Source organism: Mesoplodon mirus, assembly GCF_964341445.2.
Source record: "Mesoplodon mirus genome assembly, chromosome: 2".
Classification (NCBI taxonomy): domain Eukaryota; kingdom Metazoa; phylum Chordata; class Mammalia; order Artiodactyla; family Ziphiidae; genus Mesoplodon; species Mesoplodon mirus.
In genome coordinates, this window is record NC_138977.1 from 184,790,433 (window position 1) to 184,861,661 (window position 71,229).

At 48.5% G+C, this 71,229-nt stretch overlaps 1 protein-coding gene across 3 annotated transcripts; it reads left to right on the forward strand.

Moving 5' to 3' along the window:
- The first annotated feature begins 8,156 nt into the window (after positions 1-8,156).
- Positions 8,157-36,724, forward strand: CXCL12 (C-X-C motif chemokine ligand 12). 3 transcript variants are annotated; one of them, XM_082610033.1, is made up of 4 exons: positions 8,157-8,277; positions 12,300-12,417; positions 14,600-14,686; positions 36,382-36,724. In XM_082610033.1, the coding sequence occupies exons 1-4, from the start codon at positions 8,217-8,219 to the stop codon at positions 36,464-36,466; spliced, it is 351 nt and encodes a 116-aa protein (XP_082466159.1). In that variant the 5' UTR covers positions 8,157-8,216; the 3' UTR covers positions 36,467-36,724. The 3 variants fall into 3 exon arrangements, with proteins under 3 accessions (XP_082466159.1, XP_082466160.1, XP_082466158.1); XM_082610034.1 differs by lacking the exon at positions 36,382-36,724 and adding an exon at positions 19,996-20,438; XM_082610032.1 differs by lacking the exon at positions 36,382-36,724 and adding an exon at positions 17,351-19,983.
- Positions 36,725-71,229: the final 34,505 nt, after the last annotated feature.

A 71,229-nucleotide genomic window follows, 5' to 3' on the forward strand; every position in this document is an offset into this window, starting at 1 on the left:
CAGGAGCCCAGAGATCCATGCCTGGAATCCTCCAGGAAGGCGCCAATGGGTATGAGACAGGAGGCCCATGGCCCACGCTGGGGCTCCCAGCCGGCCTGGGCCTCCGAGGCTCTGAAGACCCCACAGCAGGCCTCAGGCACAGACCGAAGGACTGGGGGCCTCATTCTGGTCTTTGCGGTCAGCTATCTGTAGGGTTATTAAACTGCCTCCTCTCAGCTCTAGGGTAGAACCTAACTGTGAAGTTTCAGATCCCTACTACACACCAGCCAGTGCTCCGCAAAGTGGGCCTCGGGTCAGGGGGGAGTCTGCCCATCCTCGTCCAAAGCAACCAAAAGACAGGCACCTCCACACCCAGACTGGAGCGAGCCGGGAACACATGGGCCATAGCATGAGTTCTGGGCAGAGTCTGGTCTGCACTGCCAGCTCAGCAGGTGAGCTGAGTGTCAGCATCTGAAGGCCTGGGTGTCAGCATCTGAAGAGTGGGTCAAGGATGCTCACCCTATAGTGCTGCTGGGAAGCTCAGCTGAGCTGGCAGAGTGACCCATCTCTGGAATCGTCAGGGTCTGACATTTGGCCAGACTGGGGTTATCATCACGCACAGGACCTCAGGCTAAATGCAGCCTCAAAAGGCAGCTTCGTGCTTGGTCCCTAGGGAAGGATGCCTGTCCTCATAAGTTTAAGCTTTGCTTTTCCTTCAGACTTCAAGATCTGTGTGAGGTCTAATGGGCTCTTTCTACTGAGGCATGAGATTCTTATACAGCTAAGACTGCTACCTCTGCGAGGTGGAATATCAGAAAAGCATGGGCCTCCTGAGGGCACTGGGACAAAATACAGCCTACAACTTCACAGACCAGTGATGCTGTTGGACCAGGTACAAACTGAAGTCAACCGTCTCTGTTGATAATGGCCTGGTGTGCAGCGACTCTCACCCCGCCCAGCCAGGACAGGACAATGTGCTTTTCTTGGCCCGCTTTGGGCAGGGGTTCCTGACCCCTCCTGAGTTATGAGTGCTCAGGGTTGGAGCTTCCTGCTCAAAACCTCAGCTCCAGTCAACTGGTAGACAGAATTATACCCACGCTGACCTGCGGAAGAAGCCGCAGAAGTAAATATTGCCTCGGGTCAGAGCCCCTCCTGGAATCTCAGAACTTTGTTGAAAGCTGCCAAGGCAGGGGTAATACATCACCACCACCCGTCTCTGTTTACAACCGGGTAATGCCTTTTATGACTGCCTCTCTCTATCCTGAATATTTGTTTTATTGCCCCTGTAGGGAGATTTTTCCATTTGGCAAAAATCATCAGATGGCTTTACTCATGTTAACAACTGCTCATTAAATGCAAAGGAGTAAACAGTGAAATAAAGGTTTGTTTCTTTGCTATTTTTTTCTTTTTCTTTCTTTCCTTTTTTTTTTTTTTTTTTTTTTAATTTATGGAAGAAAATCATGGGATGGGCAATAAGAGGTAAAGAGTACTCAGATGTTGTCCCTCCTTAGCGCCTTGCCTGGGTGGGAAGCCAGGAAACCCTCCCTGCCTTTCAGGGAGCCCATTCCTTCAGCAAGGAGAGAGAGAAGGTTTTGATCTGTTTCAAGGGCTTGTTGGGTGATCTCTGGGTTTGGGGCCCTTTATGCTTGATTCTTCTTCCCCTGTGGCCCAGAAATCAGGAGGTACATCTTTCTGTTCCTGGTGGAAAAGGCATCTCAGGGCTAGAGCAGTACCTGGAGAGAATTAGTGTGGAGTGGTTGAAAGGGAGAGCCAGGTAGATGGGTGGTTGGATGGATGGATGTATGGGTGGGTGAGTAAACAGATGGAGGGGTGGATGGATGGATGGATAAGTGGACAGATGGATGGATGTATTGTTGGGTGGGTAATGAACAGATGGGGGGATGGTTGGATGAATGGATGGGTGGGTGTATAGAGGAATGGATAGATGTGTGGATGGGTGGTGAAAGGGTGAATGGATGGATGGACGGGTGGATGGAAAGTTGGATTGCAGACTTATGAAAGAAGTATAGCACCTCTTGGCGGCAAGCCTAGGGCTGTGAGGCAAAACTTGGGTACTTTACAGAGACAAAGGGAGCATCAGTGATCCATCAGTCTGATTACAAACGTAAAAACTTCATTCTGGGAGCCTAAGAAGAGAAAGGTTGCTGGAAGCTGGAAGCCAGTGAGATTTCATGGGTGAGACTCAAACTCCCAGTCAGCATCCTGGATTTTCATTGCTTAAAAACAACAACACCACCGCTCATTTACCAAGTTTTATTGATAACTTATTCCCAAACAAAAATATCTTTTAACGATCAACTTGTTTAACCTCCTCAGTCTGCTTCTGAGCAGTGGGGTGGGAGGACGCATACCTTAGAGGTGCTGGCAATCCTCACCACCCGAGTCCACCTCCCACTTATATCCCCTGGGCCAGGCTGCCAGGGGGACCCGCCCTTGCACTTGGCTTTGAAAGCCTCTCTGGGCAGCCTCCATGTGTGGTCTTGTCCAGCACATCTGTGAAGAAAGACTTCAGACTCCGGCCACAGGGATGTAAGGTGGAGGAAGATGTACAAGTCCCTCCTCTGAACAGGGAGGGCCAGTGGGGCTGGGATCCTGACTTCTCTGACTAGGGCCCCAGCTGTGCAGGCAGTAGGCCCAGCCCCTCCTCCATGACCCACAGCAATGCTTGACCTCTTTCTACATCTGAGGATCCCTCCAGATAGGATACAGCTCATGTGATGCTCATTCCTGGCATGACGGCTTCTCCTCCTCCCCCGTATACAGCCCAGGCCTCCTAAACAGACAGAAAGGGTGTCAGTAGCTGGACTTCACATACATCTGCTCAGACCAGAGGAAGAGGAGGGCTGGTGATGCTGGAGAGAAGAAGCCTGGATCTCCTTGCCTCAGGCATGACCAGGACTATTTCTGGAAGGTCAGGATTGGGGCTAGTGTGTCATTAATCTGTTCATAGCAAAAAGGTGAATAAAAAAGATCACTCCCATACTGCTTTAATGCACCACTTGCCAGCATCATAAGACTCTGTTGCAGTCAAATTCAAGAAATTCTCTCACTGAGAAAGTGGGTGATTTCAGAACTTTCCTTCCCAATGCACTTCCCACCCTCTGCTCACAGGTCCTGAAGTTGCAGGCAGGGAGCTCACAGAGAGGGGCTCCATTGTGTCACGAAGAGTGTAAGACCCTGGGGTCGGGTTACCAGAATCAACAAGTAAAAATCCTGCACCCCTAGTGAAACTTGAATTTCAGATGAACAACGAATAATTCCTTCTAGTGTAACTGTGTCCCATGCAATACTTGGAACATATTTATGTTAAGAAAAAGACACATTTATCTGAAATTCAAATTTAACTGGGTGTCCTCTAGTTTACGTGGCAAATCTACTCTTCTATCCTTCACCAGGATCAGCTCTACTGCAGAGGCAGGCTGAGCTGGTTTACATCCCCGCTCTGCCAAAGAGTAGCCGTGTGACCTTAGTTCCCAAATGTGGGCAATGGGGTTAACACTGAACCCGCCTCGCAGGTAGATGTGGGGATAAAGGAGGCAAAAGGTATACAACACAGAGTAACTCCTGTGTAAATGTTATTTATCCCCCAGGGCACACACTCCCTATCACCCAGGGGTTTATGGTGGGGGCTGGTGTATACTCCAGCTCCAGAAACTTTGATGGAGCTCCAGATGCTGAGGCCAGTCTGCCCAGAGGCAAGGGTACTAAGAGAGAGGGGTAGGGTTAGGATTGACAGAGCAAATTTGGACCTGTCTCCACTGATTTTGGTGATGGGGTGCAGGCAGAGTAGCGTTGGTGTGTGGGAGCTGGTGTGCAGGCTGAGGGCACGAGGATATCCCAGAAAATACCACCCCTGCTTTAGAAGTGTTCGTCAAGGGAGAGTCTTTGGGTACAGCCACCTTACACAGAAGATCTGGCTTGTTGGACGTGCACCTTCACCTAGGGTGAGCCCTGCCTGCATGTGTATCCCAAAGCCAGCCAGGGCCCAGCACAGAGCGAGCCCCATGCAGGAGCCCTGCCTCAGCTTCCCTGGGTCCTTCCCTCCAGGATGAACTGGGGCTCTTGGAACTGGCTCCTGAGGCCAATTTGGGATCCAGTCAATGAAAACATAGTCAGCCTGACAGGTGCTAAGCCCGGGCCCTGGGAACAGGACTCCAAGAGGTTCCCTAGACACCTGCCACGGATGTGACCTCCATCCCCACACACACTGATGTTCCAGAATCCAGAGACGCTGGTCCAGAGAGTTGTGCCTTTGTCCTTGGTCAGCTCTGCCGTGTTGGCCAAGGCCTTGAACCGCTCTGAACTTCAGGCTCCTGTCTTCAAAGCTGAGATATTAGGGCTTATTCTGCTGGTGTCATCTTTGTAAGAACCAAATGTGACGAATTCAGAGGAAGCAAACTGAAGTCCTGTGTAAATATCTTCCTGAGGGCCTTCTCTGTGCCAAGTGCTTTCACACTTAGTAAATCCGAAGGCCAACCCGGGGAGATAATATATCCATTCCACAGATGATAGCATCGAGGCTCTGAGGTTTTGTCTTTCTCACGGGCCTCCTGGTTCCCAGGGTAGGACATATACCAGTGAACCCCGATGCGAGATGTCAAAGGTGGGAGAGCAGGGGTGGGTGGGGTGTAGCCCCTACAGGCCCACACTCAAGGCTGTATGAAAGAAGACTCATGATTGGGGTGGGAGGGTCATGGGTATCCAGGGCTGGGGGTTAGGATCTCATGTATCCCCACACCCTTCCTAGGACCTGAGTGCTCCTGGGTGAGCATTCTCTGGCCTTATCTGGATGACAAGAGTGAAGGTGCCATATCTCCCTTGTATTATTTTGTTTTACCACTTTGAGACCAAATGGTTTGTTTATAAAAGGGGGAGTGTCAAGCAATTTAAAAATGTTCTTTATTTATTTTCAAACTTCAGATCTTTTTGTACCCCTGTCTGATTTTTTGCTGTCTCCCCAACCACCTATACTATTGCATGCTTTGTTAGTTTAAATCTACTTATTTTTTAAAACTTAAATCATGAAATCAGTCTTGAGCAATATCTGAAATGTCTGCTTTAATGTGCTAGTTATTTTTTATTACTTTAAAAAATAAGTTTATAAATCTATGTTGTTTAAAATAATGTTTTCAGAGTACCACCTGAAGTCATCTTGTTGGTTTTACACTGGGAAACAATGATTGGGTGCAAACTTTCAACCCTGTACTAAGGTCCTTCTCCAAAAGCCCAGTCACTGAACTCTGAAGGTATGAACAGCCTATGCTGGGCAGAGGGCTGTGGGCAGGCACCTGGACTGTCACTAGGGGTCTAGAGACCATAGCACAAAATCGAGCCTTGGAGATGCACCTGTCTGTTAACCCAACAGCCAGACCCCTGCCTCCCTCTCACCTTGAACTCCTCATGACTGAGGTGTCCCTGAGGAGCTGCAGCTCTGCGTGCTGAGTGTGGGAGAAATCTGCAAGATCTCACAGGGAAGGTGGCATTGCTTTGGGCCTTGACAGGGAACTGAGTTTCCTGGCAGAGAAAGAAAGGTGGAACCTTTTAAGCAGAGACAGTGCCATAAGCAAAGGACAGAGGAGAAAGGGTAGTGGGCCCTGCTACCCTGAATGTGGGAGGCACCACTGTGACAGAGCACAGAGCCCAGGTTAAAAAGGCACAGTCTGGTCCCCAGAGTGTTGACTTGTGCAGAGTTTTAAATTTAAGTAGCTTGCCAACTTATAAACTGTGGACAGTTTACAGATCCTTGGCTTCCCTATTTAAAATCCTAACTCACTCCCCTTCCTTCTGGTCCATTTTCTCTAATGACCTGCGAGTGGGGGCCTCTTAATGACCTTCCATAGCTTATGTGCTTAATTACTTATGTATAGTGCCATTTTCTTTTCCCCCATCCCCCAGAATGTACACTCCAGGAGGAAAGGGGTTTGGGCTGTTTCGTCTGTTTGTTTGTGCTTCCTTTACTGAAGTATTTCAAACACTTATCCCATGTCTGGAACATAACAGGTGCTCAATAAGAATTTTAATGAATGAATGGAGGAAGTGATGGCACTGATGGGTCCCACACTAATGTCTGTCCTGGGGTTGCGGGGCGCGGCCAGACAGAAGGCCCTGGTTTCCCTTCAGCCCACGCGGGTCCCTCCCAGTGGCTCCCTCAGGCTGTGGGAGCAACAACCGATTTGTGACCAAAAGCAAACAAGCGAGAAGCTTTGACATTGGCTTTGGCCGGACTTGCAGGTAAGGCTCCACAAGCGCGGCTGTCGCCGGGCTCTGGCCTCTGTGGTGTGCCCCTAAGTCCCGGCCACCCGATATATGACTGAACCTTGCAGCTTCACCCGTCTGTGCAGTGATCTGGGGCGGACCTGAGTCTTTGTCCACTCGGACCGCAGGGGCGCGGGGGAGGGGGGGAATGGGGGAAATGAGAGACTTCGCCACCAGAGGGCGCCCGAGCTCAGCCGCCGCGCGCCAGCTTGTCAGCAGCGGGCTAGGGCTCCAACTGGGAGATTGCCCGCCCCAGGTCTCCCGAGAGGAGGTGGAGACCGGGGAATGCCGGAGGACCGTCTTATCCATTGGATTGTCGGTTCTTTAAGTGCAGGGACCAAGTCAGTGGGATTCCCGGCTCTACACCCGCACCCAGAAGCGGGCTCGGCCCGGAGTGAATGAATGAATGAATGAATACATGTTCACAGAGCACCTAACTGGGCGCAAAAGTAGTTTGGAAAAAAACAAACAAAACGAAAAATGCAAAAGACACCCATCCCCACGGCCGGAATCCCGGGGCTCTCGCAGCTTCCTGCTGATTGCCCCTTCCCTTGGCCCCCAGTTGGAGCAGCTGAGCCCAGGCCGGGCGGGCTCCGCCCACTCCCCCAAGGCCAGAGATCCGGGACTCCAGAGACTTGTCCCCACCGAACATCCCTTGAATGGACGCGGTGACAGAATCCACTCCATTGTCACATTATGAGGGAAAGAGCAGAGGGAGGTGGCCGGAGAGGCTTGTGACCACTAGCGAGGCTCAGAAGGGCACTCTTCTCATTCCTGCGCCTCCCAGACCGCCTGCTTGCAACCCTGTGCTCTGCCGGGGCCATCTCGGGTGTCCAGGTTAGGGTGCAACAACCTGCCGGGAGGGCTGGACACCGCCGAGAGACGACCCCGTGGGTGTAGTTCTCTGCACCAGAAAGACGAGGAGCACCCTCCTGGATGTGGGGGGAGAGGGGAGTTCTTTCATCACTTCGGGTGGCGCAGGGCATCCTTTGGGGAGACGGAGAAAATAACTGAAGTGTAAACAATTATTTCTAGCTTCCATTTCTTGAGTACAGACTATGTGTCAGACGCAGTGCTGAGCACTTCGTGGTGGTCGGGAGGGGAGTCTCAAGTCAAATCCCACAGTTCCCCTCCGCGGGGTGGGAACTGGGTTTATTCCATTTCACCGTGGAAAGAGGAGAGGTGCAAAGGGCTGAGTAAATTCACGTTTCCTAAGAGCCTCCGGGGCAAACTGCCAGTATTTCCTTTTGGTGGCAGCGCACTCTATTTTAGAGCTTCACAGTTGAGGAAACAGAGGCTCGGCTGATAAGTTATAGCTTTGGCTTGGAATCGAATCGGAGTCGCTCTGACTGCAAAGACTAGTCTGTTTCCCTTAGTCCCAGCTTTCCCGGCCGCGGAGCAGCGAGCTGAAGCCGGTGGTCACCTCCAGGTCCTACACTCCCCCAAAAGGACCCTCTTAGCTACCCGGGACGCCGCTGGCCTAGCTGGCCCTCACCTCTAGGACCGACCTGTTTGTTTTTCCTTGGTTCTCATTCTGTTCCCTCCTCTGGGACTCAGTCTTTCCATCTGCATAATGGGAACAGTAACCAGTCTTATCCCCGACCCTCACTGAGCGGCTGGCTTCCTCGGTGCAGGTTAGGCCTACAAAGCAGGGCCCAGCGTAACCGAGAGGTCAAAGGCTGGGGCGCACCGCAGTCCCAGGAGCATCCCGGGCGCGGAGCAGAGGTGGGAGGGAGGGGACAGGGGGCGCGGCCGCGTGGGAGGGGACTCTGGTCAGAGCCCCGGGCCGCAGGCAGAATTCGGCTCCAGGCCCGCCCCTTGCCGCGCGCCCGCCCCGCCCCACCCCGCCCCGCTTTCGCCTCTAAAGTGCTGGGCGCGCGCCTCCTGCTGCCGCACTTTCACTCTCCGCAGTCGCATCCCCTCCGCGTCCTGCCTCTGTCCACCCGCCGCCCGCTTTTGCCATGGATGCCAAGATCGTCGCTGTGCTGGCCCTCGTGCTGGCTGCGCTGTGCCTCAGCGACGGTGAGTGCGCCCGGCGACGGAGGCGTGGGCAGGCGCCAGGCTCCTGACTCCTTGCGGAGCCACGACTCCTCTGCCCCGGCCCGCGCCGTCCCGAGCGAACCTAATCCGCGCCGCTTTGCACCCGGGAGGTCGAGGCAGCCCACCTCGCGGGGCGCGCTCCCTCGGCGTGCGGCGTTTGAGGTCCCCAGCGTAGCGCCCCCCGCGCTGAGGCTCGCACTCCGCTGCCGAGCTCGGGTTCCGGGACGCGCGAGCGGCCGCCAGACCTCTGGCGGGCTGCAGAGCGAGGTCGGGCAGGATAACTGGGTGCGAGCGCGCCCAGGGTGCTTTCGGAGCCGGCGCGGGAGGGCGCGGAGGTGTGGAGCCGAGTCGGGAGCCGCGGGTCCCTGGCCCTTGACCATCCACCTCCCAGCTAGTGCCTTCCCGCGGCCCAGCTCGGTTTCCAGAGTAGAATGGGCTCCTGGCTCCGTGCGGGGCTACGGCTCCTCTGCCCCGGCCCGCGCCAAGGCCCCGTTGAGCACCGCGCTGGAGATGCGATCTGCGGTTCCTGTTGGAGAGAGCGCTTTGCAAAGCCTGTCTGGCATCGCGACTTGCTTGTGGTGGCAATGCGATCGGGTGCAGCTGCGAGGCGTCCCTGGCAGTCATATCGTTCCGAGCAGCTGTCGGGCTTGCGGCGAACGCCTGGCTGCGCTTCTGTACCACAACGCGGTCCGCAGCGACGCGGCGAAGCTGGAAGCGCATCCGGACAGTGCCTTCCCTGCCTCTTTCTGGGGTCACCCAGGAGAGGCCCAGGGGCGATCCGGGTCATGCATGCGCCTGCCCAGCCCCCAAAACACACCTGCAGGCTGGCGCCTTTGTCGCCAGACAGGCGAGCACTACTCTATCTCGGAGTGAGCGCTGCAGCAGAGTTCAGTCGCCAAGGCTTTAGGCCATGGGGAAAGGTGGTGTACCGTTTCACTGTGAGAGGGAGAGAGCTTTTTTACTTTTGAGGCTTAGCGAAATCTCACTGTCCTGTTACAGGACACCACTGCTGCAAACCAAAATAAACTGTTGCCTCTGAACACACAAAACAAAACCATGTCAGCATGGTCAGGCCATGCTGAGCTTTCTTGGCTGCGAAGTTTCCAACAAATCCTGCAAAGGGTTGAAGGACACTGTGCTTGGTGCAGCTGAGGTCTGTGCAGGGCCCCAGGCCCTGGAGCGGTCTGCCAGGTGCCAGCTGAAGACCACTGTTGCATTCTCGCTGGCTGGTGGCTGAGCACCTGGGAAGTGTTCTTTTAAAGTGTAGCAAGTTGCTGGTCAGAGCTGCAGAGAGACTGGCACCAAAGGGAATTCAGAATTTTTCTGTAAGCTGAAAAAGTAACCTAGCCTGTGTCTTTACACTGACACTGACACCCCCAACCCAGGTCATGGGGCACACTCTGGTTTGGGTATTAACAATTGAGTGGTTTGGTGAGAGTAGAGGTGTCATCATCCAGCTGTGGGAGGAAATGGTGCTTCTTCTAGCTGCCCCCTCCCCTGGGGAACTGCAGAAGTGACTAGAATGCAAGGACTCAGGTCCTTGAGTCCTGGGCACAGCTGACCTGGGGGGAGCACAGAAGGAGTGGGGGCCTCATCCACAGACTCCTCCTGACTCTGGGAAGGGTTGGTTGCTTGCCCATCTGAGTTGCCCTCTTGGCAGCCAAGTGGCCAAGTCAGGGTCCTGTGCTCCCACTTGGTCAGGCTCTCCTTGCATGCATAGGCCAGAATGCACTTTTTGACCACCTGGAGCCTGTGTACCCATGCTGGGTCCCCTTGTTCAGGCTCTGACTCGGGCTCCTACCCTCCCTCCATTGGCTAACCTCAGCCAAGCAGCTGGGTGCCCGGATGCCCTGGGCTTCTAGGGGTTAAAGCCAGGGTGGGCCCCATTCCCAGGCCTGGCTGGAGGGGCTGGCTTGGGGGCTCTTGTCTCTGCGTTAGAGTGGAAGGACTGCTCCAGAGCGGAGCCAAGTTCACCAGAAGCCAAGTTCCCCCAAGCCCTGGGTAACATCTGGACCAGTCAGGCCTCTTGCCTGTACACGGACCATATGCAAAACAGTTGGAAAAGTTAGTAATATTGACAAAAAGCGGGCAGGAAGGTCACCAGGTGGACACAGCACCTAGCTCTCTTGGTAAGAACACTTGGGGCTCTGTCACTTTAAAAAACCTGTTGAAATTCTCCACTTGACAGGCAGGCAACTGGGTCCTGGGAGCAGGAATAAAAATTGCCTTTGAAGGAAATGGATAATCCCAGGAGGTGGAGAGGGGAGAGGAGAAAAAGAGAAAGCTTGTGTTCTGAGCTCAGAATGGGCTCTGATTTCTGGCCTGATCACCACTGCTTGGCTAATGGACTCAGAACAGCATCTCAGGGACACGGGGGAGGAGCAACCCCCATATTGCACAGCGCTGCCCCCAGCAGCTGTCATACTGTGCACCTTCCAGTTTGCTGCTCTGGGGTTGGGACCAGTCCTGCCTCACCAGTGGGCCCCACATGGCAGTTCTGCTCAGCTCTGAAGGACCCCTGAGAATTTCAGGGGAACCTGGAGGCAGGACACTCGGAGGGGAGACTTTGGCTCTTCCTTTACCCTGGCCACCCAGCCCCCAGCTGCAGGCCACTTTCCCAGGTGATCTGGTTACAGGGCCATACAGACTTCTGCAGGGACCCGGTGCACTTGCTAAAAGCCAGGTCCCAGCAGCGACTTTCTGGACTTAGCCTAGGTGTAAACCTGAAGCCTGCTCCAGGCTCTCCAGTGCCACGAGTCCCTGAGAGCCTTGAAGCCAGGCTTTCTTCTTCCTGGTTTTCAGGGAGTCGAGTTTGGTCTTGGGGGGCCAGGTGGTCTGCTTTCCCCCTGACTTGTTGGCCATGCCATCTCTTGATGGAATTCAGCCTTGAGAAAAAAAATTAAGTCCCTCACTCACAAGCCTCCCCAGCTCTCTCGCCCCAAATATGGAACTTCAGAACCACCAGGAGACCTCTGGGAACTCTGTAAACAGGCAAACTTTTTTTTTTTTTAATCTCTGGACTAAATATTCTCAGACCTACATTTAATCCCTGATGAAAGAATCCACAAATTCAAATAATTTGGGGTATTAAGTAGGGCTTGGATAAAATCTGCAGAAAACGTGCACACATACGCGCGCGCACACATACACGCGCGCGCACATACACACAAATGTCAGTACCCACCCCCCCACCCTCCGGGGCTTGCAATTCTAGACTTCCAGGGTGAGCTGCGGGTTCTGCAGGAGCCCTTTGCTAATTTACACTAATGAGTGTCAATTATGGCATTTTGCAAATTGGTGAACTGGCGAACAAAGATGTAATACAATCCAGGAGGCTGGAGCATCCCTGCACAGGCAATGAAAGCCACGTTTGCCTCCAGCCCTGGAAGTGCAGGGGAAAAGATGGGCCCTTGCCTGCCCTCTGGGGACGCCCAGGTAGGAAGCCAGTGGGATTCTTTTGTGGTTGCCTGGGCTTAAGGTAAATGTGAGGACAGAGAAGACTGCAGGTGGGGGAGGGGAGCATTCCCAGGGGAGCTGCAGTGGCTCCTGGGAGAGAGCGAGCCTGGAGCCTCCTCCTTCCCCCTCCCTGTTCCCTGAATCGGGAAGTCTTTCTCAGTTGGCCCTGGAGGAGTTTATTCTGCAAAGAATAACGAGGAACCTCAGTACCTTGGACTGAAACAGTTCTCTCCTGTGATGAATGTCCTTTATCTTGAGACACCCAAGCAGGGGCCTTCGGATTTTAGCTTCCCTACCCTCCTAGGGTCCAGCTCTCCTCAGGTCCTTCTGGCCTCTTGCCCTGTAGAAGCTGAGCCTCAGCCCACTCAGAGCTCCCTGTGCTGCCCAAGGAAAAGGTCTCTGCCAGGGTGCACCCATGACTCCTCGCATCGTTCCCCATCCTACCCTCATTCCACCATCCGATCACTCGGCTGCAGACTCAGACACACTTGTATCCCCAAGGCCTGGCAGGATAATAACAAGCTGCTTTGTTCTCATTACCTCTCTAGGGAAACCGGTTAGCCTGAGCTACAGATGCCCTTGCCGATTCTTTGAGAGCCACGTCGCCAGAGCCAATGTCAAGCATCTCAAAATCCTCAACACTCCGAATTGTGCCCTTCAGATCGTGTAAGTCTGAACATCATCCTCCAGGGATGTTACATTTGTTGGGCATAGTAACACCTAATTCACAGACTTGTTAAAACTAGAGAAACGACACATGCCAAGTGTCCAGGCTCGAGCCTGGCATAATTAGAGGCAGCTGATAGTACCACCAGGCAGGGGTTTCAAAAGCTGCTCTTACCCTTGGTGCCCTAACCCTTGGTGCCATGCTCACTCACAGAGGGTCCTTGCCTCTTCTCTGCAAGCTTCCTCCCTTTAGTGCAAGAGATGGGAGCACATTCAGATGCACTCTTAGACTGGAGAAACATGGGATTCACCAAAGTTTCTTTCTGCTGCAGTATAGTAAATTAGCCAGCCCCTTGCTAGTAATAGTTCTGCCAATTTCAGGGCTTTGGTGCCCTAATTTAATCCTTTATCACGTAGCACAAACTCACAAGACTCAAATTCAGTTGAAGTCATCGTTAAACTGTTTGGTGAAACTCAAAATTACCAGCTCACTTAACTGCATTTTCTGAAAGCCAACACACAAGGTTTTAGTTTTGCTGGTGTTGATGGCAGCTGCTAACATTTGATTTTATTCCTGTGGGAAACGAGACATACTAAAATCACACATACATGAGACACTAAGATCTCCAGGAGAGCAGGAGGCTGAACCAAGTCGAGAAAGAAAGCCACACGTGGCCGTCCATTGCTCGGCCCTCCAGTGCCCGTGTGTCCCCGTGCTCGCTCACAACGAGCGTGGCCATGTGTCTAGATGTAGGGGAGTTGAGGCTTGGGGTCTCCTGGGCAGAGCTCACCTCCTGAAAAGTCCCAGCACTAAAAGCAGGATGGGGACACAGCAGTTGGAGCAAAAGTTACACCCACCTGATGACTCTCCACCCAACACCAAGTGGTTTTAGGTTTGACTTTTCTTTTTCTCTAGCCTTTGCTGCCTTGAATGTGTTTGTCATTTACAATATGCTTTAGGGCACTAGAAGACGAATTTTTTTTTTCATTTTCTTTGCTTGTAATAAAATACTCTCTTTTGAGAAGTATTTAATCAGATAATGAATTCAGCGAGGATGGGCCCACTTTGCAGTGCAGACTCTGTGGGTTCCCTTGCCTCGAGGTTGAAGAAGCCAGATAGAATCCTCATGTCTTTCCGGGCAAACACTTTAATAAACAGCAATCCCCAGAATTGGACCTGGATCCGCCTTGCTCTGAGCCAGGCCCTCTGCACAGCTCGTTGGCTCAACAGGCAGGCTGTGTGAAGACTCCTGGTGTCCACGAGCCTCTGTGCTGGCCGCACGGGTCCTTCTAGACCCCGAGCGGCTGGGTGGTGGTGTCCTCGGGCTGCTTGAGATTACCTGGTACCCAGGGGCTTTATGGAGAGGGATCCAGAGACAAGTCCAGGTCCTCTTCCAGGAGTCTTCAGGGACGGAGGCTCTGAGTAAAGGTGAGAATTGGGAGGAAGGTGCAGTAGGAACTTTCAAAGAACAGATGAGACCATGAACATTCAGTGAACTTGTAAAATCTCTCTGGAAACCATTTTCTGGAAAACTACCTACACTACCTCTCCCCTCCCCCTCCCCCACACTGCCCCTCCTCCCACTGTACTCTCACCTCTCCCCATCCCCCAGACTATGCAGTACCTCTTTGTAGGTCTCCTGCCTCTAGGCTTACCCTCAAGTCTGTCTTTCATGTACTATCAAGATGGCCCATCAAAAGAAAAATCTGCTTCTGCCACCCCGCAAGTTCCCGTCATAAACAAAATTGCAGATGAAGCCCCACTGCTTTGCCCCTTACATCTGGCCGCGGGCTTCTTGAGTGTCCTGTCTCCCAAATTCCTCACATCCTCTCTGCACTATTACCCCTTTAGGCTATTTGCTCTTGCTTTTCCTTCCCACTTTACTTCCCTTGCCCAGCTCCTACTTATCCTTCAAAAGCCAACTCAGATGTTCCCTGTGTGAATTCTCCCTGGACTCCTTCAAGACTTTTCTTCACTCCCCAGTGTCTCTGGGGTAGAACCTGCAGTACGGCTAGCACTGTCTCCGCAGCACATCTGGGGTTCCTCCCGAGCCTGAGCCTGCCGAGCGGGGCACCCCGTTCCAGTTGGGTCCTAACCTGGGTGTCGGATGAGCAGATGTCCAGGTCACAGCCATGTTCCCTTCCGATCAGCTGCACACTGTTGCCTCTTCTGTTTTGGCAGGGCAAGGCTGAAGAACAACAATAGACAAGTGTGCATCGACCCGAAATTGAAGTGGATTCAGGAATACCTGGAGAAAGCTTTAAACAAGTAAGCACAACAACCAAAAAGGACTTTCCACTAGATCCACTTGAGGAAAGCTAAACCCATGTGAGATGAAAGGGCAAAGGTGTGTGGGGGAGGAAGGCCTGAATGGTGAGGACCAGGTGTGCCTGGGGGGCAGCGCATTGACCTGGGCACGGGCGAGAAGTTTGTCCAGCATGTAGACAACTGCATTTATAGCCTACAGTACAATATCGCAGCATGTGTTCTTCTGTGCCCCGTACCTTTCACATTGGCTGTTTTATAACTGGGGTTTTTCTAAGAAATTGTATCATCCCAATGGCATTTCCCACCAGTCGGTTCCCTCATAATCATCACAATCATCATCATTCTCATTACCCTTTTTTAAATCAATGATTACTTCAAGCTTTGTATTTGGTTTGTTTTGGAGATTCTCCTTTTCTCCCCCGGGGGGTCTGAGCACAGTCAGGTGATGGCCAAGCAGGGAGCTCAGATAAGCATCCTTCCTCTAGACCCTGAGGCTCGGAGGAAGGCTGTGGGCGATGCCTGCAGGGGGTGCCTCTCCTGAAATGACAACCCACGTGCTGACCAGTGCTAGGCAGTGGCCACTACCTTCACCTCCTCTTTCAAGCTCAGTGACTGGATGGGTGGGCTCCACGTAGAACCGCCATCACTGGGGACTGTGCTCAGAGACCCTCTCCGGGTCACTCCCGGCCTCTCCCTGCCTCCCAGAATATGCTTTCATCTCGCTTCTGCTTCTCATTTCTCTACGCACCCAGCTGGAGGAGGGTGACCGCAGGGGCTCCCACCCTGTGGCCCCCTCCTCCCTTTGCCCGCCCCTCCTCTGCAGGCCCTCTGTGAGATCCTTCTCTGGCCTCCTCCAGAACGGGGCTGGCCCTCTGCTGGGGGTATGAGATCATGTCTCCTCCTTCCCACGAAAGACAGTCTTTCCAGAATCAAATGCAGTTTTCAATCTGAGAGCTTGCTTTGAGGAATTTGGTTTCTGTGATTGCCTCTGAAACCTACGTATGCCATGGAGGCTCTACAAACTCTGAGGTTTCTGAAATCAGAAGTGAAAAAATAGATGAATCAACGAGCCTCTTGCCACTAACCCCTCTTCCTGAAGCCACAAGATGGTTTCAGGTTCCAATCAGAAATGTTGGCAAGATGAAATCCCCTGCATAAATGTGATCCACAGATGGGCCTGGTGGTATTTGTAACTTTTTGCAAGGCATTTTTTTATATATATTTTCGTGCACAATTTTTTAAACGTTACTTTAGTAAACAAATGTATTTCAGAATATATTTATAGTCGAACAATTCTTATATTTGAAGTGGAGCCATATGAATGTCAGTAGGTTACATTTCTCTATTACCATAAACTACTGGCGATTTGTAAAGAAATATATATGACATATAAGTGTGACTGCAGCTTTTTAATGTTACCCACAGTGTATTTTTTCACTTGTACTAAAATTGTATCAAATGTGACATTATATGCACTAGCAATAAAATGCTCATTGTTTCATGGTATAAACCTCCTACTGTATGTGGGAATTTATTTACCTGAGGTGAAGTCCATTAGTTGTCAGACATGGGGCTCACACACATTTCTGGAATTTATTCAGAGAAGCTGGCCTGCTGGTCAGGTGCCTGGCATCCCTCCTGCCAGAGTTCACATGCAAGTGACAGCACATGGGCCTTGCTCAGGAGCAGATTAGATCTGCAGCTCAAGGTTTTATGTCTTTTTTTTTTTTTTAACCCAGTAGAAGCAGTGGGGCTAGTTTTCTGAAGAATAATATTTGACTCACTAATTCCTCTTCCCCTTCTTACTGCTCCTTGGTTCTCCTAACATCCCCATGTAATCTCCAGAGACTCAATCCTCATAATATCCAGCTTTCACATTTTCCCATGTAAAAATCCCATAATTCCAGCCCATGGCTAATATCAAGCTTTCTCAGGAACAGGTGGCCTTACTCCATAAACCATTAAATACCATTCAGCTTGAATCATTTTAATGTGACAGAGCCAATTTATTAGAGCCAATTGCTCTAATAAAGTTGCTCTAATAAAATTCTGCTAACCAGCTCTCTCCCTTGCTCTCCAGAACAATCCCAGTCATTCCCAGGGGGTGCGCACAGGCATCCAGAAAGGAGAAGGTGGGACCAGGCTGCCTTCTTTCTCTTCTCCTGGACGGCCATCTGAACCTTGGGCCTCCAACCTCCAAAGCTTATTCGATTTGAAATGCAGAGATTTTAAAGATAAAGCAGAGAGTTCAGCTCTGCATTGAGATGTAAAGAAGCCCTAGGAGAGCAGGTTGGGGTGAGACCGAAGACCAGTCCAGCCTGGCCCTGGGCGTGCCTTCCCACCCTTTCAGATATCAAGTCCTCATCCCTGTTAGAAGCCTCAGGCAATAGCGGGAACCAGGGTCAAGTTGGCAAATGGCCAACGGCTATAACCAGTTCACGGTATCTGTGTTCTGGAAGCCCGTCTAATATTTTTCTGAATTGGGGAAAATGTCTAATTTATTTTAATGAAGTACTGACAGACAGTGCTTTGCCCAGGGGCCTCCAGGCCTGAGACTAAAGACAGGGTTAAACAAATACACGGGCCACTTTTAAATATTGTGCAGACTGAGAAAGACTCCTGTTTATTTCAACGTTATTAATGGTTCTACTAATTTTATCTAAGGGGGCGCAGAGAAGAAAAAGTGGGGAAAAAAGAAAAGATAGGAAAAAAGAAGCGACAGAAGAAGAGAAAGGCTGCTCAGAAAAGGAAAAACTAGTTATCTGCCACCTCGAGAAGGACCACAGTGCACTCTCTGCTCTTGTGTCTCCCGGCGCTTTGCAAATCTGCCCTAACCCTCCTCCAGGGCAGAGCCCCTGCTTCCCAGGCGGGTGCTCAGACTTCCATGGGGGAGCAGCACTTTGCCGCCACTGTGGCCACCCCGGGTCCTGTATTTATGTGCTTTTTAGGGCCTTTCCTGGTCTGCTAAGTTAAGAAGAAAGTAGTTGTACAAAGACCGGGGTTGGAGTCTATGACACAGAGCCTGTGTGCTCAGGACTCTATCTAGAACAGCCTGGGACTCCGGAATGGCCTGCGCTCCATCTAGAATGGCCCAGGGTCTCTCTCCAGCATCACCCTGGGCTGATCAGCCTCCACCCTGCCCTCCGCTCCCTCTCTCGCAAGGCCCATGATCATGAGCGCTCAGAGCTTACACAGCTCCACACTCTTACAATCTGCGTTCCCGTCTGAGGCCAGCGTGTGGCCACCTGGCCTGTGCACAGAGCGGCCTGCTGGCCCAGCAGCTGGCACCTCACCCAGCAAGGGCCATGTGCCTGATACCCTCTCACCTGCCACTGCCGGTGGCATCACTGCCTTTGCAGGGCAGAGCTGGCTGTGGCCATGCCATTTGCAGGCGATAACTGACTCCTTTCCCCAAATGCCTGTTGCCTGGCTCTCCACCACTCTGCCACCTGGGGTAGGACTTTTCTGGCCTCTCTCTCCCTGGGCCTGGGGCTGTATGAGCGGCTTTATCTCCAAGCTTGGGTGGGTTTCTTCAGACCGTGTGGGGAGAATGGCTGACAGCTCTGCATTTCCAGAGAGCAGTTGTGGAAATGCTTCTCAGGGAGCCTCTTTGCAGGGCAATTCACTTTGTAGATTCTTTAAACGGGTCCCTGATGCAGAGGAGTTGTGTGAAGGGCCTGTAGCTCTGGGGACTCCTAGCCTATCCCCTTCCCCCTTCTGCGTGACCCCAGGTGATTAGGTTCTGGGATGCAGCTGCCCTCAGTCCTCACTCACCACCCCGCCCTCAACACACATACACCCGCAGATTCATGGCTGAGCTTTCTTGCCAAGTCTCTCTAATTTGGACTGGAAGCAGGGGGATCACAGGGGAGAGCAAGGCCCTGATTTCAGTAGTGCTTTGAAAAGGGAAACCTTGAATATCTACTCTTCTCCCCATCCCCCTGTCACACATGGACACACACTCACCCTGTACCCCAGACCCCTGGTCATAATTTCAGTACATGGATCCAGAAAGACGACATGGTTGAAGGATGGAGCACATGGATTTCAGGAGAAGAAACCCAAGGTCCTTGCCTGTCACCTGGGTCACAGAGCGCTGTGTCCCCCTCACGCTTTAGTGTGCTTCTTTGAATTACAGCATAAGGAATTACAGCCATCACTTTTCCTCAATGGAGAAGTGTCCCCCTAGGGCACTGTAGCCAAAGAATTTTACTTCCCACGGCCATTCCTTGTACCTGGCTAACTCCCCCAGCCTGTGGCCCTCTTGCCAGCAACAGGGATGGCAGGCCTGCTCCCGGGCGTGTGGGTTGCCCACTTACCTCATCCTGCCTGTGGTGCCTCCGAAGGCCTCTGGATGGCTGCTGGGCTACCCAGGGCTGCAGTCCTTTCGTGGAAGCCAGCAGCAGTTCTGGTCTGCAGGACCTTGGCCAGGGTAGCGCTACTCTTACAAAAGCACCTGCAGAGGGTCAGACCTGTGACTCCATGCTCCCTTTTTCACACCGCAGGAGCAGTACATTTCTGTGCCAGAGAGGGTGACAGGTCTGTTCTAGGAGAGCTGTTTGCCCTGTAGCAACTGTGGGTCAAGCTATTGCTTCCCTGAGGTAAGCAATAGCTTACAAACTGCTTTCTGCAGTACCCAGGGAGACAGCATCTGCCACCTCTCCGGGGAGAGCCGGGGCTGCGGGGACTCAGAGGGTTGGACCCACATTAGAAAACATAGGCAAGCCCCTGTCTGTCCTTATATGACTCCATTGGCCCTGGGGCCTCACTGTATCTGACCAGCGGGCCTTAGCCCCGCTGAAGGCAGGGTCGCCGTGGAAGAGCCGAAGAGCTGGACCTCCATTCCGTTGTGGGTTGAAACTGACTAGGCAGCGCTCGCGCGTCTGCCACCAGGTGCGCATGCGCGGTCCCAGTGCCGGCTGCCTGGGCGCCTAGCTCCGGGGCCCCTCCGCCGCGCCAGCCCAGAGGTCCTGGGGCTTAACGTCTATGCTGAGCTAAGGCATCGCACTTCGTCCTGCCTTGTGACCACTGTGCCATGCCATCTCCGTGCCCTTGTTCGTCCATCCGCCCTGTGCTTGCTGTGCCCACCTGCCCTCTCTGCTTCCCGCCTTCCGTCCATCCTTCGCTTCTGCCATGCTGTCTCTCTCACTTCAGTCCCCCTGCTCAGGGTCTCGGAAGGCAGAAGCACCGCAGAGATTTGGAAATCAGGGGTGTGGCCCCGGCTGGAGCGGGGCTCAGCGTCTCAGGTGTGCTTCCCGGCCACTGCAGGAACCCGCCTTAATGGTGTCTCCCTCTGTTCTTGTTAACAGGAGGTTCAAGATGTGAGAGGCGCAGGTTGGGTCAGACGCCTGAGGAAACCTTACAGTAGGAGCCCAGGTCTGAAATCAGTGTTAGGAAGGGTCTGTAGCTAGCCACTCCCCTGCACCCAGGCAGGCCTGAATGCATTTCCAAGGGCCTTGTCTTGCACAGTTTGCCTTACTTCACCATTTGATTATGTAGCAAACTATATGGCGTTTATTTCTCATTTAGTCTGATTATCCAGTGTCACTGGCGACAGATAGGAACTTAGATTAAGGCCATTCTTTTACCTGCTTTGTTATAATATCCTTCCCGGAACACTTTATCTAGCCAGAGGTTTCTGAGCTGTGCAGGCTGGAACTCCAGACCGAGGGAGCCTTGCCCACATCACCATGTCCAGGGTGGAGAGCCACCAGGAGGTGTCAGCACCAGTCAGCGTGGACAGACCTTAGTGAAGGCTGCCCTGTGCAGGGGTGGGGCGGGGGTGGGGGGAGAGGTTCTGGGGGGCCAGGCAGGAGCCTCACCCTTCCTCAGGGTGAGAGCAGGGTTCTGCCTCTTTGGCGAGTACCGCAGGGCTTCCCTGAGCTGAGGCAGGCAGGAGTGTGAGGCCAGGGTAGGGGGAGATTCACCCCTCATCCCAAGCTCTCCTCTACATCCCATCACGTCCTTCTCATCATTCTCTCTCTCATCCATCATCATGTGTATCCAAGACTGTCTCCATGACCCAGGAAAAGGACTCTCAAGAGCAAAGCTTTACTTTAAACTGGGCACCAAGAAGTAAATCAAAATGTCTCGTGTTACCCGGTCCTGAAAGCACTGTGCACGTCTGTGGCTTGTTTCGAATATTGTCCATTGTCCAATCCTGTGTTTTTGTTCAAAGCCAATGTCCTCGGTGCATGCACTGTCAGTTCCTCAAATGCAAAGCCTGGGAGTGAGGAGATGCCCCTTGGGGCCTTTGACCAGGTTTCTGATTAGGGCTGTGATCCTTTTGGATGGAACCTTGTTTTCCCCATGATCACAAACCCATGTTGGATCAACAGAGCCCAAGGGAATTCGGTTTGCAGCAGTAGGACCTTCGAGGATGCAGACCCTCAAGGCGTCTATAATTGTTGGTACCTCAGAACTACAGAGAGTTTTGTCTTCATGGTGTCAGCACTGTTTGGGGAATAACAAGAGAAGAGTTTTCAACTTTTTTTTGGTTTTGAAAGCCCAATCCATAAAATAATCAATCCTGGACATGAAGATTCCTTCCCAATTAAAATCTAACCTCATTTTTTTCACCATTTGATGATCCCATCATGTCTTAACTTTGCACAGTGGCCCCTGGACCTTCTCTGCTGCCGCTGTCATCTTGTGCTTACAGGATGTCCAGCAGGGCATTCCTCTTAGAAAAGAATGGGCTGGTTGGGAAAGTAGCTTAAAAATCCTGACATTTAGGTTGTTTTCCTTTATTGAGAGCAGTTTGTAGAGTTGCATTAAACAGTTTAAAAATCTCACTTTCTGAAAAGGTAGGCACTTGAGGGGTTTTGGCTTGTTTTGTTTTTCATTTGGTCTCACATACTTTTCCCCTCTGGTTAAGTTTTTTTTAATTAAGAAAGTAGAAAAAAAGAAGGGCAAAACAAGGAAATGTATCAATTTACAGGATGATGTAAACAACATGCAGAAAGTGTATTCTTGTAAAATAATCTTGAATTGTAGGTGTTCTCAGATTTAAAAATCTTTGGGTTATCAGTAACATGTGTTAGGCATTTCCATAAATATGCCTTTAATTTAGATCTTCATGCAAATAGACGCAAATCCATCAACCAAACAAAAATTCACATCCTCAAACCAGCTTTGTTATATTGAAAACAATAGAGTATGGAGGGGCCTTTATTAGTTATAAGGGGTACAGAACTGGTTTCAAAACCCTCTTCTGAAGTTAACCTGTCACTACAGGGCTTCTGAATTATACATGAAATGATCTAATTTTCAGTGGGAGAGTCATTTTCGAAGTAATTCAAGTCATTTTAAAATCTCATGGAAAATTTGGAATGATCATCCCCTGGAACCCATGAACCAGAACCATTAAATCTCTTTCTCCAAGAAAATTAACATGGCCCTAAATAAATCTTGACTACAGTTAAGAATAATTTTTGTTTCTCCCCTATAGGGGGAAAAATAGATAAGAGGAGAAACTGCAGGAAAAATGATTTGTGTGACAATCCCTCTACTTGCAATCTGCTCCCTAAGTGGAGACTGCCCAGCTAAAGCAAATATGCATTTAAATAGTCCATTTGCAAAGGAAAAGGCTCTCCTGATCCCCTTTCGCTTTCAAAATACAAGTTCGTGGATCACTTTGATTAGGGGTCACCTAGCTGTTCCTCCTGGTCCAGTGCTGCCTCTACCTGACCTTCCCTTGGGCTCCTGTAACCTCCAGAGTCGTCCTCCACTGCCAGCCTTTGCATCAGGACCCAGGCAGAGAAGACTTGGGGGTACTGAACTCACAGACGTGCTGTGTGTTGGAATCCGAATCTGTGCCTTGTGTTGTTTTGCACTGTTCTTTGTCCCACTCCGGCCAGGTGCTGAGACCCCAGCGAGACACACGAAGAACCCTCTGCTTATCTGCCTGTCCTCCAGAGAAAGGAGGGCCAGCTTTGAGCAGAGGGCCTGAGTAGCAAAAGGTTGCAGTCCCCACTGTGTGAAGTCCAGAGAACTTCTAAGCCTTTACACTTGATCCGATTTGACCTTCCTTTTCTGACTGCCCCCTGGTGTTATCACCATGGGATCTCTCACTGGGAGTTCATCACCCTTCCCAGGTGGTGCATCCTTTTGTAGCTGGATGAGAATTGTGGGGTCCTGATCTCTCTACACATATTCCCTGGGAAATTTCCCATCCCTGGGAAATGTTCCCTGGAAACCTTCAAGTCCCCTAAGGAGACCACTGACATTGTCAAGTTGAAAAACCCCATAGGCTGTTACTCTGCAACCTCGCTGGACTCTCAGTCTCTGAGCAGTGATGGGTTCAGTGTTAAATGCGATAAATACTGTATTTTGTATTGTTTAAATTGCATCTCCCACATAATGTGAAAATGGTCCAGGAGAAGGCAGCTTTCTATATGCAGTGTGCTTTTTTTTTTTAAACAAGTAACAACTCCTTTTGAGAAACAACAGTTTCTACTTTGAAGTCATATCAATGAAAAGATGTATACGCACTTATAATTTTCCTAATAAAGACATGTACTCAAATGTAGCAGCCAACGGTTTGAAATTAGTGTTACCATTTGGAACTCTCCAGACTTGGTTTTTCTTCCTCAGACCCAACACGGAGGGGTTATGTAATTCTAGCTGCAATAGTCAGTGCAAAACAGGCCATTGTAATTATACTCATCATAGGCAAGAATGCTGGGGACAGACTTGCGTCTCCTAGTCTGTGTCCTTAGCAGGGAGAAAGGCTCTCCCTTTTCTCTGAATGTCCTTGGTTTTGCTGGAATCCCTTCTTAAAAGCGAGCCAGCCCGCTACTCCAGAAGGGATAGTTTTGTGCAAGGGCCTGGGTGTTTGCCTGTCAGCCGTGGGGAAGGAAACTTCCACTCTGTACTTCTCAGGCTTAGTAGAAGGCAACAGAGGCCCCGTCCCTGAAGGCATGGCCAAACACCCAGCACCTTTTGTATTTTCTGTCCTGCACCGGGGCCTCTGCTGGAAGCCAGATGCTGATTCAGCCAGTGGTGTCCTGAATACTGGGAACAGGGGCTGAGCCCAACAGACAGGGTTCTGTCCTCACAGAGGTCAGTCAGCCTTGCACACTTTCCACCACATTCCCTCTGATCCAGTCAACCATGCTGGAAAGGAGAGGCCAGCACAAAAGCCCCAAAATGCCTAAATCCAGATTGTTCCATCCTCCAGACCCTCTTGCCCACATGCCCAGATGTGACTGCGTCACCCTTGTGCTCAGTGCATCCTGGGTATTTCTAGGGTGACTGCAATGTGGTTACCAAGTTGCAGATGAACTGGAAGAAGAAGGGAGGATTAGAGAGACCATGTCAAGAGGCAGCGTGGCGTCCTGGGACAGGCGTGGGATTGAGGATTAGCAGGCCAGTGCTTGAATCCTGGTCTTCTCTCTGCTCACTGTGTGACTTGAGACCCTTGCCTGACTCTCAAGTCTCCCCATATAATGCTGGAGCTTAGAATCACCAAGAGTTGTGAGGATTAGACTGGGATCCTGTGCGTGGAAGCCATTTTGCTCCCTCTCTCTCACCCCACTGCTCCCCGGGGTCTACAGTGTTGGGATAAGATCCTGCCTGCCTCTGCTTAGACCCTCAGCAAAGCTCTGATACCAGCTGGAGCTCAAAGTGATCTTAAAAGTTGAGCTTCACCGGCTTAGCCAACAGATGGGGAAAAGTCTGTTGGTTGGGTCTTGTAGGTGTCCCGGTGCCTGTGCAGTGCTGCTCCCAGCATGTCCCACCACTATCCTGGCACCAGGAACTCACAACCTAACCTCTGGATTAATTCCACGGAATGATGTTGACTCTTCAGAATGATGTTGTATTAAAAAAAATAATAATAAATAACTGAATCCATGTCCCATCATGCTTTACACAGCTGATGGCCCTCATTTAGCCAGCCAACAATACCTGCCACGCCAGGCCCGGTACTAGGTGGGTAGTATGGATACTGTGGTGAGCAAGCTGGTGTGCCCCCTGACTTCAGGGAGCCTGTAGTCTGGGGGACTGTCTCGCAATTAAGTGAACATTTTCGTAAAGCTTGGTAATGTAGGGCAGGGTGCATCCAGGGGTCAAGGAAGCTTAGAGCACCATCGAGGGCTCCTTAAAAGAAGTGCTGGGCTTCCCTGGTGGTGCAGTTGTTGAGAGTCCGCCTGCCGATGCAGGGGACACGGGTTCGTGCCCCGGTCTGAGAGGATCCCACATGCCGCGGAGTGGCTGCGCCCGTGAGCCATGGCCGCTGAGCCTGCGCGTCCGGAGCCTGTGCTCCGCAACGGGGGAGGCCACAACAGTGAGATGCCCGCGTACCACAAAAAAAAAAAAAAAAAAAAAGAAATGCTGCTGAAGCTGAGACCTGAGAGAAGTAGATTATTTCCAGGGAGGGGAGTATCTACTGACCCATGAGGACTGCCCTTGTGAGCCCACGTGGTGTCCTGCTGTGAGTTAGAAATGGTAGCTTATTTTGCCAGGGGCGCAGCTCCCATGGGAAGCCCAGCATGAGGGCAGAGAGAGAGCTGGATTTCAGCCCCTCACTCCGCTGCTGCACCATTGCATAAGGCACAAACTGCACGAGGGCGGCTGAGAAGGGCTGGGCCCCCCATGCGGATGGGGTCCTGACAGCTGGGAAACATGATAAAGGGGTGCCCTCGGTACAGCTGACTTCATGGTTTAGACATCTGACCCTGGCTGCTCGGTCCAGTTTTCTGCCCCAGGAGTGCAGAGTTGTGATTCACACTTCATCGGGTTCTCTGGGTTTCTCTGTGCCTACAACTGAGAGCCTTGTTCTCGCTAGTGTGGGTAGCTGAAGAGAGAGAGACGTAGAGGGAGCTACAACTGGATGAAACAGATTCAGAGAGAGCAGGGGGGTGAGAGGGCAGGAGGCCCTAGATGCAGGTGAGAAGTAGACAGGGAGGTCCAGCCACACTCCCTGTCCTCGGCTTCTGTGTGTTCCAGATAAATCCCTCTCAAGAGCTAGGATGAGGATTTCTGCTAATTACACCCAAATAACCATCATTGGAGGCAGTTAGACAGGCATAGGGGGCAAGGCAGGTGGGGAGCAATGAGGCTCTGGACATGGGCTCGCACTTGCACAAGGAATCATTTTGGAGACCTCCCTACCTCCTCCCCAGCCTCCCCAGGGGTCTTTTCTGGGGTTTGTCCCTGGCTTCAGCTTGAACTCCAAGGAAAGACCCCTCAGGCCTGTGCTTGCTACCTTGTTAAGACTGATAAATGACCCAGAAGCATCCCCTAAGCCCCTTCCCCCATAAAAAAGTACACAGATTCTGTTTAGGACCAAGATGCTCTTCCTTCCCTGAAGAGCACCAACCCAACCTGCCCAGCATAAATTATGGTGAGATGGCTGAACCATCAGCCTGTGGAGAGCTCTAGCCCAACCCCAGATGTGTGGAGGGGAGGCTGCAGTCCACCCACAGCCTAGGTGTCCAATGAGAACAAACTGGGACAATGGATTCTCAAGTGCATCCATCCCCAGGGCATCCCCTGCTGGGCTGCAGGCTCTGTAATGTCCTGTTGGGGATGGGGGAGCTCTGCGGTGAAGAGTGCTTGTCATAGTGGGTGTTTAACAAACATTTGATATGTGAGCTGATGTCCTCGGGTTGTGAGGCATCAACAGACCCTAGCAGCAGCTTCCCGGGCAAGCCACAACCAAGCCCTGCTGTTCCTACCTGGGACTGGAGCTCATCTCAAATTCCAAGGAGGTTGTTCTGCTAAGTTTCCAGAAGTTAACACTCATTTTAGAGCAAATGAATTGCAGCTACCTCTTGGTCCATGAAACCAAACAGAAACAAAACAGAGTGAAGCCCTAGATGGAGGGGGGAGAGTAGAATGGCAAGGGGTGCTTATGGGTGGGAGGAGCCTTGGATTTGTAGTGAAAGCGAGTAGCTGCGGATTGCTGTATGACCCATCCCCAGTTCAATCTAACTCAGTCCACAGGGCGCCTGCCTGCACCTCTGTAGCTGACTGGAGCTCAGAGAACAAAGTACATCCCCGCCATCCGGTCTCTTTAAATTCCTGACACTCACCAGAAGTGGGTCCTTAGTGCTGCCCGGATGCTACCACACTTCCCTGATCCACTTCTCCTACTTCTCCTGGTGCTGATTCCACACTTTCCTCTCCCTTTAAATCTTCATCCCCCTCTCCCTCCACACTCCCAGCTGATGGTCTGGCTTCTATGTCAGAATAAAAGGAAGAGGTTAGAAGGGCATTTCCTTGAGCTTCCCCTCTCATCCACTGTCTGTCCATCCTGTACCCACTGTCACTGCTGTCACCTGGGAGTGGTGCCCAGTGCTTCTCACCTGCAAAAGAACATTTCTCCTAACTTCCCCCGTCTCCTACACCATCAATCTTTCACTGTCTCCATCATGCCAACATGCTATGATAGCTCCCTTGGAAAGCAAAACAAAGCAAAAATAAAAACAGCCTCTATACTGTATCTTCTACCCCTAGGTCCCCCTACAACTTCTACAGTATTTCTGTCTCTTATCACACAAAAGTCCTCAGAAGAGTTGCCTGTATTTCCTATGTCCACCTCCTCTCCCCCTCTCTCTTTTATCTTTCCTGAGCCCACCCTACCACTCACTCCACTAGAGCTGCTCTTTGTCTAGGGCGTCATTGAGCCCTGTTGGGAAATCGAATGGTCGGTTATCAGTCCTCAGCTTCTTCAGTCTCTTGGCATCACTGGGCATCGTGGAACACCCTCCTGGAAACACGTTTTCTGGTTGGCTCTCAGGAGACCACTCCTGACTGTTTCTTCGGCTTCATGCCTTCTCGTGTCTCTTTGCTGCATCCTTCTCATCCTCCAGACATCATCCAGACAGGAACACCCCGGGACTCAGTCCTCAGATGCTCTTCTTAAGCACCAGGTGAACTCACTCACTCTCTTGGCCTTGAACTCCATGTGAAGGTTAAGGAAACCAGTGATCTCTCTCCTGGACTCTCACCTTGTAAACTCAGCTCCTCCTCTGAAATTTACCATATGCAAAATGAAACTGTTCATTCCCAATTTTCCCCCAACCTGCTCATCCTGATTTCTGCAAATAACAACTCTATTTCTTCCAGTTGCTCAGGCCAAAACCTTTTAGTTATCTTTGATTTATTGTATTATCGTACAGCCCTCAGCTAAACCATTACCAAACCCAATTAGTTCCCTTCAAAATATATCCAGAACCCAATCACCATGCTACCATCTGATCCAAGCCACAGTCATCTCCTCTTGGAATCCTTACACTAACCCCTAAGCTGGCCCTCCGTCATGTCCTGCAGGGTCCTCTCAACAGTTGCAAGGGTGGCCGGGCATGGTGATGTCACCCCTACTCAGACCCTCCAGTGGCCAACAAAGGCTTACACCTGTGGGCCCCTGTCATCTCTCTGATGTCACCTCTCTCTACTCTGGCCACGCTGGCCTCCTCTCCCTTGAACAGGCCAGGACTCCGCCTGGCAGAGGACCTTTGCACTTGGTGGTCTCTGCCTAGAAACCACATGGTTTACCCCCTCCCTTCCTTCTGTCTCTGATCGCCCTCACCTTGTCAGAAAAGCCTTTGCAGACCCCCGATCCTGTACAACAGCTCCTCAGCTGCATGTGCCCTGGCACCTTATCCTGCTTTTTCCTGTCCACAGCATCACCTGCCCTGTTTACTTGCTTGCGGACTGCTTCCCCACAGGAGAGGTTTAATACCACGCAGGAAGAGAGGGGCTTGGTCTGTTTCACTCACTAATTATTCTTTGCGGCTGGTACATAGAAGGTACTAAAGAAATATTTTTTGAATGACTGCCTGATAAATCAACAGGGTGCTAACATATTGGATGTTTTCTTTGCTCGTCTCTAAAATAAAGATAGCAATGCTTGCAAGGCTGTGCGTTCATTCATGCACCCAAGGTCACACTGGTAAGTCATTACTTGGATCCAGTTCATCTTCCTCTACTGTCCATATGTCAGTGGTCACACACATGACCCTTCTCTAGAATCCCCTGTGCCTGACCCTTCCCCTTGAAGTCCCCATCACATGAAGAACTATAGTGGTTCATTTCCTGTGAGTCCAGATTAAAGAATCATCCCTTTCCCCAGAGGCCCCTCCTTCTGAGCGTTCCTCCCCCCTGTGGGGATCTGCACACACTCCCTGTGCAGACCACAGGGGCGGTGAGTGCTGGGCTGGGGTCCAGTTGGCCTTGGCTCTACAGCCGGGGGCTCATGGGGAGGACAGCCACAGCCAGTACAGGTCCCCAGGGACGAGATCTCTGCTGCTGGTGCTTCATCACAGGCAGTGGGTGGCTGGCCAGACCTTAGGGCCCAGCAAGAGCCCTAGAGGAGTATGATTCCAGAAATACTGAGCAGAAAAGAACAATCTACAGGGATCAGCTACAGGAAACTGAGGCTGTGTGACCACAGATGGACACGAGTGGGAAGTGACAGACTGGAGGGGTTCCAACCTCCATAGCCATCAGGATTCCCTGCCTCATTTCTAGGGGTACCCGTGTCTTTCCCACTGCCCTTCCCAAGTGGAGGGCTCCAGGTACCTGGATGCTGCTGGCTTGGCCTGAAGGCAGATGCTGGCAGCCAGGCCCAGGAGGAGGTAAGGCCAGGGGCTGAGAGCTCAGGAAGGTGGGTGGCAGCAGGGACTGTGCTCAGCTTTCCCGAGCAGCAACCAAGCACTGCACTGCAGCTGTAGAAGTTGCTCAGGGGAAGGGGTGACCTGTCAGCCTAGAAGGCCCCAGATGCAGCCACAGGCTCTCACCTTGTCCTGGCCTCTTCCCAGGCATTTTCCTGAACATGGGAACATCAACCCAGGTCACACAGGCTTGTAGGCCGTGAGGAAACAACCATTCTGAGCATTCCTGAGCTTTGGGGGAGGGGACTGTCCTTCTGGCCACTGTGGGAACCCCCAGCACCAAGCCGAGTCCTTGGCACCTAGGAATGAGGCCTGTGAGGGACCAGCTCTTTCCATTTCTTCCCCTGATAGATCACCTGCCCAGCCAAGGCCTGCCCCCTGCTCAGGAGGCCAAGGGGAACCAGAGGCTAATGCATTCACCACGCGTTTCCTTATGCAGGCGGGACAGAGTTCCCAGTGGGGGAAAACAAACACCTTGGTCAGGTGCTTTCCACCCTGCTGACATTTCTGGTGCAGCCTGTACCTGCCAGGCCCATAGCAGTACTTTCTAGGCATGGTCTTCTTGTCCTCCCAACAATCCCACGAGAGACCAGCCCTCTCCCATGTGATGGACACAGGCACCAAGGTCCGGGGCGGCCATGGAGCCTTCATGCCTCAGAGCTGGGACGTGGAGAGGGCAGATCTGATCCTGGGCATTTTGGCTCCAGTGCACCAGACAACCCGTCCTTACTGTTTGCAAAGTGGGGCCCCAGGCAGAGGCGGTGCGCAAGGGCTGCCGGGTTTCAGATCCCTTCTGCCCTATATGGCCCAAGCGTATTTCCAGACCCCAAATGAGAATCCATTTAGAAGAAATGCTAGGCAAACTCTGGCTGTGAAGTCAGTATAGCCTGTCAGAAGCAGCAATTTTTAAAAATGAAATAGCACTGAATAGAAAAGAAGAGAATAAATTGGAAAATATGGGACTATGTCACACTTACTAAAGGGAAGAATAATTCACACTTGTGTGGGTATGTGTGTGTGTATGTTTCATAACGTCCAATGCAATTTTTATTGTAGACAGTGGTCAAAAGTGTACTGGTCTTGTGTACATACAACCCAGTGATGAATGTGTCTCACCCTCCCTGAGTAGAAGGAAAGAAGTTAGAGGATAGCACTAGATTTCCTTGATTTAATGAGTTAAAAAGATTCTTATGTTTCTACAATGAGGATGCAGTAATAATAACAGTATGCATCAAATGGCTACTTACTTTTTTTTTTTTCTTTCCTAAAGAGCTGTAGGCTTCTCTAGAATAGCAAAATCAGATCTAACCCACAGGGTACTTTTCTGGCCCATGTACTCAAGTGGCAGGGGGGCAGGAGCCAGATCCCCATCATTATGCCTTTCCAGGGAGTCCAGTTCCAAAGGGGACCCCAACTGACCTCCCCAAGCTTGTACTTGACTTGTACTTGAGTACAAGTCTGTACTCAGGAAGCCCAAGGAGCAAGAGCCTGGAGCCTGGGTTCCAGAGAGGGTAGGGCCTGAACCTCAAGATTCCCAAAGAACGAAGCCAGAGGGAGTAGTCCCCTGGGCAATAAAGAGTATCGGTGATGCTGTTAAAATGCCCTTTCAGGGTCTTTCAAAATGGAGTGATCCTGGCCCCTGATGTGCCCAAACAGTCCCAGTGTCTGCCTATTGGCCCAACAAAATCACTAATAGTGCCCTTTCTCTCTCAGAATGTCCTAGTTTGAATGATAAATTATATGGCCGCCTTATCAAAGGATGAATGAGTTTATGGACTCTGCTAAGCTCATGCCTGCTTCTCCCGGCCCTCTTTCCCCTCTTTCTCCTCCCTTCCCTTCAGGAAAGCCTGAACAAGCCTCAGGTCCCTGTCCCACTTCCTTCCCTGGCCCTCATCTCCTCTGCTCGCCCAAACCAGAGCTGCTTTCTAGGGTATCTGAATCCCTGGCCCAGCCTTGGGCCCCTCATTCTCCCCAGAGGCCAGGTACAAGATAGGGCGGCTGGCCCAGGAAGAGGAGACATCACAATCCACAGAGCTTTTGAAGAGTCACTGGACCCACAGTCAATGCCCACCTGTCCCAGACCACACTGGGGACCCAGGGAAGCCTCTGTACCTCCCTGAGCCCTGGTCTCCTTGTCTGTGGTTCCTCATCTGGAGCTCACAGAGACGGGAAAAGAGACAACCCTGGATTGCCCTGGAGGTGGGCAGGGCAGGCGCCTGAGTGCAGGGAAGGTACTAACGTTGCCTTCATTGCATCATCCTTGTGCCCGGCACACAACACACACTAATGGGTGCTCACTGCAAGGGAGATGGTGTTCCTATTTTGCATATCAGAAAAGTCAAGTTAAGCACTTTCCCAAGCCACGTGTGTAAAAGTAACAGAACCTTGAGTCTCCACATGTTTTATTGCACCATCTGTATCACCAGTTAGTCCTCCTTCCTGTGTGTCTCAGAAGTAACCATCAGCCATGAAGGAATGAAAGGGAGGTGCTGGGGTGGGGAGGGGTTATGATGACAGGAGGGAGGCACTTTGAACCTAAAAAGCAGTGGACACTCTTTCACCATCCACTTAGCTGGGGGCTGCCCTGGGATAGAGGGGTGACGTGATTGTGACTCTCATGGGGTCTGCACATGCAAGGTATGCAGAAGTGTCTCCTGGACGTGACCCTATTGACTGACATACCCGCAGCCATGCGCAGCCATGGGCTCAGGAGTGTGGGTGAAAGAAATGCATTCTTGGGTTGGAAAAGGGGGGAGTTAGACCTTGCCCTGAGCAGGTGGCATGGAGGGAGCCAAGGTAGAGGTTGATAAAGAATAACAGGAATAATAAGGACAAAAATGATGCCCGCTAATGTTCCCCACGTGCTGATTACATGCCACACAGGGCTGGCTGCTCTAGATCTGCGACCTCATTCAACCTGGGAGAAAGGGAGTGACTTGCTCAGGGCCACGCAGGATCAGTGGCAGACGCGGACCAGATCCATCCCATCTCTGCATGGTGTGGGTTTGAAGGCTAGCAATGGGGGCTTTGCAGCTTGATATATTGGGTTCCAGGGAGTGCAGTGCTGAGCTGGGGTTCCCCTCCCTGTCTTTGCCCCTCAACGCTGCCAACGTGAGACTCTTTCATTTTTCAGGGCTGCCTCCTATGTCCTCCATTTGTAATCAAACCATATCTTTATGAAGTGCCAGGGGCTCTTGGTGACGTTTATCCCCTCAGCTGTCTGTGTTGAGGTTGTTCCTTTGCTGGAGACCAGGCTAGGATAAAGGGTTAAAGCCCACCCCACCCCCCCTTCAGCTTTTTCCCTAGGGCTGTCTCCCAGTGAGCTCCTCCTGGGGTGGCCTGGGATATATGAAGTACCCAGGGCAGGATGTTCTCATGAAGCCAGGATTCAGGAATTTTTTCAGATTCAGGTGATTAGGCTCTGTCCTTGGCCTTAGGGTACACAGGCCCACAGTCCACCCACCCTGGGCTCAGCCTGTTGCTTCCCTTCCCTTCCTCATCCCCATGCTGCTCTCTGTCTCTAGTCTCACCCCATCCTCAGGAACCCCAGCTCCTAGCTCAGCCCTTCTCCAAGATTTCCCACTCATCCAGGGCTTTGGGCCCTGTTCCCCTGTGTCCATCATGAAGAGTCACCAGCTCTGCCCAATTTCATGGGAATTTCCAGCTCCTAAGTCTCCATCTTGGGTCCACCACTCACTCATAGCAAGAAATTTTAATTACTTGCTGAAGAAAATATTTAAACAAACAACTGAGGTTATGTAATTGCCACTGGCTGCAGCTCCCTGACCCGCAGCTCTGGAAGCGTTGGGACAACTGTGCTCTGGGCTGGACCCAGAAAGAGTTGCCCATCCCTGTGACATTTCAGCACACATGGCACATCTGATTATAAGTCTGCTAATGAGGATGTGGTTTGAAAATCATTTTTGCTCCTTTGTCTGTGAACTGAAATACTTTTATCTGGATTTTACCATTGCTTAATTTTGCTGAGGGTTCACAAACCACAGATCTTCACAGTGCTGAACATATGTATTCTTGGGAGTTCAAATCCCCAACTTTCATCCTTCACTCCCAACTGCTCCAGCTTCAGCAATTTCATTTCACCAGCTGTCCTGCCAGGGGACCCCAGCACCACCTCATGCCAGTGTTACAGATCCTTTCTCAGAGCAGCCAGATGGCCTCCTATGCAAAAAAATTTTTTTAATTAAAAATGGTTTCCAAGTAAAATAAGACAGGCAGACAGAGTCCTCCACCTCGTCCCCTCAACCTAAGCCACTCACCGCTCAAACTGGTCTCCACCCAGAAGTTGCTTAGAAACATGTACAGAATGCCCAAGGCAGCTTGGAAATGACTTGCATCTCTTCTCCCAACACACACCGTGGGCTGTTTTACAGGAATCAGATCAAAGTGGAACAACCTTGTGAAGTTTCCAGCAACTAAATGCAACTTTCCCACTGTTTTCACTCACATGTTCACACAATTCACTATCAAAGTGAAACAAAAGACAGAAGAAGGCATCTTTGGCAGGTTAGGGCTTGGAATTGTGGCTGGAATGAAAGACACGTATGAGAAATCCCATCTCAGGGACCCAGCCAACCCCAAACTGAATGAGTCAGGGAGCTGCTGCCAGCCTTTGGGAGTAACTCCAGCCTGATTTGTGACTCTTTGGGTATGCCCCCGATGCTTAGGACAAGGGAAGGCATGTTTTTGGACCTTTGCACTTCCCAGCATCCAGAAGGAGACACAAAAGAGGTTACCTGATTCCCTGGACGTGGCCGGTGGGTGTCATCCATGATGAGAAAAGAGATGCAGCGATTTCAGAAGAGCCTGGAGGGAAAAACCAAGCAAAAATGGAAATGGATGGAAGGAAAACATAATTTACAAAATAATATTAAACAATTAATTTTAAACAATGTGAGGAGAGCCTCACATGGTCTTGAGGCTTTTAGGATTTTGGATTCAGTGTCTTTCCTCACAGAAGAATGAAAAGTACCTCAAAGGTAGCAACGTGTTAGATTCTGGAGAAGAAAGATCAGCCTCACCTTGCTTTGGGGTTCCCTGTGTGCTCAAGAAAGTGTGAATTCATTGTAGGCACTAAATAAAAATGCTCTGCGTGGATCTTAACATCCTTTATTTGAAACCCTCCAAGAAATTCCCACAGCTCCCCTCTGCAACCCCACTTCCCTTCCCCATCCTCAATCACACCATCTCTCCAGGGTCCTCAAATGCATCTTTCTTTTGCCCAAGCCTCTTCCCAGACCTTCCACACCATGGCTCTATTGATCCTTCAGCTGGACCCTCCCCTCCACCAAGATGCCTCCGTGATAACCATTTCTGCTCCACCCTGTTTCCCTCACAACGCACAGATCTCCACATCATCTTCACTCCCTTGTTCACGTGTCTGGGTGTGGGTCTGTCCTCCCCCTGGTTGCCAGCCCCACCAGGCACTCTCCTCCACACCGCACCCCAGCTGTCTCTGGTAGGACAGCCTCTGCGGGCAGCTGGCATTCTTCGGTCTTGTCTCTCTGGCAGTTTTCTCCCGTCACACAGCCAAGTCCAAGTTTGTTTACCTTCTCTTTAGCCAAAGCCTGACCTACTATCCCAAGAAGGAAGGCAGCAAAGCTGTCTCCTGTTAACTATTTACAAAGCAGTACCTTTTTTGTTGCTGTTGCTTACATACCCTGAGGGTTTTACATTGGTCAAATTGACATAATTTGAATAATGTGGTAAGTTAATATTTCTCCAAAAACTTTCATGTGGTTACATTTGTAATGTATGTTAATACATTAACATAAACTGCAATATTCATTTTATTTAAAAAAAATCATTTGGCAAGTTTCATATGGAACACTGTAAGTCCCCAAGACTACAGGCTGAAGCATTAGGAAAAATCGAATATATTATGTTTAACATACTGTGCAAAACCCCCAGAGGATTTGCTCACAAGGATCTATCTTGTTTAGGCACTTTTTTTTGGCAGCGCATGTTTGGAAAGACGATTATCACCCTAACTTGTTTTCAGTGAGTAGATGAAAAAAAGAGAAGGCAAATCCAAGAAGAGGATTTAGTAAAAGAAATACAGGAAAGCAAAGAGATAGGAAGAGCAAGCCTAGAGGCAACAGAGTCCTCCTGGGGGAAGGCCCAGGCCAGGGGCTCAGCCCGAGCTGCACGTTAGGACCACAATTCCCAGACTGTGACCAACAAAATCAGAGTTGGGGATTGGGAACCAGGTGGCAGTACTTTCATTTACTCTTAGGGAAACTCATGGTGGGAAATCACTGCTGTAGACCAGAGGTGCTCAAGTTTGAGAGGTGATCAGAGGGCTTCTTAGGACGCATTTCTTGGCAACACCTCAGAGCTTCTGACTCAGCAGGCCTGGGTAGCCCCTAAACAGGTGCATTTCTAACGGGTCCCAGGGGATGTGGCGCTGCAGGTCCAGGACCACAGGCTGACAGCGAGCCTGTGCTCTGGACCTGGGATGCTTTGCCTTGGGGAAAAGACAAAGCCCCAGGGATTGTTTGAAAACGAAATCAAACTCTCTAATAGCTTCACACAGCCTCTGGGCCCCCATGCCTCATTATACCTGCTTTTGCCTATACCTCACCGGGTTGCACAGGAAGCTTTCAGGGCTTGCGGGGAGAGAGTGGCACGTGGAAGTGGGAGGGGTGTCCGGAGGCAGAGGCAGGGCCAGCCCTGCAGCCTTGTTGGGGCAGGTGTCCTGCCCATCTGCTGCCTTCAGCCATGGACATCCTCCTCCTCCTCTTCTCAGCCCGTCACTGTGGACCCAGCCTCTGTGTTGCTGCTCCCTCTTCCTCTTCATTCATTTCTTTCCCTCTCGTTTGATTAGCGGGATTCTCTGAGTGTATATGGCAGACCTCATGCTACTCACTCAGTGCCCTGCAGAACTTGAGGGCAGTGGGCTGCGGGGGCTTTGGTTGGGAGGAACGGTCCAGGTTTAGTGAGTGTCTCGAGGACTCAGTTGCTAAGATGGTATTTAGAGACACAGCTGCCAATAGAGGTTACTTTATAGGATGGGATTCTGGGGCACTGTGTGGAATATCTTCTGTCACCTTCCAGACCCAGTCCCACACTCTTGGGCCTGACCTCTGCCCTGGGAACCAACCTGGCCAACACCACTGCCGGCATCACCAGCAGGAGCTGAGGACGACGGGATGTTTATTCCCTGGAGCCTTGAGCCAAGTCATCCCACCTCCCCCCCGACCCCACCCCGCCCCCACCCCGCCCCTGCCCGCTTCTGCTGATGGAAGGTGGAACTCTGTCCCTCTGTCCAGGCCTGCTCCCTGACTTTGTATCTGGTGACTGCTCCCTCCCCTCCGCCCTCTCCAGGGGAGGTGACTCTGTGTGCTGCCTGCACTTTTATAAGGAATTCCTTTATTAAACTTTCCTGAAATGACGTTAACTGGAGTGTGCCGTCTCATCTCTGCGGGGACCCTGACTGCTACATTCACTTTCACATTTTCAGATTATATTTTTCCATGATGTTTGCATTTCTTATAACAAGCCCATGTTACTTTTACAGTAGAAGAAGTAAACAGCAAAGAGAAGAAGCAAGGAAAGGCAGCAGTCAGTATGCTGCATGGGGCGGAGAGCTGCTCCCTGACCTGGCCCACTCTGGGCCTAGGTTTCAACCCCCAAGGGGACATAGAACAGACCCAGGTCCCTGCATCTGTGCATAAAATACCCAGGGGAAGATTTTAACTCAGCGAATTATGATGATGCAAAAGGATTTGCTGAGAACAACTCAATTCACCCTCTGGAGTGAGAAGGTTATAACTTTACTCCGCATTCATTTCAAGGTCTACATCAAGCTCAGAGGCTACAAGGCCAGGCTTTGGACTTAGGCAGACCTGGGCTCCAGCCTGTGTGACCTCAGAGAAGTCACCCAACTTCTCTAAACCCCAACCTTGTCATTGGCAGAATATTAGCTGTGGAGAGAATTAAATGAGATAATATATTTTCAATCTTTAACGTAATGAGCACCCAGGAAGTCCTCAAAACACGGAGATAATTCTCATATAATTATTATAAATGCTATTCCATACCTTGAGCAATCGTGAGTACAGTAAGATGGACGATGATATACACACTTCTAGTTTTTCACATGGCATGTGTGGCAAGAAGCATTTTTGGTCCCAGTCTGGCCTGGGCTGCTCCAAGGTCTTCAGCCGCTATTCTGTACATCCTCAGCTGAGGGTCCCTAAATACCTGAGGCCCATTTTGCTCTGCCTTGGGCTGGCAAGCCCTCCTCTCAAGGGCTTTGCCACAGTTGGCAGAAGATCCGCAGTCTGAGGATCTACCGTCATTCAAAGGTCACTTCACGCACAGATGTGTTACCACCTGATGTCTGAGGAAGAAAGCTTCCCTCCAGTAAGTTTCCCAGGACTCCAGCTGCCAGCCTGGTGGTCAGTTGGGACAAACATCTTGCTGTCGGTCACGCGAGGGCTCTGTGTCCGGCTCAGTGCGGTTTTGGGGCTGCCATCTTAAATGTTTGCTGTTCGGGAACAGTCTTTTCCTGAATGAGATTCAAGCTCAGTGCTCCCACAGGACACGGGACAATTCCCCTATAAAGGCACCCTGTCCTCTCTGTCCATCCAACCACTCCTCCATGGTCAGAGGGCCTCAGTGGAAAAAGCACTATGTGTTTGACCCTGTCCATCAGGGGGTCATCGGAGGTGAAGGTAGGAATGGTTGCCCTGAAGCTCTACGTCTCCAGGCCTGAAACACCGAAGCCACTTCCTTGTCCCACCCTTATGGGCTGGGAGCAAAGGCTTGCACGGGAGCCTCTCGGGATGGCACTCGAAGGACAGCTGGTCTCCCTGGACTGTGTCACACTCTTGTTTCTGTCCTTCCCTGGCCACTCTCCCTCTGCACATCTATGGCCCAGGTCTGTGGGAGGATCACGGAGATCATGGGTGTAGTGTCTGCGTGGCTCGGGGCTCAGCTCCTGGTGTCCACTATGCAACCCCAGGCCCAGCTGCAGGACACGTGTCCACCAGTGGGGTTCTCTATGGCACCAGACCCTCTACTGGGCATCCAACAGCTTCCAGCTGCCAGACTGATCTTTAAGTATATAAATTTGTTCATACCCTTCTCCCTGAGTAAAATTCTTCAATGCTTTTTTTCTGTGCCTTTATAATAAAATTCAAGCATCTCTCTAGAGTCCACCCACAGGCTCAGGAAGCTCTGCCTCTGGTTACCTTCCAGTGCTCATCAAAAAGCACCCCATCACCTGTTTCCTGAGATCCAATCTCCCCACCATTTCTCTGTCCCTTGACCAAGCCCCACTTGCTCCCTCCTCAGGACCAAGACGTTTGTACTTAGGGTTCCCTTGCCTGGAGCACTGTCCCCTACATCTTCCCACACCGCCCCCTCTTCACCCCCAACTTAAAGAAGTCCCTCCAGGGAGCCCTCTTCTGGTCCTCAGGCAGACCCCCTCTCCTCCTCAGTCCTGCCTGCACCCTAACTGCCCTCAACCCATTTATCATCTGACATTTTCTCCCTCATTGTCTGTGAACGTAAGCGTGTAAGGGCAGAGAGCCTGTTCATTTCCACCTGTGTCACCAGGCCCCTAGGACAGTGAAGAGAACATAGTAGGGGTTTAATAAATAGCTGAGGATGGGTGATGATTCCCCAAGTGCCTTACAGTTTAAAGACACGGGGGTCCTGGCTCCAGGCCAGAGAGCCCAGAGAAGCCCAGGCAGCCATGCCCCCTGTGGACCAGTTCACAACAGGGAAATAGAGGTAGGAAGTGTCCCAGCCTGGCTTCTGAAGAGTGAAGGTCCCCAGTGCACCTGATGGAGAGAGACTGGGGATGCCGGAGAAGTGGGTATTCAGAAACCTAGGTCGCTCAGGTGTGGGGAGCACTGGTGGCGGAGGACAGGTGTGGATGCTGTGGGTTTCCAGCAAGCCTGAGCCCGGCACCAACCGGTGGGATGCTGGGCTTTGGAGCTAGGCGGCTTGCCCAGGCCACAGCTGGCCAGGCTCAGCTGAGCCTCCCCAGAGGGGGAGAGCTGTGTAAACAGGAAGTCCACTGCCCGGACGCTGATGTGCCTTTGATAAGGGCGGAATCCTCCGAGGTCTCTTTCTCCCAAACAGTTTCTCTGTTGGTTTGAAGCCACAGCTCCAGTGCAGGAAAACAAACTGGAAAGCGTGGACACTTTCCTCCTTCCTGACTCAATCTCCATGGGGGAGGGAAGGGAGGGGAGAAAAGGAGAGGGGACAGAGGGAGGGACTAGGGATACAGGAGAAAAAGGGTGAAAAGCGGAAGAAAATAAGACGAGAAAAATGAAGGAGAGGGTGAGACACCGAGGAAGAAGCAAAGGAAGAGCTGAGTGATTACATAATTTCTCTGAAGTAAAACCAACTAAACAAAATGGAACGTTGAAAAGCTAGAGGTACTTTGAAGGGATCAACGTATGAAGTTTCATAGGTTAGAACTTCTGTGGAGCCCCTGCTTGCAAACACCCGAGTCAAAAGCACTCTCTTTCCAGAAACGGGTCTCGCCAGAAATTCTGTTTTCTAGTGTGTGCTCTTTGTGGAGAAGAGAGAAAAGGCAGCTTAGCGCCATCCCTGCCGGGTCTCTCCAGCCCTCTTCTCCCTGCTTCCTACGCAGTCTCCCACACAGAGCTAATCTAGCCCAATTGTTCCCTGTAAATCGTTCCCAAATCTCCACTCTGTCCTCATTTCACTTCCAAAATTCAGTCTCATATTTTCTATTACCTCCTCCAGCCTGAGGCCCCATTGACCCCTCAAACTTACTAAAATCTGGCCTCTGAGCATCAAGTAATATACAGAAATAGAAGGAATACATCAAAAATGAGAAGTAGAAGGATTGCTTGGAAAGCAATTGTATTTCTGCAGTATTCCTCCACCTCCCCACACATTACTAGGTTCTTTGCATGAAGCAGGTGACCAATGGCTGTTCACTGAGTGAATAAATTGATAACAGACACCACCATCCACCTAAATGGAAATCACTCCCTTGAGAAGCCCAGTGAGCCCCACCCCTGCCATCCTCCCTGTCCCCTCTCTGCCTCCCCAACTCGTCTTCTTCAAACAGTACTATGCGGTAGCATCTTCATTGTCCCCCTCTTCAGTTTTCCTCCATTCCAATGCATTTGGCGAGCTAAATCTTTCTCAAGCCAAGGTTTAATATTTGACACGTACACATATGTCCCACTGTGTGCCTGGCCCTGTGCTAAGCATCGCACATACATGGGCTAACTTGCTCATCAAAGTCACCACGTTACGCAGGTACCCCTATTTCTCCCCCATCCCTGTACAAGAGGAAAACTGAAACCCTCATGCAATATTAGTGGGATTGTCAATTGGTACAGACACTATGGAAAACAGTATGGAGGTTCCTCAAAAACCTGAAAATAGAACTGCCATATGATCCAACAATTTCACTTCTATGTATTTACCCAAAGCAAACAAAAACACTAATCTGAAAAGAGAAATGAACTCCAGTGTTCACTGTAGCTTTACAATTGCCAAGATGTGAAAGCAACCTAATTGTCCATCAATAGTCAAATGGATAGAGAAGATGTGGTGTGTATATATATGTATATATATATATATATATATATGTATGTGTATATACACCTAGGAATATTATTCATCCATAGAAATAAAATATTGCCATTTATGGCAATATGGATGGACCTAGAGGATATTATGCTAAGTGAAATAAATCAGACAGAGAAAGACAAATACCATGGGATTTCACTTATATGTGGAATCTAAAAAACAAAACAAACAAATCAAAACAAAAACAGACTCATAGATACAGAGAACAAATGGGTGCTTACCAGAGGGGAGGGGAATGGGGGAGCAGATAAAATAGGTGGAGGGGATTAAGAGGTACAAACATCCAGTTATATAATAAATAAGTCACAGGGATGTAATACACAGCATAAGAAATATGGTTAATAATATTGTAACTTCGTATGGGGATAGATGGTAACTAGCCTTATGTTGGTGATCATTTCATAATGTATGCAAATGTCAAATCATCATGTAGTACACCTGAAACTAACATATTCTTGTAGGTCAACTATATTTCAATTAAAAAATAAAATAAATAAATACATAAATAAATAAATAAGAGGAAGACTGAGCTTAGAGGTGGCACAGCTCACCAGGGTGAAGCAGGGAGCCTGCGGTGACTCCACAACTGATCGCTACATTGCTCTCTTGGGTTCTCACTTAAACAGCGCCCCCCAACGCTGGAGAACATAATAGTAAGTCCTTCCCTCTGACCTTCCAGACCTTCCCAGTCTGCGCCCCGCCCCCTTTCCAGGAGGATGCCCCCTGGAGATCTTCCGGTTTGGCTCCTCTGAGCTCCTTCCCCACATGCTCACCTTTGCTCTTTCCCCTGCCTAAAGAGTTGTTTCTCAACATATTCAAACCCCGCCCATTGTGGAGGGCCAAGATCATATAACACATGACATCTCCTTTTGGAGGCACTTCCATGTGACTTTCCTGTGTAGCCAGTACCTACCCTCTTGTGCTGATGTAGCCTCTTGGGGAAGTATGTCCTGGCAGCACCACGGTGTCTCCCTCTCGGGCTTTGGGGCAGAAAGGAATATCCACCCTCTAGTGGTCAAACTTCAGGAGACCTCCCAGCTGTTCCTGCTGCCTTCTCCTAGCAACCAGACTAAAAGGGGAGCTATTCCTCAGAGCTCATGATGAATGTTCCTTAAAGAGACATCATCACCAGGGAACTCCATCTGACCAGCTTGCACCCAGGGAGGTCAGTATGTCCAAACCCTTTCAAAAGAATTCCAGAGCAGAAATAAATAATTGCTCTTCCAATATGCACTCTGACTTTATTGCCAGTTAAGTAATTTTGGTGTTTTTAAACTTTGGATTCATTACTCGAGGTCATTAAGTATAATCGTGAGCTTCAACATGCAGTACACTAATTAAGAGCTCGTGGCAGATTCCTGTCATTTCTTAAAGTCCCCGAAATCCAAGTTCTCTCTTTCCCCAGTTTATTGAAATTCGAAAGCACGTCCTGTGTTCTGTCAAGTTCCAGGTGACCCTGTAATAAGAAGCCACTTTTTGGGCGGGATGAGTGGTTGGTATGAATCTGACTGTAAGAACAGATTGATTAATTTTTAAAAGTATAGGACATGTAATTTTTTAACCTTTCAGAGTCCCCTCACCCCCTAAAAAAAGTCATGGGATTCTTCCCCCAAAGAGCCCCAGGGACAACTTAACAATGTACAGGAAATTCAGAGGAATCTATGTTAGTTTGATGCTTCCAAGCCCCACCTTGGAAGAAAGTACAGCAAGTTAAACGCAAGAAAAGTTATGCCCTGAAGCTACGCTAGTTTAACTAAGAAATGAGATGTGGCAGGTCGGGTTGGGAAGCTAGATCTGCGCAGCTGCCACGTCCAGGTTCACATGTAGCTGGCACCCTGTGGAGGCACTCTTAACTGCCCATGCACCCACGGCTGCCCTGTCCTCTGCCCCTGGGGCTCTGCCTTTTCAGACTGACAGTCTCCAAAATGTGGGGTGAAAGGGCTGGTCCCTGAGCAGTGCAGAGGAGAAGTGTGTGTGCGTTCGGAAGGCTGCAGCTGATCTACACGCCCCAAGATCTCAGTAACCTTCAAGGCAGCCCTAAGATGAACGATTGCTGCATGTCCAGGGCTTTCAAGTTCTCACCTGTCTTTTTCTCTGCAGTAGGGCTTGCTAAATTGTGTACATATTTCTGGGTTGGTAAGTTAACTTTGGATCTTGGTTCTTTCATCCAAGGCAGTTGAAATTCCTCCCATCTACACGCGGTCAAAGTCTTGATCAGAACTTCTATAGTGGACCAGCGTCTCAAATGCCCTTTCGGCACCTCAACCCTTCTTCCCCTAGTCTGCAGGTGATGAGAGAGACCTGGGCGACAGGTCTTGTTGAGGACTAACTTGCATTCTGTCCCCTTCTTTCCTTTAGGACGTGTCTTTTAATTCCTTCACTATTGCCATGGATCTCTTCCGTACTGTTCAAGTTTTTTAGGTGCCTTTTAAGAAATGGCACCAAGAGCTGAGTTTGGACTAGAAAGCAGGACTCTGAGACTCCCCGCTCCCTCAGGGGAAAAGGTGGAATCAAGGATTCCCCTTCATGTAATGCATTTGACAGCCATCCTTGTCTCTCTCAGCTGGATTGTGACTCATTTACGCCCCATGTGGAAGGGATGCCCCATGTTGCCCACTGCAATCCCATTTTCATATCTTAGAGATACACCAAGGTTCTAATGACATTGTTCCAAACATTCTTGCTCAGAAAAGTTTAAAGAGAAAGGATGAGCCTAGAGTCCTTCTGCAGGCGGGATGTGGAGAGCCAGATTTTCCATCCCCTTGTTCCCTCCCCTCAACAAAAGTGGGCATGGCTCTTTACACCGGTCTGGGCTGGGCGGTGGAGTCCAGGAAACAAATAGCCTGTTCCTTTCTCTTCCCTTCCTAAAGAAATGCATTTCCCTCCAAAGCAACTTTATTATTTGTGTATGTTCCCAGTGTCCTTCATTACAAGTGGCTCGCAGCCAGCTCAAGGGAAACTGTGAAATTCACAAGAGAGCCCCTGTACATGGAAAGAATCACTCACTAACTCCAGTAATTATGATGGTTTTTTTTCTTTTTATTAATAGAGTAACCCCCGATGTAGCCTCAGCTAAGTAAGTTATCAAATATAAATTCCAGAGCCTATATATAACTGGACTCCTTTTAAAGCTTTAAACTGATCCATCCTATAGACTTCTTTTGTTGAGGGTTCAGTGGAACACGAGAAGATGAAATGAGGGGAACTCGGGAGTTAATACTTTAAAATTGAGATTTCTTGAGCTGGTTCAGAGAAGGCTATGTTTCTGGGGAAGGAAAACAAAGAAAGATGAGACAGGAAGAGGTGAGAAGTCTTAGTATTTGGTGTAATGAGTACTGTTTGGGGAGCTATAGGCTTTCAGCCATGCCAACAAAATCCTCCCTCAGCAATATTTGAGGACTATGTAGGAATATTTCTCCTAATGATGTGAGTAGCTCAGTTATGTATTACTGTCTACCAAACCATCCCAAACACAGTGACATAAAGACACTTCACCACCACTTCACTGTGCTCATGGAGTCTGTGGCTCGTGAGTTTGAACAGGGAAGAAGGGGGTGACTGGTCTCCCCTCCATGCACTTGGGGGCCTCAGCTGGAAAGAATTGAATGGCCAGGAGTGATGCTCACAGCTGAGGGCTGAACTGGAGTCAGCTGGAGGTGCCTTCTCTCAATGTCTGGCACCCGGGCTAGACAACCGGCAGGTTAGGCTCCACTGTGACTGCCAACCACAGCACGAAGGCCTTGCCTTTCCATGTAGCCTTTCTTGGCCACTGGATTCCAAGTGAAAGGGCCTGTGATGGTTAATTTTATGTGTCAACCTGACACGGCCATAGTGCCTAGATATTTGGTTAAACACTGTCTGTATGTCACTGTGAAGCATTTTGTTTCGTTTTGTTTTGTTGTGGTTTTGGTTTTTTTTAGGTGAGATTAACATTTAAATCGGTAGACTTTGAATAAAGCAGATGATCCTCCATAATGTGAGTGGGCCTCGTCCAATCAGGTGAAGGCCTTAAGAGAAAAAGACTAACCTCTCCCAAGGAAGAGGGAATTCTGCCTCCAGACTTCCCTGGAACTCAAGACTGTAACATCAACTCTTCCCTGGGTCTTCAGCCTGCCTATCCACTTACTCTGCCGATTTTGGATTTGCCAGGCTCCACAATCAGGTGAGATAATTCCTTAAAACATGTTATTAGTTCTGTTTATTTGTTGTTTCTATTAGTTCTGCTTCTCTAGAGAACCCTAACACCTAGGGGCTCAAGAGGGACAATCCCGAGAGACCTAATTGGAAGGCTGAAGCATCTGGGCCTTTTCTGGCTGAGCCCCAGAAGTCACAGAGCGTCACTGCTCCATGCTCTGTTGGTTAAGCCCAGATTCAGGGGGAGGGGGTGTAGACCACTTCTCAACAGGAAGCGTGTCAAGGAATGTAGGTCCATGTCTTACAGCCTGCCCACTATAAAATCCACAATGGTCCTTTGAGAATTAGGATCAGAGACAGGGTAAATTTTCCCGATAATGATCTAAGGAGCCAGATGAAGTACAGATTGAAGATCATGTCTGTGCCAAGAGCCCCGGCACCATCACACAGCCTCTGAATGTATTTCCTTACTGGAGACAAGAGGGGATGGTCAAGGTCACATTTGTCCTAGGTCTTGGGTAGGACCAACCGTCAAGAGAACTGCTGCCTTGCTCTGAGCTTTGGGAGAAGCCTGTGGCTTGTGTACCATGGGTCTAATCTGTGTGACAGAGTAGACAACTTGGAAGAGGGCATATAGGCAAAACCTAAAATTTTAATGTGGGTCAGGTTGAGGGGATGGCCGAGTGCACGCACCACAAGACGCCTCCTCTCAGTGTGCTTACTGTATAAGGTTGTCCTCAAACTCTTTCATTGTCTCATTTAACTTTTCAAATAAGCATGTAGAGTAGTTATCCGTTGTTGCTGAACAAATCACCCCCAGATCTAGTGGCGTGCGGCAGGAACAATCATTTCGTTATCCATCCTTGTGGCTCTGGGTGGACTCAGCTCAGCTGGCAGCACTCCATGGACGTGTCTCAGGCGGCAGTGAGGGCCGAAGTCACCTGAGGCTCACTCGCTGACAGGTCTGGCTGCTGAGGCTGTCACGGAACCTCCACTGGGACCGTCAGCTGGAACGTCTGCATTGGTCCTTCATGGAGAGTGATTGGGTGCCGAGAGGGAGCGGCCCAAGAGAACCAGGCAGAATCTGGCCGGCTTCTTGTGACCTCACTTCGGAATCACGTAGCGTCACTTCCACTGCATTCTATCAGCTGTGAGCATCACTGAGGTCAGGCCATATTCAAGGGAAGGAGTATCAAAGCCCTTTCAGACATGCTAAAAACCATCGCAGGTTATTGTTCCTCTCCTTTTACAGATGAGGAAACTAAGATCTGGAGAGGTGGAGGTGAGTGGTGGTTCACACAGCTAGTAAGCAGCAGAGAGGAGACCTGAACGAGCTCAGCTATACCCTGCCTCTGTGTGAGCCCACATTCTAGCAGGGCACATAAAACATAGATGTATAGGACCAGAAATTGAGGTTGAAATTGATAAGCACTAGAAGAAAGGAGCTGATAAATTATTCTAAGAGAAAAGAAGGAATGAACCTGTCCTGCTCAGAGAAGTAAGGAAAGGCTTCCTGAAGCAGGTGGCTTGGAGCAGAGGGGGAAGGATCCGTGTAAGATACAGATGTGCAGAGAAGCTGGGGGAACGGTGGGGAAGGTGGAGAGGCACAGGCATTTCTGGCAGAGACACAGGATGAGCGGATATGCAGAGGCAGGAACACACATGGCAGCCCTAACTGTTAACAGCTGAATGTGCCGAAGACATTTCATGGAAGTAGATGCAGGACACGAGGACTGCCACCTGATGATGAAAGGGCTGGCATGCCAGGTTGAGGCCCTTGGCTTTTATTTAAAGCTGTGCTTCTCGGGCTTCCCTGGTGGCGCAGTGGTTGAGAGTCCACCTGCCAATGCAGGGGACACACCCTGGTCCAGGAAGATCCCACATGCAGCGGAGCGGCTGGGCCCGTGAGCCATGGCCGCTGAACCTGCGCGTCCGGAGCCTGTGCTCCTCAACGGGAGAGGCCACAGCAGTGAGAGGCATGTGTACCGCAAAAAAAAAAAAAAAAAAAAGCTGTGCTTCTCAAAGTGTGTTCCCTGGACCAGCAGCATGGGCAGCACAAGCACCACCTGGGAACTTACAATAAATACAAATTCTCAGTCCCACCCCAGACCTACTCAATGAGAAACTCTGGGGAGGGGGCCCAGCAGGCTCTGAGGCAGGCTCTTGTTTGAGACCCTCTGCTCCCAGGTACTGGGGAGTCCCGCAGCAGTTTTGAACAAGAGAGTACTGTGATCTGAGATCCTCTTAAAGCAGATTGCCCTGGTTGTGGTGTGTTGGGCAGGCTGAAATGAGAAAGCAGATACTTGTCTCCAGGAAGAGGTCCTGTGCAGTCGTACAAGTGCAGGAGGAGTGGAGGATGGGGCAGAAGTGATGGGCGAGGCACCGGGACAGGCAAAGCCCTGGGACTTGGAAACTGGTGAGGACTGTGAGCCCTTCCCCACAGCATCCCCTCTAAGGACAAAGAGTTAACAGGCACAGTTGGGCTGTTTAGAATTTCTCTAAATATTTGAACCACGTGGCCCAGGAACCCGAGTATAAACTGAGGACCCAGGGGTTGGATTACAGACGCGGTTTCCTGTTACACAATCAAGCTATTCTCTGCAGTTTTCCTGGGGGAAAGCATTGCTTGGTCCAGCGTTTTCTTCTTCATGCTTCATTACAGGGTCTGTTGGTTCCATCATGCTGTTGCAGAATGGGTTTAATAATATGAACTATCACATATGGTTGAAAATTAAATAACTCCTGCAAACTCAGTATATATGAGCTGTTTTAATTATTACCATTCTTGTTGTCATCATCATTATTCATTTATTAAAGATACATTTTCTGTGCACCTACCCTGTGTGCAAAGCACTGAGAACATAGTGGTCCATCCTCTGGGTCTGTCTATCCTTTACTGAGAGTTCACCTGTGAAACAGACAAGAACATGGATCTTAGACTCTAAAAAATTGGGTCTGAGCTTTAAGTTTTGTAAAGTCTTAACTTTAATCTTGGTAAACCACATCTCTAGGCTTGTTTAGTCTTCTGCAAATGGAATTAAAAGACTTGCCTTGCTTCACAAGACTGTGTGAGGATCAAATGAGAAAAAAAAGGGAAGACCGTTCTTCACTTTTTAATCCTAGTTAAGGCTATGCGTCCTCCAAGAGGTGCCACAGAATCAGTGCTTCTTGCCCCTTCCTCCCCCATCCGCACATCCCCCTCAGCTCCCAGGCCACATCCATTCCTGGTGCCTCCCTCTCTCTCCCTGCTCAAGGCCCGGTTCCCCACTGGAGTGTTGCAGATTTCATTGTCTCTTTTTCTGGGCTGTACCCAGCTGTGCTTCCAATTCAATGAAAGCCAATTAAGTCACAAACCAATTGGCAAAATGCCTAATTCAATGACCATATAAATAAACAGATTTATCAACAACTTGTTTCTTTTGATTCTTTATTGAGACTTTGGCAATCTTACTGGATGTGATGATTTTATCAGCTTATTGATGTTTTAAGGGATGTTTCACTTGTGCTGCTGTAGGGATCCTGGAAGGCACCGGGATGTAAAGGAATTCTCTGATGTAGGAAAGGCAAAGGCAACCAGCACATGGATCCCCCTGGACTGCCTGACTCAGAGAGGGAGGGGCTGGCAGTATCAGCAGAATATGGAGGCCTCACAGCCCAGACTCCTACAGCTCTCTTAGGCCCTGCCAATCCATCAGATATAAATCACTAGAGACTTTAATAAATATTTTGGTAAATCTGCCAAGTTTTCAGATTTGAAATACTGAAACATTAAAACATTAAAAGCTTTACATTTAAAACATTAAATCAGCCCTCCAGGGCCTAATGGTCTAGTCACCCATCCGTGTGTGGTCAACTGGTTTTTAGGGACTTGTTGAGGCCCAGACAGACATTTCCGAGTGGACTTTCAGCACATGTGGCCGAGCCTGGTCTTCAGCGCACTGCAATTAGCCTTGTCTCTGGCAGTCGCCTGGCTCTGACTTGAGCCCGCAGACCTGCTCACTGACCAATGTTTCAGCAGAAGCCACAGAAGCAAAAGGGGGGGACCTGCTCTCCAGGACTCCACAGCCGAGTGGGATTTGGAAACACCTGGAAGAGTTCTGGCCTGAAAATGATTGCGTTAGCTCTCCTGGGGGCCTGCGCCTGCCTGTGTGATCCAGCAGCTGCGGTTCCACTGAGCCTGTGTGTGCTGACCGCTGTAGCATCTCTTACCAGGAAAAAGGTGGGGTCCCAGAGTGGAGGTGGCCACGAGGTTGCCGTGGGCTCCCTATGGGCGGGGCTGGAACCACCTTGCCCTCCCCTGAACCTCCTTAGGAGGAGGAAGAGGAGGAGGGGAGTATCTGATAGAAAGGATGACTGCTAAGGTCTTGTCCTCAAATTCTGCACAGCGAACTCCATGGGTGGACCCTACCCCTGCCAGGGTGGTGGGCAGTGAAGGGGACGCCCTGTGGTTTTGGGTATTGTTTGCCTCTGGGGAAACTGAGGGCTGTAGGCCAGGAGGAACATGCTGAAGACACGTGTCAGTAAGAGACGAAGGTGAAAGTGAACAGCGGGATTCTGAGCTTTTCCATCAGCTGTGCTGGGTGTCTCCGCTAGGTCTCTCCGAGCCCACTTGCTTCCTACTCTACCCAGCAGAAAAACTGGCTAAAACTCCAACCTGATCAGATGTCTCAGGCCCCACTTCACCTCCCAGCATCCCCTCGTCCTTGAGGACAATTCCCAAACTCCTCAGTTTGGCACATGTGGGTTTAACTATTGGAGTCCTGGCTGTGTCTCTGGCCTGACCACCTATTTTGGTGTTTTACTAAACCACAATGTCACTGCCACTTGTGTGTCTTCTCACATGCTGGACCCCTTGAATGAATGACCCCCATCTTGTTTCAAGGCTACCTCTTACCCAGTGTATTTGTCTGCCACGGCTGCCATAATAAAATACCACGGTCTGGGTGGCTGCTACAACAGATATTTATTCTCTCACAGTTCTGGAGGCTGGAAAGACCAAGGTCAAGGTGTGGGCAGGGTTGATTCCTTCTGAGGGCCATGAGGGAAAGGTTTGTTCCAGGTCCCTCTCCTTGGCTTGCAGATGACCACCTTCTCCCTGGGTCTTCACAAGGTCTTTCCTCTGCACGTACATGTCTCTGTCCAAACCTCTGTTCCTTATAAGGACACTGGTCATGTTGAATTAGGGCCCACCCTAGTAACCTTCTTTTAACTTACCTCTTTAAAGGCCTTATTTCTAAATTCAGCCACTTTCTGAGGTATTGGGGGTTAGGACTTCAACATATGAATTTTGGGGGACACAGTTCAGCCCAAATCACCAAGCCCCAAGTAGGGAAGTAATTGCCCTGGTTTGAAGGGGATTGAGGGGTTTTCTACAACGTGAGACTGTGGATGCTAAAACTGGGACAGTCCTGAGCAGACCAGAGCCGTTGGTTCCCCAGCCCTAAATCTCCGTGGGTGGGGCTCCCCACACGTCTATCGCGTCCTTCATCCCATTGTTCTTCCAAGTGTCTCTGCCTGCCTAGTAGGAACTCCTTGCTTACTCATCTTTGCATATACCTAGCATAATTCAGTGTTCATATATGCAGAGGAACTAATAAATATTCCCTGATTATGTTCCAGACTCTTTCTTCCCTCATTCCTGGAGTGCCTCTCACCCTCCCCCTTTTAACTTGCAGTTTTGTTTTTTTTTTTTTTGGCGGTACACTGGCCTCTCACTGCTGTGGCCTCTGCCGTTGTGGAGCACAGGCTCCGGACGCCCAGGCTCAGCGGCCGTGGTTCACGGGCCCAGCCGCTCCGCGGCATGTGGGATCTTCCCAGACCGGGGCACGAACCCATGTCCCCTGCATTGGCAGGCGGACTCTCAACCACTGCGCCACCAGGGAAGCCCCTAACTTGCAGTTTTTATATCAGACCCATGATAAGGCTCAGCTTGAATGCAGAAAACCATTCCAGATTTGTCCACCAGAGCTGACTGGGAAGGTTTCTCCATCATTGGTGCATGGCCCTCCTCATCCGCTATCCTCTGCCTTGGGCTTGGTTATGTGGCAGGAGGCTTGGTTGTGAATGTGTCTCATCCTCTCCAAAGGCTTGAGTGCAGGAAGCAAGCCCAGCAACCCCCAAGGTGACAGTGCTTGGTCGGTTAGACCATCGGTGCTCAGAAAGCTGGTCCTCGTCTCAGGTTGTTTTGTTCTCTCAGAGCCTGTGAAGTACGGGTCCAGAGAAAGTCAATGGCCTGGGCAGGTCACACAGGGGCAGGGGTGGAGCTGGGAGGTTGCACTTCCAGTTGCAAATCTGTGGCGTGTGGCTGGACTCCCCTGAACACCGAGCCGGGTGACCTCTGGGCCTACCTGCTCTGCCCACCTCATGTCTTGCTTCCCCACAGGTGCTGTTTGAAGCCCCTGCTGGCCTGGGGCTTGCTGAGTGTGTAGGTCTCTGACTCCTCCCTGCATCTATCATGGCCGGGCACAGTGCCCACGAGATGTCTCTAGCACTTCCTGGTTGATTTTTGATCACCTGCTCTGTGCCCACCTGTGATGTGCAGGCAGAGGCACTCATTTTAGGAATGTGAGAGTTGAAGGCTCTCAGACTGTAGCTGTAGATCATGGACCGATCTAAATTTAAATTATAGGCATCCCTATAATAATAGCTAACATTTATTCTGTGCCAGACCCCTTGGTGAGGGGGCTCCCATGTATTAATGCGTGTGAGCAGACTAGAACCCAGTGAGGCTGCTTCTCTTGTTACACTGAAAATGAGGAAACTGAGGCACTGGGAGATTACATGATCTTTTCAAGGACACAGACCAGGCGTGACCCACTGAAATTCACACCCACCAGCCTTCTCACAACCACAGTTTCGCTCTTAAAGTTTGTGTTCCACTCTCAACTGGAATTTAAATGGAAACCTTCAAACTAAGAGTTTACAAACACACACACCTACAGGTTGGGGCCCCCTGAGCTTGTCCAGTGCTGACAGGCTCTGTGTGTCCCAGGCTGGGAGCTCGGGCTGGTGCACCTGCACGCAGCCACCTGCATCCCTCCCCTCGGCATTCCCTCCACGTCCATCCTCCCCTCCTCCCAGCTCCGTCCCTCTACTCCGTGGTCACGCTGGCCTCACTGCAGCCTGATTTCACCACAGCTGTGGTCAGGGCCACGGGATTTCACAGGGAATCAGTCTCCAATTTATCCTATGAGTCACGACCATCTCTCAGCTAATAATTATGGCTACCCCTGCACAAGACCTCGAAAATCTCAGAGCTCTTTTACCCGGGAAAGTCCAATCGATCCTTCTCGTGGCCTCATTAGGAAAGCAGGTGGCAGTGCTGATTTTCATCTTCTAGGTAATCCGAGGGCCTGGCAAAGGGACAGAGGGGAGTGGCTCCTTTGCCCTGTGCCTGAAACGTGATGCTGGGCTTCAGTGTGGGGCGGAGCCTGTGGAATATGGACGCTGTGGCTGATTCTATGTGCACTTGCAGACACCACACAGATGGGACAGACGTTTTGCAAAAGGCACAGAATGTAGTCTCTGCAAAAGAATCTGTAAAGAGACAGAGAGGAAGGAGACAAAACAAAGCCAGAAAGGAGAAGGCCCTGCTCAGCAGGCACGTGGAAGTGATTGGAGCCTTAGGGGATCACCTTACACCCATGGGAAATCAAGCAGGTGGTGATGCTGGGGATCTAAGGGGGTTTGACAGTAATTAGCCCCAGTTTATTATTCAGAACAGCATCGTTTATAGCTGAGCAAGAAGAAAGCAAATCCACCTTTCCTGAACTTTGACCTTCTTGCCTGCATGACGTCTAGACCTGGACTGTAAACTGGGCTGTGAGGACATCTGGATTGGACAGCTGGATCTGGGAGAAAGGCATGCATGCGCCAAGGAAGGATGCAAGCCTGTGTTATCTAGGAGAATCTCACAGCTGCAAGACAGAGACAGAGTGTCTTGGGGTCTTCATTTGTGGCAACTTGAAGGGACAGAGGGGACTTGGAGGATTAGGGAAAGGCTCCCTGACACCCAGATGCAGGGGCAGGGCTGGGCCTGGAATCAGAGGTCTGCCTCCCAGCTGGGTGCCTGCCAGGACCCTGCAGACCAGAACGGCCCCTCACTTTATTGATTGATTGATTGATTGATTCATTCATTCATTCATTTATTTTTGGCTGTGTTGGGTTTTTGTTGCTGCGTGTGGGCTTTCTCTAGCTGCAGCGAGCGGGGCCTATACTTTGTTGCAGTGCGTGGGCTTCTCATTGCGGTGGTTTCTCTTGTTGCAGAGCACGGGCTCTAGGCCCATGGGCTTCTGTAGTTGTGGCACGTGGTCTCAGTAGTTGTGGCTTGCAGTCTCTAGAGTGCAGGCTCAGTGGTTGTGGTGCACAGGCTTAGTTTCTCCCCAGCATGTGGGATCTTCCCAGACCAGGGCTCGAACCCATATCCCCTGCATTGGCAGGCGGATTTTTAACCACTGTGCCACCAGGGAAGTCCCAGCCCCTCACTTTGAAATACTCCCGGGGTGTGGGCCGACCTGGTCTCAAGCACCTGAGCTCAGCTTCTGCAGCAGGAAGCATGTCTTTCTCTCCAGCCCAGCCTGTGATCCGCCCACACAGTGCAGGACGTGAGGGGGTGTTTTTTTCCTTTCGGAAGAAAGTTGGGCTTTGTTTGTTTTCCTTTTCTCCCCCTTTCTCCTTCTCTATTTCTTCACTTAGAACAGAGCAGTACCAGGCATGTAATAAGTATTCAAGAAACAGCTGTTAAATATAGTACTTTATTCTTCTTTTTAAGTAACACCTTTTGTGCTTAGTTATGGAATTAATATGAGTTCAACTGTAGGAACTCTTGAAAATATAGATAAGTATAAAGAGGAAAATAAAGACTCTCTAAATTTCCACGACTTGGACAAATACATGTTAACATCTAAGCATATCTTCTTCTGGTCTTTTATAGATGCATACATTTATATACATAGTTAACAAAGCTGGGGGGCATCATTTATATAAAGTTTTATATATATAGATAGATAAATATAATATATATTTGATTTTCACTTATTATTTATATATAGTTTTATATATATATAAATATACAGAGATTTGATTTTCACTTATTATTTTAACAGAAATATTTTCCCCACATTTTTTTTTTTTGGCTGCACCATGGCATGTGGGATCTTAGTTCCCCTACCAGGGATCGAACCCGTGCCCCCTGCACTGGAAGTGAGGAGTCCTAACCACTGGACCACCAGGGAATTCCCCATTTCCCCCACATTATTCAAGTTTCTTAGAAAAAAATGCATCTGAGAGCATGCTCACCATTTCTTCATACAATGGGCCGTAATTTATCTAACCCTTCTCTTCCTATAAACACTGCTGCTATGAACAGCACCATGCACAAATCATTGTGTGTCCTTGGTGGGGAGTGGGTTCTTTAGGGTCATTCCTAGAAAGGAAGTGAGTGGCTTTAGGGCCCTGTGCACACTGCACTCCAGACTGCTCCAAGGACAGTGTGGGTGGGTCTCTGTGACTTGCTCACTTCTCTGGAGCTTGAGAACACTTCAGGAGTGTCAGGCTCCATGGGTACTTAGCAATCTGTGCCTGTGAGTCATTAAAAATATAAAATAAATAAAGGAAGGTGGAGGAAAGACATGGGATGTGAGAGAGGAAAGAGGCAAAGTGCACACACCAGGAGTCTGGCTTAAGGACAGTGAACTCTTTGTCAGCAACTAGGTCTTCCTAAGGTGTAGACAAGCCGATGCTCCTATAGAGGTGCGCGTGGTCACTTTCCTATGATCGAGTGACTCTGTAAGGCAGTAAAAGGGTGCCTATATTGGGCTTCCCTGGTGGCGCAGTGGTGGAGATTCCGCCTGCCGATGCAGGGGACACGGGTTCGTGCCCCGGTCCAGGAAGATCCCACATGCCGCGGAGCAGCTGGGCCCGTGAGCCATGGCCGCTGAGCCTGTGCGTCCAGAGCCTGTGCTCCGCGGCGGGAGGGGCCACAACAGTGAGAGGCCCGCGTACCGCAAAAAAAGGGTGCCTATGTCCTTGTAGCCTGGGTAGCTCAATAAGTGTTGATATTAAAATAAATCCCAGTGATTCCTCTACTTTGCTCTGAAAATGATTATGGTTTTCGTTCTCAATAGATAGAAGTACCAATTTCTCAGACCTCCAAAAAAGGACCGTGGCTTATCTTTCAGACCTAATTTTCTACTTATTCATTTGCATAAATTTCAGACTCCAGGTAAGAGAGAAATCTCTCTGGGTTCCAATCATGTCCGCCCCCCACCCCCACCATGCCATCATATTTCTACTTCCTGACTGTTGCTGGACCAAATCTCTGCCCCTAGAAGACCCCTTCCTCTCATAGTTCCTCTTGCTTCTTGTAGAGGTCCTGATTGCTCAAAACCTGGGATTTACTCAAGAGTCTGATTTTAAGAGTCTCGTTTGAGGTCCCTGCTGTGTCAAGAATCAATGGATCACAGCAATCCCACTCCTGGGCATATACTCAGATAAAACTATAATTTGAAAAGATACATGCACCCTTATGTTCATAGCAGCACTATTTACAATAGCCAAGACATGGAAACAACCTAAATGTCCACCGACAGATGAACGGATAAAGAAGATGTGGTATGTATATATATATATATATATATATATATATATATATATAGGAATACTGCTCAGCCATAAAAAAGAATGAAATAATGCCATTTGCAGCAACATGGATGGACCTAGAGATGATTATACTAAGCAAAGTAAGTCAGAAAGAGAAAGACAAATACCATATGATATCACTTATATATGGAATCTAAAATATGACACGAATGAACACATCTACAAAACAGAAACAGACTCACAGACAAAGAGTTTGGGGTTAATAGATGCAAACTATTATATATAGAATGGATAAACAACAAGGTCCTACTGTATAGCACAGGGAACTATATTCAGTATCCTGTGATAAACCATAACAGAAAAAATATGAAAAAGAATGTATATATATATATAGAGAGAGAGATAGATAGATATAGATATATCTATAACCGATATATGTGTAACTGAGTCACTTTGCTGTATTGCAGAAATTAACACAACATTGTAAATCAATCATACTTCAATAAAATTTAAATTTAAAAAAAGAATTGATGGATCAGATGAGTAGCAAAACGTCATACATCCAACACATCATCTAGTAAGAGGAGAGGCAGAACTACTGTGAATGCTGTGCCTCTACTCAGTCGAGAAGGAAACACAGCAGAGGATGAGATGTAACCATGCCTAGTACCGGGGGACAGAGGGAGACGTGTTAACTTGCCTTAACCATGGCTCTGGGACCCAGGCTGAACCAAGGTCCTCCCACCTCTGACGAAGATGCTCCTCAATGCAGCTGAGAAATGAGACTTGATATGGAGTGAAATTCAACATTTGGATCTGGGTATCCCCAAACTGAATTTTTTGCTCAATCTGGACCACTTCCCAATGGAAACAGCAGCACTGACTTGTAACTGGGCTCCCACCCCTAGGACTTCCCATGAACAAAGCTTAGAGTTAGAATTCTGGGGAGACTGTGGGTTGAAACTTTGTTTCTTATGCAAGAGGAGCTCTGGAAACCTGGGTCTGAGAGGCCACAGATGCTCAGGCCAGGCTGAGCAGGTTTAAACATTTGAACCATCTGCCCATCACAGAGATGGTGAAGAAGGGAAGGGTCCAGCTATGATGCAGAAGAACAGATTCCTGGAACTAAAAATGAGAACAGATGCTTTAAATGGGGTTGGAGATGATGGTCCGTGTAGAGAGGAGGGTAACCAGCAATTCCCAGAGGCGTCAAGGAAACTAAAGCCTCTTCTTTTTTTATTTTTGCGGTACGCGGGCCTCTCACTGCTGTGGCCTCTCCCGTTGCGGAGCACAGGCTCCGGACGCGCAGGCTCAGCGGCCACGGCCCACGGGCCTAGCCGCTCCGTGGCATGTGGGATCTTCCCGGACCGGGGCTCGAACCCGCGTCCCCTGCATCGGCAGGCGGACTCTCAACCACTGCGCCCACCAGGGAAGCCCTAAAGCCTCTTCTTGTAAGGACACCAGTCAGATTGTAAGGACGCCAGTCAGATTATTCTTCTTGTAAGTACACTACCCTGACAGTCTTATCATAATTTGATCACCTCTTTAAAGGCTCGATCTCCAAATATAGCTCATGTTCTGAAGTACTGAGGGTTTAGAGGGTCACCATATGATTTTTTTTCTGGTGAAGGGGAATGCAGTTCAGTCCATAACAACCACATTGATTTAATTATTATAGCTATACAATATGACTTTTACCTGTCTTAATACAGTACCTCCCTCTCTTCTTCCTTTTCAGAATTATTTAAGGTAGTCATTTAGTTTTACTCTTTTACCAGGAAAGGAGACAGGTAGTGAGAGAGGAGTTGATAGTTGGAAGCAAAACCCGGAGGAATTCCATGAAGCTCCAGAGAAGCAGTATTCAGCTCAGCCAAGCATGAGCTGTTAAGCATTTTGAGCTCTTCAGATCTCTCTCTCCCCACCTCCACTTCTCTTTCAATCAAGCTCTTGCTTCAGGTAAAATAGGTCTCTCAGGTCCAGTGGGTAGAAGACCCTACCATTTCTGGAGCAATCTGAACATGGGAGGGAGTTCTGATTTCCTTTCACCCCAGCCATACTCCTCCCAGTAAACCAGGTAGCAGAGCTCACTGTAGCCTTCCCATGGGTCTTGTGATTCTTTCCCTTTACTGCTACTACTAAAGCTACTATTTAAAAACATTCAATTATTACCTAATTTAATCCTCTCAGTAATGCTGTGAGTTATACATACCCATTCTACAGATGAGGAAACTGAGATTTTCCTAAAGTGACTTTCCTAAAACCTCATTAGTTGGTAGTAGAGCTGCAAATTCATCCCATGCTAGTCTGGTCCAGATCTCATCTTGACCATTGGGTTTACACCCTCCCCTAGCTAAGTAAGAGTGTTGGAGCACTGGGTCCATTGTCCTGGGTGTCCAGGTCTGAAGTAAGATTACTTGCCCAAGGGTTTAGATTCATGGGGCAAGATAGTGACTCCAAGCACTTTCCAACCAAGATTTTTCTTAAGTCAAGAGGTACAGGGTCAGAAAAGGGGGCATCAAGACACAAATTTGGGAAACTAGTAGATAGTCATGTTGGTAGCAAGGGGGTAGATGAGAAGCCAAGATAGGTTTTCCCTGATTTCTTTCCTACTATGATGGGTTGATTAGTGTCCCCCACCCCCACCCCATCCCAAATACATGTCCACCTGGAACCTCAGACTATGACCCTATTTAGAGATGAGATCTTTGCAGATGTAACAGTTAAGATGAGGCTATCCTGGATCAGGGTGAGCCCTAAATATGACTTGTATCCTTATAAGAAAAGGAGTAGACATGCAGAAATACATGTATTATAGATAAGAAGGTCATGTGAAGACAGAAGCAGAAATGATACTGCCACAAGCCAAGGGACACCAAGGATTGACTGCAGCAACCAGAACCTGAAAGAGGCAAGAAAGGATTTTCCCCTAGAGGCTTTGGAGGCAGTATGGCTCTGCTGACACCTTGATTTCTGACTCTGTCCTCATGAACTGTGAGACAATAAATTTCTGATGCGTTAAGCTGCCCAATTTGTGGTAATTTGTTATGATAGCCCTAGGACACTAACACACCTACTCAGGAGTGAGAAGGGATATCCCTGTTGAAACAGTTGAGGTGACATTTCCAGATACCTCTAATTTCTTATTCTTTTGATGACCTGACTTGCGAAATTATCTCTGCTTCTTGGCATGTGAGATGCAAATGAAATAAAATCCTAGATCTGAAGCTGCTTCTCAGTACGTTTGGTTCTGGCTGCGATGGGCTTCTCAAAATGAGCAATGTGTGGCAGACAGTAGACCCTGTATATTCATATTTGTTGAATGGATGAATTAATTTATGCGTGATGGGTATGGGAAGTAGAAGAGATCATTATATTTCTTTATGGAAATCAGGCCTATTCATATTTTTCTTTGATTCAGTTGTCTGTAGGAGATGGTCTGGTTTGCTGAAGTGGTAGAGAATGGGCTTGATGATCAGCTAAACTTCGAGTTACTTGCTGTGTGACTTTGAGCCAATAACTTAGCCTCACTGAGCCTTTGTTTCCTTACCTGTGAATAAAGAGGACAACGCCTGCCTCCAAGGGTTAGTTATCTGAGTACCTGGGCTATCATATAAGTATACATGGTCACACCTGCTATAATGTTGATCCACTTGCTCCTCAAGTGGGTGGGGCCTAATGGTAATACTTGCAATGGCCTTTTGAAATTGGAAGATGCACGCGCACATTTTGCGGTGTGTGTCTGTGTGATGTGTGTATTCTTAGGTGTGAGGTGTGTACAAAGTAGTGTGTGTCCATCGAATGGCTGTTCTTAAATAAACCTGAAAAACTGTGACCACCCTCAGCTGTTGCTGAATCCAGCTCTGGAAAAATCCAAGTTTTCCAAGTAGCCCTCTTCTGAGAGTGGAGCATCAAAGAACTGAGTCACTTAGGCACACATTTTAAATCTCTGTAACATTTTCCTCATTCATCCCAGGACTGTCAACACAGCTGTTATGCAACGTAGGTGTAGACAGCTTTCTAAATGGAATGGTAAGTCCATTGGTTTTGGTTTAATAGACACAGTATTAGATGTTTTCCACTTTTGGCTACTGTACTCAATAAATCATCTCCTCTGGAGGAAATATAAAGGAATAAAAAAGAAGAGGGAGAAGAGAAAAGGCATCAATCTTGATTGATAATGATCCCAGGAGCTTCTCTCCCAGGGAGGAGTTTAGGAAGAGCGTGTGAAGGCAAGTGCCAGAGGTGGACACAATTAACCTGTCTTGAGATCTATATGTCAACCTTCCTAACACCAAGCGAGCTATGCCCCGGGGAACACACCCCCAAGAGGAGAGGAAGGTGAGGGAGCAGTGGAAAATCTGATGCTGAAGAAAGTGGCTCCAGGTACCTTGGAAGCAGATGCTGGCAAACAAATACTATACATGACCTGGTCCCCAGCCAAGTTCTTAAGCTTCACCAGACCCTATAACCAGAGCAATGTGGCTTAAGCCTCATTTGGCTGATTTTAAATCCAGACATACACACAAACTATTAGATGACGTTGCACTGGTATTTTTATGGCTTCGTAAATCCATTCTTTGTCTAATGCCTTAGACACCTTGGACAACTGTTTGGGTGGCTGGGAGGAGGGGGAAGCAAGGAATCCCATACACAAGGCAGCGCTGGTATGAAAACTAGATCTGATTCCACTGTCTGTGCTCTTTCTACCCGGTGCACTGCTTGGGAAATGGCAGAGACTTAAGGCCTTCCATCTTCTGACACTTGCTGCTCTCCTTGGTCTAATTTGCCATAAATCTATACTTGCCTTCCTGGTCTCCAGCCACACGGAATTCCTCGCTTTTCATGGACGCACATCAGAGCTCAAGTCAATGTCTTTGCACTTGCTGTTCCTTCTATCTGGAACACTTCTTTGTTTAGAATAGCTTTGGCCCTTTTGGCTGCCTGCCACATTTCTGAATAAAGAACAGCCACTTCTGAAACATTTTCTTCAGCTCCCTTTTCTATCTCCAGGCTTTTCATAGCTCCCTTTTCGATCGTATATCTCTGAGTCTCTGTTTACCTGGCTGCCTACCTCACCTTTCAGCTTTATATCTCCATAGTCAGGAGTATTCTTGGGCTCTGGTGGCATTTGACAAAGACTGTTTAATGCATGAAGGAAGTAACAAATGGATAAATCCAAGGAAAGCTCTCACGAAAGTCCCCAAAGCTTTGGGAAGAGGTGAAATATAATCATTATACATCACACACAACATTACATATCATGCTGAATAAACCATGACTGAGTCAGGTCTCCCTGAATCAGACTACATGCTCCTTTCTGAGAAGGCAGAATTCTCAGTTTGGGTTATAAATTAAGCATCAGAAATAATCAGCATTGCATGTATCAGCTGGTGTGATTGATTATCTCACATATCCAAGGAGGGAGTTTAACTCCTAATTCAACTCCTGGCTTAGCATGTGACTTCGAGCAAGTATCTGTTCTTTAATCTTCCCAACTCATACGAGAGGGATAAAGACTTTGATCTTTAACTCAAGGACTAATGAGGTTGAGAGTGTGAGTGCTCTGAGCATCTTGGGGGAAAATGCTTGCCACAGGACTATGAACACGCACTCTCATCTCCTGTGGGGCATGTTGGGTGGCTGAAGTTGTCTCCACTCTTCTCTACCGTCTAAGGCAGATAATCTGGATTCCAAATGTCACTACATGGAAGGTTGCAGTTAGACGCTATTTCTGGCTAAGGAAAAGATAGAATTGGCATTTCTAGAATAGTTTTCACTAGATTGGGGTACAAACTAAGGCCAACACAGCTTTATAGGATTAAATTTGGAGCACTCATCCTGCAAGCTGTGGGAAAGTCTATCTTCCCCATCTGGCATCTCCCTCCCATGATAAATGTGAGAAATCCTTTCTCAGCCCTGGAAGATCAGCCCTGGTGATTATTGTCATCCAGAGGCTCCACTGTTGCAGACATTAAGTTCTGTCAAAGGTTTCTCATGCTGAAGGGTGGAAAAAGGCCTGAACTCAGTTATGGGTGCTCCACCCCAAGACACCTGGGCTATGGGTGCTGTGGCTTTTGCCTTAGTCACATGCAGTGCCTGGAATGAGCCTTTCCCACAGAAAAGCTCATGACATCTAGATGGCAGCTACTCTCAATTAAATAAAGAAAGTCACTACAAGTAAATCAAGATGGGATCCTAAGATATTGTTCAAGTAAACTAAAGGAAGGCAAGAAGAGAGAAACAAAGGAATAAGAAATAGAGGAAAACAACAAAATGATAACTTAGGTCCTGTCACAACAATAATTGCCTTAAGTGTGAATGATCTAAATGCCAATCAGAAGAGACAAATTGACAGAGTGGATTTAACAGTATGGTCAAAAATACACTATCTACAAGACATATACAAATACAATAACATACAAACATCAAATACAATGACCTAGGTAGGTTGAAGTAAAAAAATGGATAAAGATATACCATGAAAATATTAATTAAAAAAGAAGTCAGGAGTGGCTACATTAATATCACATAAAGTAGACTTCAGAGGAAAGAAGAGAGACAAAAAGGGACATCACATAACAATTAAAAAAATATACCACTGTGAAGACATAATGATCTTAAATGTGTTTGCACCAAACAACAGAGCCTCAAATACATGAAGCAAAAACTGATAGAGCTGAAAGGTGAATAGGCAAGTCCACAATTACAGTTGGAGACTTAAACACCTCATTCTCAGCAATTGATAGAATTACAAGACAGAAAATCAGCAGGCATGTAAGAACTGCACAACTACTATCAACAAACAGGATTTGACTGACATAAGTATTCTACTCAATAACAGCCAAATACACATCATTTTCAAGCACCCATGGAACATTCACCAAGATAGAACCATATGCTGAGTCATAAACAAACCTCAATAAATTTAAAAGAATTGGAATCATAACAAGTATGTTTTCTGACCATAATGGAAATCAAACTAGAAATCAATAACAGAAAGACAACAGGAAAATCTCCAACTTAGAAGTTAACACAGGACTTCCCTGGTGGCTCAGTGGTTAAGAATATGCCTGCCAATGCAGGGGACACAGGTTTGATCCCTGGTCCGGGAAGATCCCACAAGCCGCAGCGCAACTAAGCCCATGTGCCACAACTACTGAGCCTGAGCTCTAGAGTCCACGAGCCACAAATACTGAGCCTGTGTGCCACAACTACTGAAGCTCGCACGCCCTAGAGCCTGCGCTCCACAACAAGAGAAACCACTGCAATGAGAAGTCCATGCACCACAATGAAGAGTAATCCCTGCTCGCCACAACTAGAGAAAGCCCACGTGCAGCAACAAAGACTCAACACAGCCAAAAATAAAAATAATTAATTAATTAATTAAATTTGTTTTTTAAAAAAAAAAGTTAACACAGTTGCAAATAACCCATGGAGTAAAGAGAAATCTCAAAAGAAGTAAAAAGTATATAGGGCTGAATCAAAATGAAAATATAACACATTAAACTATGTGGGCTGCAGTTAATGCAGTGTTTAGAGAGAAACTTGTCCTAAATTCTTAGTTTAGAAAAGAGAAAAGTTCTCAAATCAATAATTTAAGCTTCTACTTCAAGTAACTGGATAAAAAAAGAGCAAAATAAGCCCAAAAACAAGCAGAAGAAAGAAAATAAAGAAGAGCAGAAATCCACAAAGTTCAAAACAGGAAAATAAATTAAAGAAAATCAATGAAACAAACAACTGGTTCTTCAAAAAAATAATAAAATTGATAAAACTCTTGCAAGGCTAACAAGAAAAAAGAGAGAAAACACAACTCATCAATATCAGTTATGAAACAGAGCATGTCACTACAGATTCTGAAGCCATTAAAATGATAAGAGGGAAGTACTTTGAACAATTTTACTCTCATAAATTCAATAACTTAGAAGAAATGGGTCCAGGTTAAGAAATGGGTCCAGTCCTCAAAAACCACAAGCTAGCAAACCTTAATGAGGATAAAATATTCAACCCGAATAACCCTATAACTTGTGGAATAAATTGAATTCATAAATTAAAAGCTCCTAAAAAACCAAAGACAGTACAAAAAAATTAGGAAACTACAAACTAATATCTCATGAATTTTGATGCAAAAATCCTCAACAAAGTGGGAGGGAGGTGCAAGAGGGAGGGGATATGGGGATATATATATACATAGAGCTGATTCACTTTGTTATACAGCAGAAACTAACACAACATTGTAAAGCAATTATACTCCAATGAAGATGTTTAAAAAATAAAATAAAATGCTCAAAACTGAAAAATAAATATTAGTAAAGCAAATCCAGTAATGCATAAAATGAGTTACAAACCACCACTAAGTGGGATTTATTTGAGGTGTGCAAAGCTGGTTTAACATTTAAAAGTCATCAGTGTAATATGCCATATCAGTGGCTGAAGAAGAAAATCCATATGAGCATATCAATTGGTGAAAAAAATAACTGACCAGAAAAAAAAAAAAAAGGAAAGAAAAATTCTGTTTCACCAAAAAACCAGTATGGGTTGTGCTGGCCTTGTCCAACTGTGGCAAAGGTCAAGATGAACAGTCTTTGGTTCCCTGTCCTGGGAGAAACAGGAAGTCTGGAATGGAGCAGAGATGTGCAGAAGGGCAGAGATAGAGCATTTGCATTATGGGCTCAGGAAGGGTAAATCATTTGCTAAATGCCATCTAGCCAGTAATGGAGAATAAGAGTTTTTGATATAGCAAATCCAGAGATCTCTGCACTGGGGTACCTGGAACTGTACTCTGGATCAAATTATTTCATAAAGTTACACACACACACACACAGACACGTGTATGTATATGTCATAGAGATGAAAAATACGTCTCAAGACAAGAAGATGGTGAACACAGCAACCAGAAATCCTTGAAATAATGTGAAGTGGTGACTCTTATTCTTATAGTATTTGGCATCACAGAACTCTTTCATATGCCTAGTTTTACAATGATGGAATCGAAGTTCTGAAGATTAAGTCTTGCCTGAAGTCAACAGCTACTTAAAGGCACAGAGAAAACTAGATCTAGTGGCTGGAAGGAAATTTTGTTTTACTCTGCAGCTCACTAAAATGTTAATTATGAATGCACTATATGTATTAATTGTATAAGAGAAGCCCATGTACTTTTAAAAATGTTAATGCCATGTCAAAATCCAGCCTCACTGTATCATTCATTGGAATTGTAAAAGGGGCTTGTACTGTAAACTGTCTCAAATTCTTTAAAATTATGTAGGAACTGCTTTATAAACACATAGGATTACATCTCATGTATATGATCTCTAATATGAGCATTTCAGCAAATATAGTAAATATTCATAAATACTTAATAATAAAATCTGGGTATTTTCAGAGGGTATGAAAGGGATTGGTTTGGTGGGATTGCCCATATTATTTAAAAAGTTGTTCATAAAAATGGGAACAACATCTTAGTTTTCCTTCAATACATTTCCTCAAAACAAACAGCTGTTCAGAATCCTTCCATGAACTATTCTTTTCACAAGGATTTTGAGCATCTGGAGAATAAAGCATTTTTAAAATCTTATCTCATCAACATTAATGATGATTTTTCTCTGGGCACAGCTCTGGGCCCTTTCTATATTTTTCTTTTTTCTTTTTTTTAATCTTCATAACACTCTTCCAAGGTAAGTATTACTAATAATAATATTTTTCCAATTTTACAGGCAGGTGAACTCGCTGGCTCACCCAGCATCACAGGGGGCTGGTGGGAAAGCTGAGACTGGATCCAGAAACCCATGCCCTTTCTCATTCCTATAGTTCCTCCCCTCTACCCTCCCCATACAACCGTAGCATCGGAGGTCCATGTGACATTACCTTCCAGGATAATACAGGGGGAAAATTTGAAGGGACTGTTCAGAAGGAGGGGGAGACCAAGGCGGTATATAGAGTTCATGTTCTTGGGCTGATGTAAATGCCTGGTATTTTGTAGAAGGAGCCAGGATGGTGACGACTAACCATTACCTGGATGCACAGCTGAAATTGTGCCCACTGCCATGCAGATCCACCACACACAGCCAGCCAGATGCCCCCAAACTTCCACCCTAAAAGGAATGGCTGCTTTGACAGGAGGGATGATCCCAGTTGCACCTGGTTTTGGATCAGCCCACAATTGACATTCATTCTTTTGCTTCATATTTTCCAAAACTTGGGGAGGAACTAGAACTAGACCTAAGAGGAACAATAAATGATTAAAGGGAAAATTAAAATTCACCCTTTTAAAGTATACAATTGAATGGTTTTTAGTATATTCACAAGGTTGTGCAACCATCACCACTATCTAATCCCAGGACATTGCATCACCTCAAAAGAAAATCTATACCCATTAACAGTCACTCCCCACCCCCACCCTCAAACAACTCCACTCTTGGCAAGGGTAATCTATTTTCTGGCTCTATGGATTTGCCTATTCTGGACACTTCATGTAAAAGGAATCATATATATGTGGTCTTCTATGTCTGGCTTCTTTCACTTAGCATGGTTTCAAGGTTCATCCATATTGTAGCATGTTTCAGTATTTCATTTTTATTGCCAAGTAATATTCCATTTTTGTATATACCACATTTTTTTACCCATTCATCAGTTGATGGGCACTTGGGATGTTTCCACTTTCTGGCTGTTATGAATAATGTCACTATGAACGTTCAAGGACAAGTTTTTGTGTGCACATATGTTTTAAATTTTCTTGGGCATATACTCAGGAGTGGAATTGCTGGGTCAAATGGTAATTCTATTTTTAACTTTTTCAGAAATTGCTAAACTGTTTTCCAAAGTGACTGCACCATTTTACATTCCTACTAACAATGTATAAAAGTTCCAATTTCTCTACATCCTTGTCAACTCTTGTTATTGTCTGTTTTTTTTATTACAGTTGTCCTAGTGGGTATAAAGTGGTTTTGATTTGCATTTCCCTAAAGATGTTGAGCATCCTTTCAAGTACTCATTGGCAATTTGCTTATCTTCTTTGGAGAAATGTCTATTTAAATCCTTTGCCCATTTTTTAAATTGGGTTATATGTCTGGATACTAGACCCTTATCTGATATAAGATTTACAGATATTTTAGATACTTTCTCCCACATTGGCTGTCTTTTTGCTTTCTTAATAGTGTCTTTTGATGTGCAAGTTTTTAACTTCATTGAAGCCTGATTTAACAACTTTTTTATTTTCTTGCATGTGCCTTTGGTATTGTATCTAAAAATTCATTGACAAATCCAAAGTTATTCAGATTTACCCTATGTTTTCTTCCAAGAATTTTATAGTTTTAGCTCTTACATTTGTATCTTTGATCTATTTTGAGTCAATTTTTCTATGGAGTATGAGGGTAGGGGTCCAACTTCATTCTTTTGCGTGAGGATATCCAGTGGTCCCAGCACCATTTGTTGAGGCGGTTATGCTTTCCCCCACTGAATGGTCTTGACCCCCATCTATTGATCATAAATGTAAGGATTTACTTATGGAACCCTTTCATGAGGGAACTTGCCTCTGCTTTTATTTTCCAACCAAGTATGTGACTATCCAGTGATAAGAATGGATGTGAAAATGTGTGGTAACCTTATAGTGCTGTGCACATCAGAGGGTAATGACATTGATGATGAAGACTGGTCAGGTAGAAATAGAGAGTTCCGGTTTGCCCTCTGCCTCATGGCCAAACAAGTTGGATCTGTGCTCTCAATTTATGATTTTCACATTCTGGGTGCAAAATGCGTGTGACCAATGTCTGCATGAACTGAAATAGGACATCAAGGGAGAAGGATGCTTCGAACAGGCAATGTTCTTTGGGGCAGAGGGAGCATAGGACAATGATAAAATAATAAGAAAGGCTGGGGATTTGCTTCCCTGCACACCTGCAGGAAGGAACGAAACATTCACTGCAGCCCCTAAGGGCCTGCGACCCCTTCACCGCAGCTTCCTCTGCAGTGTGCAGTGAGGCCATGTGTCGGAAGGAAAGGGATGTGGAAGCACTTCTTTGTCACAGGACGATGCAGGGCACCTGACTCAGGGTACAGAGGAAGGGAAGTGGGGGCAGGCAGTGCCTCGTCCCTCCCAGCCAGGTTGTCTTAGGGGACTGAATGCTGCTCAGCTCCCCTAAAGGGTTGCTTGACTTTGCGAGCCTTGGGTTCGCCAAAAGCTTTCTTGACCTCAGTATTTCCTGGAATAAAGCCCTTTCTTTGGGGTAATTACCCATGATGGGACCCAAATGTAGCATTTTCTACTAAATGATTTGATGCCGAAATTATAAACTTAAATTATAATTGAAAAATATATTCAAGAGGAAATCTGGAAGTTGTCAGGGGCATGTCACTACAATCACAACACTCACAGCTGGCTCATTTAAAAAATGGAGCCAGAAGACTTCTTAAAACAATGACCAAAAGTAAAATGTCTGGGGGTCTTGGCGCAGTAATAGCCAACAGCTTCAGAGAATAGAGAGGCTTACTTTCTCTTGCTGGCCATTCTTGGTGCACCGGAACTGGTCTAGTAATGTCCCTTGTGTCAGCTTTGGGGACGAAGGCACCAATAGGATGTACAATGGGACGCATATTGGATGGTATTCTCACCCTAGACCTTACCAGATATAGTCCAAAGTAAAGCACTGCTTTGTGTCTGTGAGTGTGCAGTGCAGTAAAAACAAAACAAACCCCAAATTCATTTTTTTGGGCCTCTGAACCTGAATTACTGGAGCAATTTCACTACAGAGTAGATGGTCTTTGTTTAGCAAAATACTTTGGTACGGTACACCATTGTAACGTGAAAGAGGAGGCTCCCAAGATGTTATTTGGAAAGGGACCATGGAAGATATAGTTAAAAGACACTGTCTAGAAAATCAAAGGGAATGCAGGGGTGGGGAAGGCCACAGAGGAGAGGACACACCTTAGAGGAGGGGAGAAAAAAAGTGGTGGGGGGACAGTCTCATGGCCCACTTAGAAGAGAGATGTGCAGTGACAAATTCCCAGAGGCACAGGGTGGCTGACTACTTTGAAACACAGGGCTAGCATACATTAGTTTTATTTTTTTTTATTACATGCTACTGACATTTCACCTCCCCCTACCCTCTCAAACCTTTAAGGATCAGCTAAAAGCCTACATCCTTTTGAGGTGGTGGTCTGGAAACACGATATTAGCAGCAAAGGAAAAGAGGTTTCCACCTCCTTTTCGGGGCCATGATCCCAGAAAGTAGTATCTAAAGAAGAGGTCAGAGGTCCTGAAGAGCCCTGCAGTCACCAGAAGCAAAGAGAGCTGAGGGAATGCCTAGAGGAGCCAGGGCTGGTGGGAGGAGCTGGGGCTGGTGGGAGGGGCCGGGCTGGTGGGAGCGGCAGCTGCCAAGTTACTGTCCAGGAGCACTTTCAGAACCAATCCTATTTGTCTCATCACAGAAGGAGGTGGGTGGTGCAGGGGAGAGCTACATAGGTATCCTCTCCTTAATGTCATTAAAGCAATGAAAATAGAGAACTGATTCAAAGTAAGAGCAGAAAGCTGGGAAAATTGGTGCTAGTTTTATGGGTGAGAGGCTACAAGTAGTACTGGGCGTTGCTTGGACTTCAGAGGCAGCACAAATCGAATGGGAACCCTACTTCTGTCACCTGTGAGCTGGGTAATCTTGAACGGAACAGAGCCTCACGGGACCCCAAACTAAGAAATGGACGTAAGAATAATGATCTTGCTGGGAATCATGCCCCCTTTATCCCTCTTCTCCTCACCACTCCCAGAGGAAGAAGCTAATTTCCCCCTTCACCATGGCCACCCAAGGCGTTAAGAGAGCCAGGGGATCCGAATTAAGGAGACCCTATCTAAAGGAGCTCCAGCTCCCTCTGTGGTCCTTTCTTCCTAAACCTGTGCTCTCCCAAGGGCCCCCAGCTTCTCTCTCTGCTTGTGGCTGCTAGGGAGCCCCTTTTCATGCTACGTGGACCAACTCCCCTCTCACTCTCCAGCATCATGCAAGCCGGCATCTCTAGGGCAGTATCTCAGAAGTGGGTTTGTGGTGGATTCCAACACAAACTGATCAGCCCTTTATTTTTTCTAGCAACATGTTTGGAAACATAGGAAGTGGATGGGTGGAGAGAGGTAAAAAGAACCCACCCTGTATGAATCAGATACAGCAGGAGACAACGATTATATCCCAAAATGGGTAAAAGGAAGTTCTGGGACTTACCCTGCACTCTCAGCATTCCCTGATTTCTTTATGATGCCAGGATTGGACAAACTTATTCCCCAGTAGAAGAGGCTTTCTAAGTCAGAGAGCAGAAGCACCACATGCCTGGGCTGGGGAAGCCCTCATGGCAAAGATACAGTTTCTCTGACCAATACACTTTGCAGAACCCAAAGGTTCTGAAGACCACTGAAAGTCTTCCTTGGTGCTCATTTCACAGCTCAGTGATGACCATCTTTGTTAGCTGGTGTCTTGACTTTCACAGTCCAAACTTTCCTGTCCCCTACCCTCTTCTGCCACGCCAGGCATCTAAAGCCCTCTCAAGCTTCTTAAAAGGGTCACAGGCTGGGCTTCCCTGGTGGTGCAGTGGTTGAGAGTCCGCCTGCCGATGCAGGGGACACGGGTTCATGCCCTGGTCTGGGAAGATCCCACATGCCGTGGAGCGAGCGGGTGGGCCCGTGAGCCATGGCCGCTGAGCCTGCGCGTCCGGAGCCTGTGCTCCACAACGGGAGAGGCCACAACAGTGAGAGGCCTGCGTACCGCAAAAAAAAAAAAACAAAAAAAACAAAAAAAAACGGTCACAGGCTGTAATGCAGCTGCCTGGGGTGCCCTACCTGCCTGGAAGACAGTCCTGTCCTTCACTTGCTCTGCTTTATTTTTTTCTGTCCTTCCTCCAGATTATGAGCTCCTCAAGGACAGTAACTTGCTGGAGGCATCTGGGCATAAAAACATTTTGTTGAATGAGTGATCCTTTGCTGTTGGTTGTTGTACATGTACGCACACACACGCGTTAGTCAGTGTTTACTGACTTCACCATGTGCCAGGCATTTTGCTGAGCATTTTATATGCATTTTCTCATTTCATCCTAAAAACAAATCGTCCCAATTTAAAACCAAGAAACAAAGTAATTGACCTAAAGTCAAACGACTTGTAAGTAGCAGAGTCACGACTCTGACCAGATTCATCCACCTGCCCTCCAGAGTTGTTTGAAGGTAGAAAACTTCAGAAATCATTCTAAGCAAATTGGAGAGATGAGATCCAGTGAGCTGTGCAGTTCAGGGAATGTGCGTGAGCTTATTCGCTGTGTGACTTTGAACCTGAGCCTCAGTGTCTTCTATCTATAAAATGGGGTTAAGGGTTTTGAACAACAGGCTTTTGTACGAATTAAATAGGCTAATGTTAATAGGTCTTACCAAACCTCCTGATCAGGGCTAGCACTAGGGTGAAGCCAGCCGGCCACCCACCAAGGGCCCAACTTTTAAAGAAGGTGGTCTCTCTCAGCAGCCGACCTCCACCCAGCATGACCTTGAGCTTGAGCACCTGTGTATGCCTCACCCTAGTCCTGGTCCTGGCCCTCAGGAGGTGAGGAATCATTATCAGTGCCTCTCTT

Bases quoted from the DNA above. Each gene is read 5' to 3' on its own strand.
- CXCL12 (XM_082610032.1), top strand. From the start codon at position 8,217: ATGGATGCCAAGATCGTCGCTGTGCTGGCCCTCGTGCTGGCTGCGCTG. The intron at 8,278-12,299 runs GTGAGTGCGCCC...TTACCTCTCTAG, and splicing joins TGCGCTGTGCCTCAGCGACG to GGAAACCGGTTAGCCTGAGC. The intron at 12,418-14,599 runs GTAAGTCTGAAC...CTGTTTTGGCAG, and splicing joins AATTGTGCCCTTCAGATCGT to GGCAAGGCTGAAGAACAACA.